We start from the raw sequence: 72,089 nt of genomic DNA on the forward strand, positions 1-72,089 counted from the left end.
GTGTCAAGTCTGTTGGGATTAGGCACTTGGGTTTTGTTGTAATAAATCATTAGTTGTAATTGGGCCTTCGGGTTTAATGTGTATTTGGACTTGTAAAATTTAATTATAATATATTAATAATAATATATATAATAATATATATAATAATATTATTATAATATTTATAACGAATCGGGACTCGGACGAAAACTACTGTCGACGGCTACCCCTCTTTGATTATTTTTATGTTAACAAGAATAAAGCAATAAAAAGACAAGAAGTTTTCGCCGACTCGCTTTTATTTGATATAAATTTGTTCCACTACTCTTCCGTGGTGATCGAACTTTTGATCAATCCGTACTTCACTACTCTTTTGTGAAGGCTGAATTGCATTGCTTCACTACTCTTTTGTGAAGGCTTGATTGCATTGCTTCAGTACTCTTTGTGAAGGTTGATTTGCATTGCTTCACTACTCTTTTGTGAAGGCTTGATTTGCATAGAAAGAATTTATTTCCCTACTCTTCCGTGAAGATCAGATTCAAGGTTGATTTGCTTCCACTATTCTTTAGTGGAGATCAAATATGCAACATTGGAAAGAAATTGTTTCACTACTCTTCCGTGGATACTAGACTCATGAAAACTTTAGATGTCCCTCTTTTTAGGGATTTTGAGTTGATTACTTCAATTTCAGGATTTGAACTTTCGACTTCCTGCTGAGAAACCTGCAGATGTGACATTGTGTTTGCTACCATGCATTTATGAATGTAATGATCCTATTTATGCCTAATATGTGTGCAATGACAAAGTTTCAGGGTATTTTCTTTTTCTTCAAACAAGGACTCCTTTTTGTTGTCTATTCTTGACTTAGTCTTATCATGGGAGCAGTAAAAATAATCATTTTATCTCAACCGACCATCTTGATCCTTTTTGGTCAAACCTAAACTTGTTTTTGTTCTTCTTGTCTTCCACCAGTAAAAATGACAAAACATTCAATACAAATATTTTAGATCATCATCAAGTATCTTAAACCTCTTATGCATTTCAATGTTTCATGTATCATGTCATCATATGTTAAAATCATTGTGAGCCTCATAATATTTGCACTTTTCAAAAAAAACTTTTTGTACAATAATACACCATGATTTTATGTACTTCAAATTAAACTACATGTTTGAAATTTTCAAAGAAAGATGCTTATAAAAAATAAGAAAAGGTCTCTTTTTATTCATGCAAAGAATTTACATGGCAAACTTTTACTTGTGAACGGAAAAGTAGGCATCTTCAAATATCAATAGCACAAATGCTTTTGAACTGTCGCAAAGTGATTCGAGCGTAGCTTCTATCAAAAGGATCTCAAAATTATAATGAAGGTGTGGCGTTCCTTCTTATACCACCAAATCTCCAATACTGAAATTATCCACAAGATCTTAAATCCATCTTTCTTTTCATGCAAAATACCTTTTAGCCGCATCTGAATTTATAGGGTAAGGTAATTCAGGTTCATCCATTTCAATATGGACTAAAGCTCATCCAGAAAAAACCTTTTCTACAACATAAGGTCCTTCCCAATTTGGCATCCATTTCCCCCGGTAATCCTTTTGAAAAGGTAATATCCTTCTGAACACAAGATCCCCTTCGTATAATTCTCAGAGGTAAACTTTCTTATCATGTGCTAGTATCATCCTCTTTTGGTATATATGACCATGACAAATAGCTTTCATTCTCTTTTCTTAGATCAAATTCAACTGGTCATATCTGGTTTGAACCCAATCTACCTCATCTAGCTTTACTTCTGATGAAACCCGTAATGAAGGAATTTCTACCTCAATCACTAAGACTGATTCCATTCCATAGGTTAATGAAAATGGAGTTGCCCCAATCGATGTTCGTAATGAAGTTCGATAAGCCATCAGAGCAAATGGTAGTTTTTTATGCCAATCTTTAAAAGCTCTAGTCATCTTCTCTATAAGCTTCTTGTTATTGCCTCAACTGCTCCATTCATCGTTGGGCGATAAATGGTGGAATTATGATGTTTTATCTAGAACTGTTCATAGACTGATTTCATCATCTTCTTATTCAGATTTAAAGCATTGTCAATAATAATTCTCTCTGGTAGACCATATCGACAAATGATTTCTTTTTTCAAGAATTTACAAACGAAGGATTGAGTGATGTTCACATAAGAAGCTACTTCTACCCATTCGCTAAAATAGTATATTGCTAACAAAATGAAGCGATGGTCAAAAAAATTTGTCCAATAACATCTATGCCCCACATAGAGAATGACCAAGGAGCTATCATTACATGGAACAGATGAGGAGGGATATGCTTCTTGTCTCCATAGATATGACACTTTCGGGCATAAATAATACAATCAGTTTCCATAGTTGACCAATAATATCCAAATCTCATAATTTGTCTAGCCATTGTATGCCCATTAGCGTAAGTACGACATACTCCTTGATGTACTTCTTCGATAATTGTTTTAGCTTCTTTGGCATCCGCACATCTCAATAGGACCTGATCCATGCTCTTTTTATACAAGATTTAACCATCTGGTACATATTTTGATGTCATTCTTCGGATAGTTCTCTTATCATTTTTGGTTGCTTGTTCGGGATAACTCTGATATATGATATATTGCAATATATCATAGTACCAAGGTTTCTATTCGTCTTCTACTTCAATGTTAAAACAATGAGTTAGATATACATAAGCATGCATTTCAATAGGCATCATGCTTGCATGTTCATTTACCTTAAATACGACTACCAAAGTTGCCAAGGTATCTGCCATTTGGTTTTATTCTTTGGGGATTTAATCGAAAGTCACTTCTTCAATTTTTTGATGAGTTCCATAACCAATTTCTGGTATTTTACAAGCTTTAAATCTTTTCTATCCCGCTCTCCTCTGATTTGGTAAATTACTAGAGTTGAATCCCCGTAAACCTTGAGCATTTTCACTTTACGTTCAATGGTAGCTCTAAGACCTAAAATACATGCCTCATACTCAGCAATATTGTTTGTGCAATTAAAATTAAGTGAGCTAGTAAACGGATAATGCTCTCCAACTGGTGAGACTAAAATTGCCCTAATTCCATGTCCCAATGTATTTGAAGCACCATCAAAAGTCAGATTCCAATATTCATTGGTGGATGTAACTGATTCTTCCACTGAAATGGCCATTAAATCTTCATCAGTAAAATAAAAATCTATAGCCTCATATTCTTAAGAAGTCCTACTTGCAATAAATTTTGCTATTGCACTCCCGTTTACTCCGTTTGACTGACATATTTGATGTCGAATTCTGACAACAAAATTTGCCAATGAGTTAATTTTCCAGATAATGCAGGTACATCCATTAAATACTTCAAAGGATCAAATCTGGATATAAGCCATGTGGTGTGGTATAACATGTATTGCCTCAGCCTTCGAGTGGTTCATACCATAGCACAACACAATTTTTCAATTAAAGAATATCTAGTTTCATATTCAGTGAACTTTTAACTGAGATAATAAATAGCTCTTTCTTTCTTCTCAGTTGGATTATGTTGTCCTAATACGTACCCCATTGAATTTTCACAGACCGATAAATAAAGAATTAAGGCTTTTCTTGGGATGGGTGGTACCAAGATTGGGGTACTCGATAGATATTTCTTAACTGTCTCAAAGGCTTCTTGACATTCTTCATTTCATACCCCGTAATCACTTTTTCTAAGGAGGCGAAAAATAGGATCACATTTCTCAGTTAGCTACGAAATAAATCGAGCTATATAATTAAGTCTCCCCAAAAATCCCCGAACCTCCTTTTGTGTTTGTGGGGGTGGTAATTCTTGAATAGATTTAACTTTATTTGGGTCTATTTCAATTCCTTTTTGGCTTACAACAAATCCTAAGATTTTACTAGATGTCACCCCAAATGTACACTTATTTGGGTTGAGCTTCAACTGACATTCCCTTAATCTTTGGAAAAGTTTTCTCAAATTCTTAACATGCTCTTCCTCTGACTTGGCTTTGACAATCATAACATCAATATAAACTTCTATTTCTTTATGCATCATGTAGTGAAATAATGTTACCATAGCCCATTTGATATGTTGCCCCTGCATTCTTTAGTCCAAATGGCATCACTTTATAACAAAATGTTCCATTTATGGTGATAAATTTGTTTTTTCCATATCATCAGGGTACATTCTGATTTGATTATAGCCAAAGAAACCATCCATAAATGAGAATAAAGAATTCTTAGCAGTATTGTCCACTAATGTGTCTATGTGTGGCAAAGGAAAATTATCCTTTGGACTGACTCTATTAACATCTTGATAATCAACACACATACGAACTTTATACCATCATTCTTTTTTACAGGGACAATAGTCACTGCCCATTCAGGGTACTTGGATACTTTAAGAAATCTAGCATCAAATTGCTTTTTACTTCTTATTTGATCTTGAGTAGAATTTCTGGTCTCATTCTTCTCAGCTTTTGTTGCACAGGCTTACATTATGATCTTATTGGTAGCTTGTGTACTACCAATTTTGTGTCCAATCCTGGCATATCTTAATATGACCAAGCAAATACATCCTTGTATTCTTACATCAATTTAAGCAAACTTTGACGTTCTTTATCAGATAAAGTGGTACCAATTTTTATCTCATTCTTGTTCACATCATACCCTAAATTTAAGATCTCAATAAGTTCCTTATGTGGTAGAATTTTCTTATCCTCTTTTTCTACCATCTTTAACAGCTCGGAAGGTAAATCACATCCTTCACCATAACCCTCAACTTTCTCAGGACACATGGACTGCTCAATCAATTTTTGGGTCAGTATCATCGACATCTATGTCATTGATATTTGAGTTCTTGAAAGAAAAAAATAAACAAGAGTATATACATATAATCATGAAAATGCATTCAAAAGTGATTGCCATTTAGAACTAATGCATTTTTATTGAAAAAGAAAAACACATAGTTTAACCCTTTACACAAAATCAAATTATTACCTTAGGGTAAAGGCAAGAGTGAAAGTTCTGATGTATTACTCTTAAAAAGACTTGAAAACTACAGGTAGTTCTTTCGCAGTCCAATTATTTAACTCAAAGTTTGATGATGCGGCGTAAATACCCATAGCTTTCTTTTTCACAGATTCATCATCCGATATGACATTGATACTTATTTCTTTCAAAGTATCTTCAATAATCAGTCATTTCTCTGTTGATTCTCTTGAATAGTATGTCCTCCAGGCATAAAAGTATTATTTAATAGTGGAAAGGTCATTGGTTTCCATGTGAGATCTTCTCCAGCTAACTTTTTGTTTCTCAATTCTTGACTCTTTTTAATGCCCCTCTGTCTCTTTTTTATTGTCGCCTGATATACCAAACCAAATTGATATTTCTTGGAGATAGGAAAAACTGGATTAATTGGTCCTTGCAAATAACTTCCTAATCCTTTTCCAGTTTTGCCCCTTTTCGTAGGGACAATATGAGTCTCATTTTTGTGCAATTGGAATTTTTGGGTTTAGGCATCCTTTTCCCTCAACCACAAATGGTGCGTTGACAAATTCTAATGACCTGAAAGAGCACTCAATAGTTTCTTCATCTAATTCAACAGATGAAATATTATAGGTACATTTGAGCAAATTCTCCTAACTGTTGTATATGCTCAAGTAACTCAAAGACCTTATGAGCTTCTTATGTTCCTAGCTCTAATTCTTCGATCAAAGTAGTGGCTTCATATACCAAGTCTACCAAATATTGTGCCACTCTCTGAGTTTGCTCCAAATACTTTGCAATGAGGTCATCTTTTTGTTTGACTTTCCTTTAAACACGTTCCCGGCGATAGCGCCATCATAAAATTCCTTCATAAGGGACAATATGGAGTTGCTTCGCCTTCCTCTGAAGATATTGAACCATGGATTTTAATTTACTTACTTGAATCCTCAGGTTTCTAGCTTCCGAGTTACTTTCTTGACTTCGCAGTGCAGTTTCCAACCTTACCATCTTGCCTTTTAGTTTCTAGTTTTGAGCTTGATTTTCCAGCAACCATTGCTCTAATGCCTCATTTTCTTTGGAAAGTATCTTTACATGGTGTTTCCTTTGTTTGAACTCCTCTTTATCTTCTTCAGCTTTTCTTTTCAAACCTGTTGACTCTTGTTTACTTGATCCTTTCGTAATCTGAGTCTTCACCACCCGCTGATAGGATGACTGGAGATCATTGAAGTCTAACTTGAGCTGTTTTTCATCTTAGCTAACTTGATTTGATCGTCTTTTATGGGTTTCTATCTCAATTCTCTTATAGTATACTTCTTCTTCCAGCTTTTGCAGAGTTTTTCTCCATTGCTTTCTTTCACTCTCGAAGTCTTGTTTGGCCAGCTCTAATAGAGATGGTATAATTCTCAAATGTTCTTTTATGGGTTGAACATTTTCGAAATTAACCATTGGAATGTTGTTGTTGATTCAACTAATTCTACATTGCTCATATTCTGGTGAAAGCTTTTGACTGAAAGTGAATAAATTTACTCGATGGATCCATTTTCCAAGCCTAGGAAACCTTTCTGACTTTATCCTTGTACTGATCACTTCTAAATACGAATTTTGATTCAGATAGACTCAATGTTACAGGAATAAACTGTCTTGATCCATATTTTTAGAAACCATCAAAGGTGCATATCCTACAAAACCCCAAATTCCAGGCTAAGGCACCCAATCATTCTCTCCACACTTATACAATATATTTGAAGAAGTATTCCATGGGGAAAGCCATAACACGTCATTGTCTTCAAGATTTCAAAAAATACTCATCAATTTTTCTTCATCGTAACTACATGCTATTTCCGAGAAAGGAAATCTTGCAAAGGTGAAAAATCTTCCAAAAATACTCGTCCAGGAGCTCTTTCCTCATGCTTAAGATGATTCAGAATCCATACTAGCAACAAATGTGCACAACCTATAAAATGTCCCTCTCCTTCATGTCTACAGGAATTCAAGGAACGAAATGTTTCAGCTAATATAGTAGGAACCATATCTGCATTCTTGTTCAATCTTTCAAACAGGTCTACAGTGGATATATCCACATGCCCCAAAATCTTTGTAAAAATAATCATTCCATAAATACCTAAAGCCAACATATCAATCTTCTTTCTTTTATTTGGATGATGGTAGATTACTTTCCTTAAGGCAATCCAAGTGATACATTCACTATCACCCTTCTTTTTGAAATTTTTTGTGGCCCACTCTTCACTTATTCTGGTTAGTAAAAGAACTTTTTCCTTAAAAGGAATAGTATTTGGTGACTTGATCTATACCCTGTTTTTATAGAATCTTTGACATCGAATAAGAGCTCGATATTCCTCTAAAGTAGGTGTCAAATTTACCTTGCCAAAGGTGAAACAACTATAAGTAGGGTTCCAAAACTGTGATAGAGCTCTAAACAGATGTCGGTCAATAGGAATGTCCAAAAGATAATCAATGTCACCATATAGCTGATAAAATAGCTGCTTGTCAGCTACTTCCCATTTTACCCAGTTTTCTTTCAACTCACTCAGGTTGTTTTGGTGAACATGTGTATATTTGACCAAGTCTGACACGTATCCCGGTGATAGACTATTTCCCTTAATAAGTTGAGACTGTTCAGACCATCTGCATTGTCTTCAACTTCATATTGGACTCTCTGCTCCACATTTTTAGCTTTATATATGAAATCAATCATGAATCAACACCAGGATATGAAAATGTAGAATGCAGAATAAAAATGAAGCATAATAATTAATTAAGAAACCCTAATTTCATACCATCTAATTCCATTCTTTATTCAAAACAACAAACCTAACCTCATGATTTCTAGTTCGCATGCATTTATTTAAAAAACAAAATAATTAAAAGACTCAACAAGCTTTTCCTTGTGTGCTAATCTACTTAATCGGGTGAGGTTGTGCTTAGATTTAAGTTATAGGTTTACTATATGCAGGGTTTTGGCTAGAGGGTAAAAGGGTCAACGAATTGTCCTTTGTTGGTATCCCCTTAGACTCCCAAGCCCTTAATCCTTATGTCCATACGGAGGTGAAAACCACAAGAGGAACATAAGGTGTGAGCTCAAAGAATGGTCCCCTATACCATACAGAGGTGAAAATCACACTAGGGAGTAGTTTCTCATTCGAACTAAATAGGATAAGAGCGGGGTTTTAGCTCATGTCATGAATGCAGTGCACAGTGGGTGAGGAAAAGTAATAAAGTAATGTACACCCTATTATTCAATTTTAAAAACCCAAAATTAAATATGTACACATAAAAACAAAAGGTTAGTAAATTAACTAAAATAATAATAACAAAATTAAAACAAATTTATTATTTTATTGCAAAGACAAATAATTAATAAATTGGTGGTTGGACTCTTTTTTTTTTAAAATCCCCAGCAGAGTCGCCAAGCTGTCGAGACATTTCTCTCCTCACCAACGGAGAGTGCAAATAGTACACCCCAAAGATATAACTAGTCTCGAAAAAGTGTGTGTTTATCCCCCTTGAATTAGATGAAACACCAAGTTGTAGAGTCACCACCAATCTTTTAATTTGGTGAGATTGGTCACCAAAGTGTTATATTATTTTAATAAAATTCCTAGGAATAATATTAAAATAATACAACTTGGGTCTGCTTACCATAAAAATGAGTTCGGGAGTCAGTTACGTTTGGGAAGGATTAGCACCCCCACAACGCCCAAAATTGGTACCGATATTTATTAATTAGTGTCTTTGTAATAAAATTATAAATTTGTTCTTTAAATTTAAATTTACAAATAACTTAAAATAAATAATTACTAAATAATATTTTAAAAAACTACTATAATATTATATTATAATTACATAAATTAAATTATAAATTATGATCCTGAAGTATAAATACTAATAATAATTAATCATATAATAATAATTAATGACTAAAATAAAAAAATAAAAAAATTAATTAACCTAATTCGAAATACTACTAGAATTATGCACTAATTATGTAATTTAACCTAAATTACTAATACGATATTAAAATAGAATTTAGTAATTTTTAAGGGACTAAAACGATATTTAACCTAAATATACATATATACAAGGCAATGACCAAAATGAGAATTGATAAAACTTGAAGATTAAATTAAAATATACGAAAACATGCTTTTAATGACTAAACTGAATAGTTACAAAAGTTACAAGGACCTCAAATGGGATTTCCCCTTTCTTAAAATTGTACCGACACTCCCTCCCCAAAACGACATCGTTTGGGGAGGGGTATATATAGACCCTAAACTGATCTAAGAGGCTTTAAGCATCATTTCCTCAAAATACTTCTCTCTCTTAGAGATAGAAGCTCTCGTCCCTCTCTACGATTCCCTCATCGAAAGGAATTTTGTAAACGTCGATCACTGCATGTCGGCACCGACACCCACCACCGACCACCACTCACGATGGCCAAAATTTACCCGAATACACCAAATTAATCCTCCTCTTTTCCTAAAGCCAAATTTGGCGACCCTTTACCCTAAAAAACCTTAAATCTAAGTAGATCTAGATTTGTACCTTCGAAGTTAAACTTTTTTCGGTGACTCTTGAAGATTCCAATGGCGATAAGGCTTTCCTCTTTCTCTCTATTTCTGATTTCTCGTGGTTTGGTTGTTGTTTTTGGATTGCTTGCTCCGTTCTTGCTCATTGTGTTTGTTATTTGCAAGTTCACCCTATTTATAGGGTTCTTCGAGTCCCTTTTCGAATCGATTAATAGAGTATACCCCGGTGAGTCGTCGGAGATACGGAAGTAACTCACCCTAGGGGTGGTGAGTTGTGCGGTGGAGAGTCTAGGTGCATTAAATGTACCCAAATCTTGCGAATCCGGTGAGGACGTGGCAGCTACATGGCTACTGCTGGTTGGAGCATTCGACGGTGGAGGCATCATACCACTATGGTGGTGGCCGGAATTGCCCTAGAGTTACAATGAGTACCCTAAGATTTTTCTGGTTGCACTTAGGACCGTTGGATCTCTCCAGATCCAACAGCTGAGATCCATGCGACGCTGGAGATGAGATGAAACCCTAACAACATTTGGGTTTGCTTCCGGGCCTGTTGGGCTGTTCGGGTCAAGTCTGCTAGGATTAGGCATTCGGGTTTTGTTGTAATCAGGCCTTAGTTGTAATTGGGCCTTCGGGTTTAATGTGTATTTGGACCTGTAAAATTGTAAAAATTAATTATAATATAATAATAATAATAATAATATATTATTATTATTATAATATTTACAACAAATCAGGACTCAGACAAAAATGACTGTCGACAACATCCATAGTGAATATTTGATTAAATAAAGTTCAAACTCAAGATTTTCAATTTCTTAAATATAGGGTAACCAACTAGGTACCAATTTTTGGGCTTTATGAGGGTGTTGATCATTTTACAACGCGTAACTGACTCCCGAACCCATTTTTTAGTTTTCCTAGACCCTAAACTTTGTATTTTGATAAAATAAAATGTTTTATTAAAATTACCCAATTTTTATGATGTGTCGATCGCACCCTTAAAATGATTGGGGGTGACTCCTCATAATTCAAAACCTTTTCAAAGAATAATCCCTAAGTCGGTACTTGTTTTTTGCCACTTGGGCGAAAAACGGTGTCGACAAAAACAAATTATTGTGTTGAGTTCTAGAGTTTTCAAAAACAGATATGCTTGATCAGTGTAGTGGTAATACATAAAAGAAATAGAACTACGGTTTTTTCTCCTGATTCTAAAATTTCACCTTAATTAATTTGGACTGACCTACGTTGCAGACAGGGTGAGCATTCGATCAAGACAACTCGAGTAAAGTAAAAAAAATTGAGTTATTCGAGTTGATGATTCATATTTTTTTAACTCGAACTTAACTTGAAATTTTTTTAGTCGAGTTTAAGAAATTTTAGTCAAGTTATTCGAGTTTCTATACTAATTTTATTATAATTATTTATAGTAATATGATAAGGATTGATTCTAATTTTTTGACTTTCTCTAACTATCTAAGATATATATTTCATATTCTTTTCACGTTATAATGTTATATAATATATCAAATACAATCTAAAACTATAAAATATATTCATAATATTATATTTTAAAGAAATTATTTTGAGGGTAAAAATATTGATGAGAGTATAAAGAAGTCAAGGAATTGATGTGAAGAAAGAATTTGCAAACAATCAAAATCAAAAGATCAAATTGAGTAAAATGCAAAGTTAAAGGACTAAATAAAAAAAAAGAGTCCTTTTTAGTAAAAAATTAAGATTTGAAGTTACATGGGTATTCTATAGTGGGATATGAGCATGTTGTTCAAATTTGGTGGAAAACGAACTTAAAATACATGATGAATAGAAGAAATAAGGAAATTATGAAAAATTGAGGGACAAGATTGAAAAATAGAAAAATTCTTATCAAAATAGATATTGAAAGTACATATGTATTCTACAATGGTTTAAGAAGCATGTGGTTCAAATTTGGTAAAACATTGACTTAAAATGAAGGAGAAATCGAAGGAATAATGAAATCAAAGACCATATCGTAAAACTATCAAAATACTTAGTCAAATTTTTGGTTTCTTTAGTAACTCGAAATTTAAAAAATTCAACTCGACTTGAACTCGAAAATCTAATCGATAATTTGAGTTGACTCGAATAACTCGAAATTGAAAAATAATCAATTTTTCGAATCGAGTCGAATTTCGCTTAACCCTAGTTGCAGACCTAATTTACATGTGTTGTAGAACTGATTTTGGTGAGATAATACTATGGTTTTAGGTTGGGCGGCTAATGGAGTTTCTCGACAAAGGGGTAATTTAAAGGATAGTGGCAACCCTTCTGATTAACCATGAAATATATATATATATACATGAAATTATTATTAAAAGAACTAAATAATAGATTTATCAAATAAACATTTAAAATAAATAAATAGATAAAAGGAAAATAAGCGTTTGATCAAGATAAGCTTACAATTGAATTTCAAATCAAATATTGAAATCGGTGATTTGATGGGAAAAGACCCATAAAACAAAATTGCTTAAAAAAGAAAGTCCCTCAGTTTTCCACGGCTTAAAGAAAACATCCTTAAAAATTCACATTGATTCAACTTAAATCCAAATTCACATTGACACGAAGACAACAACAGTATTGGAGGTAGCGACAACGGCAGTATAACCAACGCGACAGTGTGTTCTTCGCCGTCCTCCATGAGCAGTTGCTTCCGGTCGTTTAAAACAAATTATGTGGAGATGGAAGAGCATGATTCATCATTTAGTACTGCAATGAAGTTTACAATTTCTTTGTCGATGATTTACTGTGAGCAGTTGCAAGAAAGATAAGTCCAAACTCTTGGAGAATTATGGGATTCAATGGTGGAGTGTTTGAAAAAAATGAAAATCAATCAGATAATTTAGATATAAAATTATTTTTCAATGATCTATTTAATATATTAAAAATAGTTTAAGAATAAAATAAAATATTATTCTTTTTTTTAATGTTGTTACATTATCAATTTAACGAGAAGAAGGTGAAATGGTCATTTTATTATAAATTAATAATATTAATGATCAATTTATTACTTTTTGAAAATTCACTGAAGAAAACTAAAACATATTCAAAGATTAATTGCCATTGGTGTAGTTTACCCTAAATAAAAATGTGTGATGTTGCCAGTTATTGTTTTTGTTGTCGTCTTCATTGTTTTCATTCATTTAAGTTCTCATTTATTTTCGTCAAGATAAAATCTTGAATAAGAAACATAGAGGAAACAGAGAAGATAAAGGAAGAAGATGCAAGGGTTGAGCAAAACTATAACTAAAATACCAAAGGGTGTTGGAGATCCTTTCAAAGGTTCCCGTTAAATCCTTGTACGTTTTAGGTGCGTTTGTAAGTCATAGTCTTCATCTTTTCAACCCCTCATTTCATTATTGAACATATTTTAACAACCTCAAAAACAGCAGTCTTAATCTCCTCCTCAAACGTCGTAATGGTGCCACCTATGATGACTTCAATTATTTCTCTCAACTTTCGACTGAGAAAGGCCAAAACATTAAAGCAAAACACAATATTCACTTACCCTTTTTCGAGAATTTTGTGTATCTACCTATAGTTGACAGTCCTTGTAATGGAATATTGCATTTAGCATAGCCATATAATGGACATAATGTTTCCCTTTGGAACCCATCTACCAGAGAGTTTAAAGTATACTTCATGTAACACCCTTACCCGTATTTAATTCCGAAATACACATAATGTCACAAACTGATTTTATAACATTTTATTGATTTAGCAAGTAACATTAATTTCTAGTTTTTAATTAACCAAACTAAATCCAATTTCAGATAGTAACGTAGCAGTACGTAACTAATAGTTGCTTAAAAATTATCTATAATCAACCTTAATCAGTAGCTTCATTTTATTCTATTGTTTACCATATTATTAAACTTGTAATTCATTTAACAATTACAACACTAATATAAACTATCCATTGTTTATTTTAACCATTATCCATCATTACCAACATTACTAGATTATAATTTATTACTAGTTATATCTAAACTAGTAGAAACCAACTATTATTATTATATACATTTTAACTAGAAATTTAAACTACATTAGATTGATGTAATTACTAATATTGTAGATATATCTCTTGATGAGTGATGCTTGATACTCTTTACTCCAATTTTATGCTTTTTACTTAAGCGTGAAAATCATCACATGCTAAGTATATACTTAGTGAGGCAATAATAATAACCAGTGCAATACAATGTATATATAAAGAAATAAAAATACTCAATGCATCATGATCACTTTACTTTTATTACATTCATGTTACACATTAAAATGAAATAAACAATGTATATAATTTCTTACCAGTATACATGCCATTCATTTCATAAGCTCATAAGTTTAATCATCTGTTTATAATTTATTAACCCATAAACCATAGCCCAAATATAAGCCTATGAGAACCCTGGGTACACGAGTTAAATATGCACCGAAGTGTTAATACACATAAGGTCGTTCCCGCCATATGCACTAAGTGTCATTTATATAGACTATAATGCTAAATAGAATATACAACCTGCTGTTGGAGTCTATGGCATGCCAACTATACTATTGTCCCTCAATGATCTACTTGGGCCTATAGTCTATATTTATTTCATTCATGGCATTGTATATCAACATAGTTCAACATTAGGTAGTTCATACCTGAAATCACATTCATTATATAACATCATAAATAAGATAGTGATCAATGTATTTTATATTAACTTTTGATCTATTTAAAATATGTCAAATATATGATTAATGACATAAATATCATGCTAATATAAACAAGTAGACTCATTGCAAGTATTCTTAATGATGTATAAAACATCCATGTATCATGTTACACATGCATTGCACTCACATTGACACTTTTTATACAAGTCAAAATATAAGCCTCATTAAGTTTTAAGCTCGATTTTTTTTTATCTTCTTTGTTACTAGATAATCCCGATTTTGATTGATGTCTATAAATACATCAAAAATATAACACAAATAATCAAAAGCACATGTTAGAATCCATCTAACCCATGCGTATATAGTGTAGGAAAAAATCATAATATTCATTCCAATACAACATAGTAATCACAATGTTTCCTACACTTCTTTTCACCTTAACTTACTTGAATTCACCTTTAAAATCATAATTTCACCTTAAGCCCTTCTTTTTCTCTGTTAGGTTTTAAGGACTAATCATAAAAATTTCACATTTCAAGTCTGTATCCAATAATTTAATACTCAAATTAATCCTTAAAAGATAACAAATATCATAAATAAGTCACTTGAATTTTTCTATAAATTTTTCCTTAAGAAATCCATATGACCTAATATAATCCATCACTTTCTAAAGTGTTTTCAACATTAAAAAAAACAAATCTAAACATGTATTGTAATTTTCTGTCATAGCCTTAATCAAATTCAAGCTTTGAATATAATTCCCAAATTTTTCTTAAAGTGTCTTTTTGGTTAATATTAGGATTCAACCATTCTTCCTCATTTCAAGCTTGAATAAACATGCTAAGGTATAAAACATAACATTCTCATCATAAATAACATAAAAATCAATTCAAAACACCAACACCTTAACTTTTCATCTTTTCCAAATGTATCCCTAAAGGAAAACTAATGGATTTTTCATTATCTGGAACATGAAATCAACATCATAACACCTATATCATCATTTTCAAACCTTGAAACCACAAATTTCATCATACCTTCACCACCCTTTTCATAAATTTAGGGTTATAAGCATGAATAATAAAAAATGATACCAAATAAAAGAAAATTTAATGGAGAACAAAATTGGATTTCATGGCTTAACCTTAAATCTAATTTAAAATGCTTAAAAATCAATTTTAAAACTTACCTTGATTTTGTTATAACTCACGGCAGTAGGAAAAAATTCAAGAAAAATTCAAGAGAAATTCAATTTTAGTCCTCTTTAGATTTTTATAACCTAATTGAATTTAAAATTCATTTTAGTCCAAAACGACTATTATGACCATAAAATCCAATGATCTTAATCATGCCACATATCAAATTTATCATCCAAGGGCTGAAATTAATCCATGAGGTTACTAGTTTACAACTTTGCCCTCATAAAGTTCCAAAATTATAATATTATCCTTTTTAATCTATTGGCTAATATTTAACATGGAAATCAACTTAAATCCAATGGTCCACATTAAATCTTATAAATTTAAAGCATGGAAAAGACATTTTCCCTTGTTTTATCATCTAGCAAAATTTCCTGAATTTTCGATTTGATCTGATTATCTGAATTTTTCTCGAACTTTCACACTTTATAGCTTTTAACACAAATTCCTTACTAAAAATCTGAAACCCACAAAAACATCAATCTTGGGGGTAAACTATTAATTTACAGGATCAGGTTATGTAACTTTTTTAAAAAACACTTTGGTTGTAACAATCTGGAAAAAAAGAATAAATAAATAAGCAATTTGGTAAAATTTGAGGGTTAAATTAAAAGTTTCTAGAACTTGTAGGTCATTTTTGAAGTTGAAGGAAATTCATGGACCTAGCCTTGAATTTTACCATTTTATGTCGGCAGACACTCCCATTAAATGCGATGAATTTGATTTCGGGAGGAAATCAGAAGCAAAATTGTCAAAATACCATCCCTGCATACCTTCATTCCAAGCCCGATTTCTCCACCGTCCAACCACTGATCATCGATCCAAAACCACTATCGTGTTCCTCGTCAACAAGTGAACAAAACCCCGTAATCTTCTTGTAATGAAATATCGTCTAACACCGTGAATTTCGATTCAAAGTTTTGCCTTTTTTAACACCACCACTATGAAAATCGTCGACTCATTGCCGATCGTTTCTCCATTTTCGACACCTCCCGTACCATCGTGTTCCTTGTGTCGTTTCGAGTCCATCGGTGTCTTTCTTGTCTCCATCGTCGCAAGCACGTGAGGGAGGTAAGGAAGTTAAAGTTTCCAACATTTCGAAATAAAGCTCTCTGCCGTTCAAAATTGTGAAATGAGCTTGGTAAGTGTCTCAAAGTCCCTTACAATAATTTTCTGTATTTTTTCGTAATTTTTTGGAGTCCTTAGGCCACTGCACGCGTCCCTACGCGCCGCCCCTGTGCGTGGGGAATGTCTGTTGCGCGTGGTGAGTGTGAAAACCGGCCTGACCTGACCCGATTTGGTATGACCCTGTCCAACCCAACTCGACCCGTCTTGACCCATTGACCGTTGACTTTAACAAAAAAGTCAAAATTTTCTAAAAGTAATACTCTATATTTTTCAACGTCATGAGTCCGATTCTGAAGCCCGTTTTTCCAAATTGGAACCCGAAAGGCTCAAAATTGCAAGTCAAACTCGTTGACTTTGACAAAAAGTCAAAATTTTTGAAAAGTCATATTTTATGTTTTTCGACGTCCTGAATCAGATTCCAAAGTCTGTTTTGCCAAATTCTGACCCGAATGCCCTGAATCAAACTCGTTAACCAAAAAATGCTTAGTATTCTTAGCATTTTTGCTTATTTATTTGAGATATGGTTATGGAATTGATCCAATAAGATATTTTATGAAGGTGCTCGTGTTTCACCTGAGTAAGGGTCAGTTAGATTCGATGTTTTCCATTCGTTATATCAGCCGCGTATTACGAGAATTACATGTAGGTTTCCGTAAATTATTTAAATAAAGGTTAAGATTATTCATATTAGGATTTCAATATGAATTTTTCCGATTTGTATGATCTATCACTGCCGTAGAGCGTGATCGACAGACTCAATAGTAAGCTCCCCAATCCGATTACTCAGGCTGTTACATGTGTGTTTCCTGACGGTGTTATTTTACTGTTTTGTACTATTATTTGAATTGTTTCATATTGGTGATAATTCTGAATATTGTTATGACATGATACCTGATTTCTGAATACTGTTTACCCGACATCTGATTTATCGTACATTACCGATTTGATTTATGATTTTCGTATTTCTGTATATGAATTTCAAGCATGAAATATTTTCATGTTTTAATAGATTAATCACCATTTCATTCGAATACATACATGTTTATTATTTTTCATTGGGGGAATTATTGTTGGAGGAAGTATACTTGCAGGCTCCTCGACTTTGTGCTCAGGGCCTTACTGGATGTGACGGGGTGTATGGTTATGGGGAACCTCCATATTTTGGACGTGATCGGATGGGGGTAGTGTTCATATTTTTTAAAACATGTTTAATAAACTGATTTTAATGAAATATTTTATTTGTATGTTTTTTACACTGTATAGAGCACACTAGGTTTTTAGTTCATTCTGTAAATTTTACCCTTTTGTGATAACAACAGACCGTAATCTAACATATTTGGCATTAGGGGAGATCAACCACTTTTACTTTTGTACGACCGTATATCTCTATATGTTTTTAGTTGTATTTGGTGACATGTATTTTTCTATCATTTTGGATATATCTGTATTACCGATATTATGTTTCGTAAATGTTTTATACGGTTTTTTGTGGTATTTTGATATGTTTGTGTTTTATATGGTTTTTCTAAAATATGTATTCATATATTTTTATCGTATAAATCTTTATTATGGATAAATTTCATAGTATACGGAGACATGGATTTCAATGTTGTTTTAAATATAAAAAAGAATCTCTAAATGAAATATATGACCGCTTAGGTTTGGGTCTAACATTCAGGCCGGGTTTAGGGGGTTACATTTAGTGGTATCAGAGCTTTCAATTTTAAACAGTCGGACTGTGGATGAGTCCTAAACTCAAGATTTTTAAGAAAAATTAATATTTTCAAAAAAATGTGTTGCATTATTTTATGAGTTATTTTTTTAAGATCCCTGATGCTAATCTGACTTATGTTTCAAATTCTTTCTATAGAGCCTTATAGATCCACCGATGAGTGATGCTAGAGGTCGTAGGACAGGCCGTGGCCGTGGTCGAGAGCGAGTCGCTCGACCTTCTGTTACGATAGATGACCCAACGTCACCACGTGATCATCCTATTCCGTATGTAGATCCGTCTATTTCTTATGATGATCCGGTTACTCCTGTGAGAGACCCTCCCATCACTGAAGATGAGGATACTGACATGGATGAAGACGCCATTAATAGAGTTATCTTTCACATTTCAGAAAACTGCTAGAGTCCCTAGTAATATGATTGCGGTTGAGATTTCGAAGTCTTTGGTAGCTGTTGGAGTAATTCCATTTTAAGGTATTACTAGTGGACCTCCGACTGACGCTCAGTATTGGCTGGAGGATACAGAGAGAATTATGGATGAGATCGATCTGAGGCCTCATCAGAAGTTTAAGGGAGCCCTAGCTATGCTGAAAAAGAGAGTTTTAGATGGTGGCAATCGATTTCTGGTAGTATTCCGGGGAATCAGTTAGCATGGGATCTTTTTAAGACACATTTTTGGAGTCGCTACATTGGAGAGAGATATCTGTAGGAGCGACGTCAGGAGTTTTAGAATATGGAGCAGGGTATTATGTCTGTTATGGACTTTGAGATTGAGTTTATCAGATTGAGTCGTTAGGCTACTGGACTAGTTAATACCGATTTGGATCAATGTTTGAGGTTTGAGAATGGACCCAAGTGTGAGATCAGAAGTCGATTTGCCACCCACCGGGAAAGGAATTTTGATGCCTTGGTTAAGATAGATAAGACCACCGAGGAGATTGAGCAAGTAGGTATGGAGCGCAGGAGAGATCGAGATCGACACCGATTTAGGAGGCCTTCTAGTTTCGTTGATTCTTCTGCACACCCTAGCAAAAGAGGCAAGGGTGAGTCTTTTCAGAGAGGCGGTGTGAGTGTCAGACCTGTGGCATCCAATTCTTCAGTTATTCCACCTTCTAAACATGGTGGTTCTTCTAGGTCGTAGCCTTTACAAACATATGATTATTGTGGGAAACATCATTTTGGGGAATGCAGGATGAAATTGGGTACCTGTTATAAATGTGGTTCTGGTGACCATCACTTGAAGGATTGTCCAGATATACCTCATTCAGTTTAGACACTAGCTCGTACTCCCGCTCATACAGAGTACTATTCAGACTCCAGTAGGGAGTCGTAGTTAAGGCAGAGCACCTTGATCGACTAGTAGAGGCTGAGTATCTTAAAGTAGGGGTCCAGTTCGATCTGAGACCAGATAGCCTATATTGGTTTACACTGCTAGACTTCGACAAGATTGCGATGGGCCAAATATGATTGCAGGTACTGTTACTATTCATTTATTCCCCTATTTTAAATTATTTGATAGTGGTTATATCAATTCCTATATATCACATTCCATTTCTGATGGTCTGAATATTCTTGTCGAGAATACTGAGAATTCGATGATAGTTCAAAGTCCCTTAGGTAAGTCTATAGTGTTAGATCGTATTTTTAGAGGGTGTTCTATAGAGATCAATTGGGAGATTTTTCTGGCCGACCTGATGGAGTTACATTTGGAAGAGTCTGATTTGATTCTTGGCATAGATTGGTTGAAAAAACATCAAGTCAATCTCGATTGTGAGACCAAGAGAGCTATTCTGAAGACCCCAGATAACCAAAATATTCTAATGATCGGGGAACATCGTGGATTTCTAACGAATGTTGTGTATGCTTTGGTAGCCGAAAAGATTATCATGAAGGGTTCTGAGGTGTTTCTTACTTATATTTTGGACACTAGGAGTTCTCGATCTGATATTGAAGGCATTCGGATTGTCAAGGAATTTTCTGATGTTTTTCCTGAAGAGTTGCCTCGATTACCGTCGGATAGAGAAGTTAAGTTTGAGATTGAAGTCTATTATAGTTCCACCCCAGTTTCAATGGATCCTTACTGTATGGACTCAAAACAACTTAAGAAACTGAAAGATCAACTCCAGGAGTTATTAGATAGAGGATTTATTCAACCTAGTGTATCATCGTGGGGAGCCCCAATTATTTTTGTCAAGAAGAAAGATGGGACATTGAGACTCTGTATTGATTATAGGAAACTGAACAAGCTCACGATTAAAAACAAATATCCTCTACCCAAGATTGATGATCTATTTTACTAATTTGAGGGGCTTCTATCTTTTCAAAGATAGACTTGAGATATGGTTATTACCAACTTAAAGTCAAATATTCTGATATCCCGAAGACTGCTTTTCGTACTCAGTATGGACATTACAAGATTTTAATGATGTCATCCATGCTAACTAATACCCCTGCTGCTTTTATAGATCTAATACATTTGGTGTTTCGACCTTATATGGACCAGTTTGTAGTTGTGTTCATCGATGACATACTAGTATATTCTCGAACTGAAGCAGAACATGAAGAGCATTTAAGGATTGTTTTGTAGACTCTAAAGGAAAATAAGTCATATGCCAAGTTGAGCAAGTATGAGTTCTGGCTCAGCGAAGTGACTTTTCTTGGAGATATCGTTTCTACTGAGGGTATTTGGGTGGATCCGAGCAAAGTGGAGGCTATTCTGAACTAGAAGCAACCCAATAATGTATCTGAGATCTGTAGTTTCTTGGGCTTAGCTTGTTACTACCGTCGTTTCATTGAGGATTTCTCCATTATTGTTGCTCCTCTAATGAAACTATTGAGGAAAAATGTTCCATTTGTATGGTATGAGAATCAACAAGCTAGCTTTGAGAAACTGAAGACTATTCTAACTCAAGCTTGGTGTTGATTCAGTCTGAGTCTAGAAAATATTTTTCTGTCTACAGTGATGCTTCTCACTCTGGATTAGGATGTGTTTTGATGCAAGATGGGAAGGTTGTCGCTTATGCGTTGAGCCAACTAAAGCTGCATAAACGTGACTATCCCACTCATGATCTGGAGTTAGCTGCCGTGGTTTTTGCTTTAAAGATCTGAAGACACTAACTCTACGGGAAAAAGTGTTATATTTATACCTATCAGAAGAGTGTAATGTATCTGCTTACTCGAAAATAATTGAATTTGAGACAGTGTCACTAGTTGGAGCTTCTAAAGGATTATGATTGTGAGATAGAGTATCATCAAGGGAAGGCTAATGCGGTGGCCGACGCCTTGAGCCATAAGGCGATATCAGATCTCAAAGCCTTATTCACCAACTTGAGTTTATTTGATGACAATTGTTTGTTAGCAGAGTTGCAAGTTAACCCCACTTTGGCCGAGAAGATTAAGGCCAAACAACTCCTTGATAGCTCATTGCTTCCAATTATTGAACAAGTTAAACATGGATCGAGTTCAGAGTATTCTTTAGACCAGGATGGCATTTGTGCTTTCACGGTCGTTACTGCGTCCCTAAAGATGATGAGTTAAGACGGGTTATTCTTAGGAGGCTCATAGTAGTCCTTATACAATGCATCTTGACGCGGAAAAATTGTACAATAATCTGAAAGAGCGCTAATTTTGGACTGGTATGAAGAAGAATGTTTCAGATTTTGTGTCGAGGTGTCTGACTTGTCTGCAGGTTGAAGCAGAGCACCAACATCCGTCTAGATTGTTACTGTCAATTAAGATTCCTTAGTGGAAATGGGAGCGCATTAAGATGGACTTAGTTACTGGTCTTCCTCTGACTCCTTCAAAAAAGGATTTTGTTTGGGTGATTCTTGATCGACTCACCAAGTCAGCTCACTTCATCCATGTTCAGGTTAATTTTTCTCTGGAAAAACTGGCTAGATTGTACATTTTGGAGATCATTATACTTCACGGTGTTCCGTTGTCTATCATTTCTGACTGAGATCTGAAGTGCACTTCCAGATTCTGGAAGGCTTTTCATCTATAGACTGATGGTTAATCAGAGCGAGTTATTCAAGTGATGGATGATATGTTAAAGGGTTATGTGATAGACATCCGTGGTAGTTGGGAAGATTTCTTGTCATTAGTCGAGTTTGCTTACAATAATAGTTACTAGGAAAGTATTCGCATGGCACCGTATGAGGTTTTGTATGGACGTAGATGTCGTACTCCTATATGTTGGACAGAGTTGTATGATAGAAAAACTTTAGGTCTAGACTTGGTTCAAGAGACTGATGATATTGTCAGATTGATCCGGGGTCGTCAAAGAGAGGCATTTGATAGACAGAAATCATATGCAGATCAACAATGAAAGGATATCGAGTTTGAGATTGGGGATCAGATTTTTCTCAGGGTATCTCTATGGAAGAAAATATTGAGATTTGGACGTAAGGGTAAGTTGAGTCTGATATTTATTGGGTCGTATCGTATTCTAAAGAAAGTTGGACATGTTGCTTATCAGCATGAGTTGCCTCCCCAGCTGAGTCGTATTCATGATGTTTTTCATGTATCTATGTTGAGGCGATACCGTCCGGATCTAAATCACATCATTCAGGTTGAGGAGGTAGAGTTGAGACCTAATTTTTCATATGAAGAGGAGCCTATGCAGAGTTTAGAAAAGGATGGACGAGTTATTTGGAATAGGCGTATTCCAATGGTCAAAGTTCAGTGGAGTAACCGTGGCCCCTCAGAAGCTATTTGAGAAACATTGGAGTCAATGGAGGCTCAATTTCCTCATATATTTTCATAAGGTAAATTTCAAGGATGAAATTTCTTGTATAATGAGAGAATTGTAACAACCTGGAAAAAATAAAAAAATAAGCAATTTGGTAAAATTTGAGGGTTAAATTAAAAGTTTCCAGAACTTGTAGGCCATTTTAGAAGTTAAAGGAAATTCAGGGACCTAGCCCTAAATTTTACCATTTTGTATCGGCAGACACTCCCATTAAATGCGATGAATTTGATTTTGGGAGGAAATCAGAAGCAAAATTGCCAAATTCCCCTCCCCGCATACCTTCCTTCCAAGGTCGATTTCTCCACCGTCCGACCACTGATCGTCGATCTGAAACCACCATCGTGTTCCTCATCAATCGGTGAACAAAACCCCGTAAACCTCTTCTTGTGAAACGTCATCTAACACCGTGAACTTCGATTCAAAGTTTCGACTTTTTTAACACCACCGCTGTGAAAATTATCGATTCATCGTCGATCGTTTCTCCGTTTTCAACACCTCCCGCACCATCGTGTTCATTGAGTCATTCCGAATCCATTGGTGCCCTTCTTGTCTCCGTCGTCACCGGCGAATGAAGGAGGTGAGGAAGTTAAAGTGTCTGATATTTCAAAATCAAGCTCTCTTCCATTCAAAATTGTGAATCGAGCTTGCTAAGTGTCTCAAACTCCCTTAAAATAATTTCAGGAATTTTTCAGTAATTTTTTCGGAGTCCTTAGGCCACCGCACACGCCCCCACGCGTCGCCCCTGCACGTGGGGAATGTATGCCACATGTGCTGAGTGCGAAACTGGTTAGACCCGACCCGGTTTGACCTGACCCAATCCGACCCGATCACCTGATCCAACTTGACCCATTGACCCATCAACCGTTGACCCGTTGATCGTTGACTTTTACCAAAAAAGTCAAAATTTTCGAAAAGTCATATTTTATGTTTGTCGACGTCCTGAGTCCGGATACTGAAATCTGTTTTTCCAAATTTAAACCCGAAAGCCTCCAAATTGTCAATCAAACCCATTGACTTTTGACTTTAACCAAAAAGTCAAAATTTTCAAAAAAAATCATATTTTATGTTTTTCGATGTCCTGAATCTGATTATGAAGTTTGTTTTGCTAAATTCTGACCCGAAAGCCCCAAATCGAGCTCGTTAACAAAAAATACCTAGTATTTTTAGCATTTTTGCTTATTTATTTGAGATATTGTTATGGAATTGATCCAATAAGATATTTTATTAAGGTACTCGTGTTTCACCTAAGCGAGGGTCAGTTAGATCCGGTGTTTTTCATTCGTCAGATCTGCCCGAACTGCGTACTACGAGAATTATCCGTAGGTTTCCATAAATTATTTAAATAAAGGTTAAAATTATTCATATTAGGATTCCAATATGGATTTTTCCGATTCGTATGATCTAGCGCTGTCACAGAGCGTGATCGGCAGACTCAATAGTAGGCTTCCTTATCTGATTACTTAGATTGTTACAGGTGTGTTTCCTGACGGTGTTATTTTACTATTTTGAACTATCATTTGAATTGTTTCATATTGGTGATAATTCTAAATATTGTTACGACATGATACCTGATTTCTGAATATTGTTTACATGATATCTGATTTACCGTACATTACCAATTTGATTTATGATTTCCGTATTTCTGTATATGAATTTGAAGCATGAAACATTTTCATGTTTTAATGGATTAATCACCATTTTCATTCGAATACATACATGTTTATGACTTTCATTGGGGGAATTATTGTTGGAGGAAGTATACTTGCAGGCTCCTCAGCTTTGTGCTCAGAGCCTTACTGGACGTGATGGTGTGTATGGTTATGGGGAACCTACACATTTTAGATGATATCGGATGGGGGTAGTGTTCATATTTTTAAAACATGTTTAATAAACTGATTTTAATGAAATATTTTATCTGTATGTTTTTTACTCTGTATGGAGCACACTGGCTTTTTAGCTCATTTTATAAGTTTTACCCTTTTTAGATAACAGGAGACCGTAATCTAGTAGATTTGGCATTAGGGGAGATCAACTACTTTTACTTTAGTATGACCGTATATCTCTATATGTTTTTCAGTTGTATTTGGTGACATGTATTTTGCTATCGTTTTGGATATATTCGTATTACCGATATTTTGTTTCGTAAATGTTTTATATGGTTTTCTGTGGTATTTTGATATATATGTGTTTTATATGGTTTTTCTAAAATATGTATTCATATATGTTTATCGTAGAAATCTTTATTATGGATAAATTTCATAGTATATGGAGATATGGATTTCAATGTTGTTTTAAATATAAAAAGAATTTCTGAATGAAATACGTGACCGCTATTGTGATGTGATGTTCTCAAATAATGGTGACTTGTTTAGGTTTCTATTTGCTTTTTGTTCTTTTAGTGAATGCGCCTCGCACGGATTTGCTTAGTTGTTAACTCTTATCTGCAGTTCTATCGGCATGCATATTATGATTTGCAAGTGCATATTAAATTATTCATTAATAATATGGTATGTTGTAAACAACATCCTTATAAATTTAATTGTTTTATGTAAATTTATATGAAAGCATGCAATAGTTAGGGATAGAACGAGGAGGGCGGGTGGCGGCAATCATTCTCCTGAAATTTTCAAATTCTCCTATATTTTAGGTTTTTTATGTATATTTTTATTGATAATTTTTTTCATTGCCCATAAATTTTATAAGTTCTTTTTCTTCAAAAATTTTATAAATTCACTCTCATAACATAAAATTCTACTTCTGTCACTGAGTCAATAGCATAAGATGTTATAATTTGAGAATAAGTAGAGATTCTAAAGAAATGGCCCTATCAAATTATAATGAAACTTTATGTCTTTTGATATGGTTAAATTCGATCAATCAATGAATCATGTGTATACATATTTGTGATTCAACCCATGTATTTTAAATATGAGTAGACATTTAACAATCAAAAATATTGCTAGACTGGTAGTAGGACATGATTGAAATGAAAATGATAATCTAATGACTTGATTAAAATATTTTACAATTTAAGGTACAATTTAAATTTTAAATATAATTTTGAGGTGTTTGGTATAATTAGCCCTTAATAATTCGGTTTGAATATTGTTATACATGTAATAATATAATTGATTATTCCTTTTTTTAAACATAATCCTTAATATGCTTTGATTAATTCAATTATTAGACTAATTTCAGGAGATAGTTATACGGTTCTACAGGTTATAAGTGAAGTTCAAAACCTTGCCCAAGCTTTACCTAAGATTGCTTGCAACACAAATAACAACAATGGATCAATGTAATTGTGGGAGATATGTTTATGTTATGCTAGACCAACGCCTCCGAATCAGGTTCAGATGATTCAAATTTGTCCACATTGCCAGTGAAAAATGGTGCTATTATAGGCCCCTTCCGAACCATGAACACTAATGTACTTTTTCCTATATAGTCAATAGTCCTCTCCCCTAATAAAAACATCGAATAATGATTGTTGTAAACCTTCCAAGGCTTGAACTCGTCTCTATATATTTTCTTGTTCCATCATTATGATACCTAAAATAAATGACTCATATCGTATTTATATTCATTATATGCGGACCTCATCTTTCGTCTAAACATTGAATGTGATTGTCTTGTTACTGTGGAATGCGGTTCCAACGGTGTTTGCGGTTTAAAGTAGATATTTGGCTCGAGTTTTTTCTTAGCTTATTTCTTTAGGGTTAGTTTCATTTTGGTATTTTGTTTTGAAGTAGCTTTGGATATTGTTTTATGTTGAGAGGTTAGGGTGGTTCTTGTTACTTTTTTATTGTTTCTTTAAACTTTGTGTTATTTTGGAAATTAATATAATTTTGGGAACCCTTTTCTCTTCCCTCTGTCCTGATCAAGTACTTAATTGAAGTATGAGTGTATCACCCATAACCCGTAAAATTATACCTATACAGATTATAGATGTCACCTGAATTTACGTAAGAACTTTTTCCAATTCAAAAGTGATTGAAAATTTATTTTCTTAAAATGGTACTGATAATATAAAAATACAATATCACATCAAACTATCACATACTGTTTAAAACATATATTAATATGGATTTATGTTATCCACATTGAAACAGAGTAAAACAGTTTAGTTTAGTCATTACAAACCACTTACAAAATAATTTAACAGAGTAACTAAGACATTGATAAGTACATGCCACTAACTAAGTCAAAATCACATTATAGGATGTCTTACTAATACTGTAGTATATTCCTTGATGTCCAGAGTGCTTTGTACTCTTTACACTACTCTTGGCTTTTTACCTACGCGTGAAAATCATCACACTAAGTATATACATAGTGACGCAATTAAAACAATAAACGTGCAATACAACTCATGCATGAATTTCAATGTAAAAATCAAAATGCCATAAAATCATGTTACCAGCATATCCAATATTTTACCATGATCAAAATAATATAATTGAATATAAAATTTCTTACCAATATACTTGCCATTTATTCCATAAGCTCGTACGCTTATTTTCATGCTTACCATTTATTAACCAATAAACTATAAACCATAGACAATACCCAATATAAAAACCTGAGGACCTTGAGTATTCGAGTAATATTTGCATCGTAGTGCTACACATAAGGTCTTGGCCACAATATACACCGAAGAGTATTACACATAAGGTCGTGCACACCATATACACCAAAGTGTATTACACATAAGGTCGTGCCCACCATATTACACTTAGTGTCTTTAAAAACTATAATGTAATATAAACTTGCAGCTGCTATACTCTATGGCATGCCAACAATACCCTGTCCCTCAATGACTAACGTGGGCATATAGTATTTTTTATTTGATCCATCCATAGCAAAGTATATTATCATAATTTAACACTAGGCAATTCATACCCGAAATAAAATTCATGGTAAAATATCACATTATCCATGACCAATGCATTATAATTTCATACGGTGACATTTTAATGTCATGTCGAAGTTATAAAAATGACATAATATCATGCTGATATAAACAAGGTCGACTTATCACAAGTCCTCCTGATGATGTATAAAACATCTATGTACAGTGTCATGCATGTATTGCACTCACCTTGACACTTTATAAATTCCAAAATATGTGCCCCACTATTGTCCACAATAAACCCTTTTCTATTTGACTTGCTTCGATCACAAATCAATCATTATCTGTATAAATCACAAATTTATAACGATACATATGTTAGTATTGTACTAACATAAACACATCCCATAACAACTCCATAATATACTTGAAACTCATTTTCTACCAAATATTTAACACTTCATAATTCCTTTTAACATTGGCACCAACTTTTCCAATTTACACAAAATGGTCATTCACCATTTTATCACTTAGATTCTTAATACTAAAAATTCCAGCATTAAAATTATTATCATTCAAATGCTTTTACAAAGGTATAATTACATTTAAGTACCCCAACTATGCAAATGTTGTACTTAAATCACCAATCTTTTCAAACTTCCAAAATAGTCATATTTCACATCTAAATTCATTAAATTGGAAAAATACCAATATACCTTAATAAAACTTCATAATTACCACAAAACCTAGATACTTATCCTTATCATCTTCCAAATCATGACACATGAACCTTATCCTCATCTGTAAGTCAATTATGAACAAATAATATCGTAGTTTACCGATTTGCCCTTACTTTTTTTTCCAAAAATCACAATCTTGCCACTTTAGTCCAACAGTCCAAATTAAACATGAAATTAAACCCTTAAATATTATTTTCCAACATTTAAAAATGTGAAAATAATATTTATTTTCTTTTATTTTCTAAGAAGATGATAACTTTTTAAAATTATCATTTAGTCCCTAAACCTTTCTAAAGTTTATACTTTAATCACCAAACTTTAAAAATTTGTATTTTGGTTCCTAACCAAATCCATTTATGGAATTACATTATTTTTCGAAAAATTACCACTTAATTCCTTAAACTATTAACAATTTTCTACTTTGACCATCAAACTTTCAAAATTTTCATTTTGGTCATTATCTAAATTTTTTGGGTATTACAATTCTCCCATCCTTAAATAAAATTTGTCCTCGAATTTTAAGACTTTTTGCTTTTTCCAAGGTACTTTGACTAGAGGAATCATCTTACTACGTAGTTCTTTAATTTCTCGAGTTAAGATCTGAACTATTTCTTCTTCATAAGTCAAATCTGGTCAGATCTCAATTTCCTCCGATGAAATGATATGTGAAAGATCCAATCGATACTTTTTAAGCATCGACACATGAAAAATATTGTATACTTTATCTAACTTTAGATCTCAATTACTTCTGGAGTTAATGCTAACTAATAAACCATCAGTCCAACTCTTTTTAATATCTCATAAGGTCCAATCAATCTTAAACTTAGTTTCCCTTTGCGCCCAAAATGCAAAATCTTTTATCAAGGCGAAACTTTAAGAAAATTTTTGTTGCCTTTATGAAATTCAATCTCTTTTCGCTTCAAGTCTGCATAAGACTTCTACCGATCAAATACAAACTTGAGATTATCTTAAATTATCCTCAATCTCTTTCAATAAATCTGGGCCAACAAGATTTCGATCTTTTAACTCGAACCAATTTAATGGCATTCGGAATTTTCTCCCATATAAAGCTTCATACGGAGCCATCCTGATGCTCAACTGATAGCTGTTATTGTAGGAAAATTCTACTTAAGGCAAATACTTTTCTTTTCCCATGATTCCTTAAAATCAATCACACATGCTCTCAGCATATCTTCTAATATCTAAATAGTACTCTCTGACTGACCATCCGTCTATGGATGAAAGATCATACTGAAATTCAATCAAGTACCCAAAACTTTATGCAAAGATTTCTAAAATCTTAAAGTGAACTTTGGATCCCTTTCGGATATAAAGGATATTAGTACTCCTTGTAATCAAACTATCTCCTTGATATACAACTCTGTATATTTTTCCAATGCATAGTCTATTCGCATCAAAATGAAATGTGTTGATTTAGTTAACCGGTCACTATCACCCAAATGGAATCCTTTTTATTTGATGCCAAAGGTAGTCCAGTAATAAAATCCATAGTGACTCTTTACCACTTCCACTCTGGAATATAAATTATTTGCAACAATTCCGAAAGCACTTTATGCTCAGCTTTTATTTGTTGACATGTCAAGTATGTAGGAACAAACTTAGTAATGTTTCTTTTCATTACTGGCCACCAAAATGACTCTTTACATTCTGATACATTTTTTTCCCACCTGGATGTATAGTTAGTGGACTATAATGTGGCTCAGAAAGAATATCTTTCTTCAACTCATCATCATGAGGAATACAAATTCTTCCTTGATAAAATAGACACCAATCTGACTTGATTTCAAAGTCTTTAGTCTCATTTTTATACACTAGTGAAATCTTTTCCAAACATCTTCCATCTTTTCTTTATAGCTCTATTATCCGATCTAAAAGCATCAACTTTATATTTTTTAATTCAGCCAATAGTGTGCCATTTGTTTTCAACAATAATCGCACATCCATAGCTCGCAAAGCTACAAAAGTTTTCCGACTAAGTGCATATTCTACAACATTTGCTTTACTTGGATGATAATCAATGATCAAATCAAAGTCCTTTAAAAGTTCTATCCATCTTCTCTATCTCAAATTGAGCTCTTTTTGAGTCAACAAATATTTCAAACTCTTATGATCCGTGTAGATGTGGCATCTCTCACCATACAAATAATGACGCCAAATTTTTAGAGTAAAAAATACCACTGTTAACTCAAGATCATTAGTAGGATAATTCTTCTCGTGCGTCTTTAATTGTCGAGAAGCATAGGCTACCACCTTACCTTCTTGCATATGTACACAACCCAAACCATTATAAGATGCATCATTGTACACCACATACTCTTTGTCAGATTTCAGTTGTACAAGAACTGGTTTTTCTGTTAAAATCTTCTTTAGATCTTCAAAACTCTATTTACATTTCTTATTCCAAGTAAATGAAACATCATTTCTCAAGAGATTAGGTAAAAAGAAAAACAACCATCGAAAAGTTTTTCACAAATCTTCGATAATAACCAGCAAGTCCCAAAAACAACTTCGGACATCTATAACATTCTTTGGAGGTTTCCACTCCACTATTGCTTGAACTTTCTTAGGATCAACTCTGAATCCTTCTGTCGAGACAACATGACTAAGAAAAACAACATCTAACAGCCAAAACTCACATTTTGACAGTTTGGAATATAACTTTTTATCCTTAAGTATTCCAAGCACAGTACGAATATAAACATCATGCTCTATCTTTTTATTCGAGTATACCAGAATGTCATCAATACAAACCAACTCAAATTAATCCAAGTAAAATTTAAATACTCGATTCATCAAATCCATGAATTTTTTTGGAGCATTTTTCAAACCAAACGGCATTATTACAAACTTATAGTGTCCATCCAGTTTTCTGAAAACTATCTTTGGAACATCTTCCTCTTTATTCATTAACTGGTGATATCCCGATCGAAGATCAATTTTAGAGAAAATTGATGCTCCTTTTAAGTTGATCTAACAAATCATCAATCCTCAAAATAGGATATTTGTTATTGATAGTTACTTTGTTTAACTGTCGATAATCTACGCATAATCGCATAGATCCATCTTTCTTTTTCACAAACAACACCAGTGCACCCCAAGGTAAAATACTCAGTCTAAATAATCCTCAATATAGCAGCTCTTACAATTAGTTCTTTATTCTCTTAACTCAATCGTAACCATTCGATATGAACCCATATATACATGATCAATGCCTTGATAGCTATAAATATTGAATTTCCACCTCTCAATCTGGAGGTAACCCAAATAATAAATCTAAAAAGATATATATAAATTCCCGAGTTATGGAAATATCATTTGATCTTACTTCAGATACTTGAGTATTTATCACCGTAGCTAGAAAAGCTATGCATCATTTCTTTTTACATCATCTTAATCACAACCATTGCTGATATCACGTTAGTGATAATTTCACTTTTTCATCAATCATTAAAATTCTTAATTTCTCCGTATTTTTCTATATTAATCGTTTCTTACGACCATTAACCCAACCTTAATGCAGAGACAACCAACTCATTATCAAAATGATCTAAAACTCATTAATGATAATCACATAAGATTCACTTGTAACATAAGCTCCTGAATCTTTATCGAACATTTACTATTTGTTCGACTAACATTTATATCATGACCCATAGGTCTTCATCCATAATAACATTTTTTTATCAAGTTGAATTGAATATCTCTACTTTAGAATTACTTAATTCATTTTTAAGGAAATCTGTATAACTTTTACAGATCCAATGAAAATATTTTTTAACAGTTGATACATTTTCCATATTAATTGAAACTCTAAATGTCCATGTTGTTCAATAAGAAGAATTGACAATTTGTAGCAATAACTTTATAGCAGTTAATGCAAAAATCACACTCTTAAGCCAATTTACTTTTTTTTTTCTTCTTATAATTACAAACTTGACACTTTTCATTGTCTTGAGAATCCATCTCAATCTAAACAACAATTCATTATAGCATGGAATGGTTAGACAATTCATTTTCGCAAATTAACCTTCGCAAGGTAACTCTATTAAGTTTTATGGACTTGATATCTATTCTCAATCCAACTCATATTCATTTGATTCAAAATAACTCAGCTTTCTGTAAACTTTTAGCGTACATCATATTAACGCTTACTCAATTCATCAATGCTTTAAACAATTTAATGATTAACTTAAATTTTTTTCACTTATTTAAACTTACCTGGAGGAACCTCAGAATCATCACTAGATTCAAAAATCTCTTTTGGATCCTTATCTGATTCGACTTTTCTTGTAAGCCATTCAAACTTTTTAATCGATTCTTCCAATTTAGAAACTTCGTTCAAAGTTGGGGCATTTCTTCCACAAAATGGAGGAAAATCCCTAACAACATTCACCCTTTTTAAGGTGTTTTACATAAGTCATGTCGGGTCCCTTTGAGTCGATTTCAATCTCGACCTTCTTTTCAACATTTTCAAATTTCTTACCTTTGTCTTTCGATTCTGACATTTGAACACAATCAACGTCATCTTACATTAGTAAAGAGTAACTTTACTCCCAATAAGCATCATCACAATATATATACAACTATCAGTAAGTTTTGAAAACCTAGTGGCATGTATACACTTTTTAACTCAAAACAACCTCGATTTAGTCATAGAATTGGCTAAACCTGTAGCTCTGATGCCAAAAAAATATAACACTCATAACCCATATAATTATACCTATACATATTATAAATGTCACCTAAATTTACGTAAAACCTTTTTCCAATTCAAAAGTGATTGAAAATTTATTTTCTTAAAATGGTACTGATAATATAAAATACCATATCACATCAAACTATCACATATTATTTAAAACATATATTAATATGGATTTATGCTATCCATATTGAAACTGAGTAAAACAATTTAGTTTAGACATTATAAACCAGTTGCAAATAATTTAACAGATTAACTAGGACATTGATAAGTACATGCCACTAACTAAGTCAAAATCACATCATAGGATGTCTTACTGATACTATAGTATATTCATTGATGTCCGGAGTGCTTTGTACTCTTTACTATACTCTTGGCTTTTTACCTACGCGTGAAAATCATCACACTTACTGAGGTAATTAAAACAATAAACAGTGCAATACAACTCATGTATGAATTTCAATGACAAAATCAAAATACCATAAAATCACGTTACCAGCATATTTAATATTTTACCACGATCAAAATAATATAACTGAATATGAAATTTCATACCAATATACTTGCCATTTATTCCATAAGCTCGTAAGCTTATTTGCATGATTACCATTTATTAACCAATAAACTACAAACCATAGACAGTAGCCTAATATAAAACCCTGAGGACCCTAGGTATTCGAGTGCTACACATAAGGTCGTGCCCACCATATTACACGTGTTCTTACACACTATAGTGTAATATAAACTTGCAGCTGCTATACTCTATGGCATGCCAACTATACCCTATCCCTCAATAACTTACTTGGGCTATAGTCTATTTTATTTGATCCATCCATGGCAAAGTATACTATCATAATTTAACATTGGACAATTCATACCCAAAATAAAATTCATGGTAAAATATCACATTATTCATGATCAATGCATTATAATTTCATACTAAGACATTTCAATGTCATGTCGAAGTTATAAAAATGATATAATATCATGTCGATGTGAACAAGGCCGACCTATCGCAAGTCTTCATGATGATCTATAAAACATCTATGTACATGATGTGTAAAACATCTATGTACCACGTCATGCATGTATTGCACTCGCCATGACACTTTATAAATTCCAAAATATTCACCCCTCTATTGTCCACAATAAACCCTTTTCTATTTGACTTGCTTCGATCACAAATCAATCACTATCTGTATAAATCACAAATTCATTACGATACATATGTTAGTATTGTACTAACATAAACACATCCCATAACAACTCCATAAGATACTTAATAATTCCTTTAAACATTGGCACCAACTTTTCCAATTTAAAAAAAATGGTCTTTCACCATTTTATCACTTATATTCTTAATATAAAAAATTCCAAAATTGAAATTATTATCATTCAAATGCTTTTGCAAAGGCATAATTACATTTAAGTACCCCAACTATGTAAATGTTGTACTTAAATCACCAATCTTTTCAAACTTCTAAAATAGTCATATTTCACATCTAAACACTCATTTAATTTCTAAAACAATATTTTCCAGTATAATAGATAAACTATTAAACAATTATACAACCATTGACAACTTTTCAAAAATTATCGAATTAGTTCCCTAACTTTTCAAAAAATTACAAAATGCTCCCAAAATTGTTCTAAAGCTTGTAGAATATTTCCTACATCATTTCCTGACCTTATATAATTTTCCATAATTTTTCTCACTCAAATACATCATAACCAAATTCTTTATCCTTTAAAACTATGTTTTCATGATTTTGCTCAATTTTGATTCGATTCAAGCATGAAATCAACTTTAAATCAACCTTATAATATATCTACAATTAAATCCCTAATCAACTCTATCATAACACAAAGTTCCTCTTTTGGCCGAATTTTGAAGAATTATTTCTAGGAAGATTGAACATGTTTTAACTATCAATCAAGCTTGAAAATGAATCTACAACCTCAAAAACATCAAGATTTACCATCAATTTCATGAACCTTATCATGAACATAAACCCTTAGATTTGGGATCTTTGAATTCTTCCAGCAAGATTAGAAAGAAATATTGGTACCAATTGATAGCCTTTTTCGCGTATATCACTTTCCTATTTCACGGCATAACTCGAATTCCAAAGGAATTGGCTCAAAAATGGAAAACAAATATTCTTCCCTTACCTTGGTATAGATCACGTCCATGGAGAAGAGATGAACACTTTGGCATGAAATTTTAGATATTTTTCATGCTTATCATCCTTTAATTTATTATTTAATGAATATTAAATTCATTAAATTGGAAAAATACCAATATATCCTTAATAAAACTTCATAATTACCACAAAAACCTAGATATTTATCCTTATCATCTTCCAAATCATGAAACCTGGACCTTATCCTCATCCATAAGTCAATTATGAACAAATAATATCTTAGTTTACCGATTTGCCCTTGTTTTTTTCCCAAAAATCACAATCTTGACACTTTAATCTAAGGGTCCAAATTAAACATCAAATTAAACCCTTAAATATTATTTATAACATTTAAAAATGTAAAAATAATATATATTTTCTTTTATTTTTGAAGCTAATGATAACTTTTTAAAATTACCATTTAGTCCCTAAACGTTTCCAAAGTTTATACTTTGATCAACAAACTTTAAAAATTTATATTTTGGTCCCTAACCAAATCCATTTATCGAATAGCATTCTTTTTGGAAAAATAACCACTTAATTCCTTAAAATTTTCCCAATTTTCTACTTTGACCATCAAACTTTCAAAAAATTTCATTTTGGTCATTATCTAAATTTTTGGGGTATTAAAATGAGGGATTTTTAATGTGACATTTTTTACTTTTCAAGGAAAAAGAAAACAATAACAAGAGGATATTGTTGAAGACTTTGTCCAATACGAAGAATTCTGAAGATAACACTCAAGAAAGGGAGAAATCTTTTTGTGATCTTACTAATTTTCATCCAGGGTGTTCTGTTATGTATATATCTGGAGATCAAAATAGATAAACATGTTAAGTTAGGTGAATTGGCCAATTTGGAAGTGAGATATTTAAAGGTTCTTATGGCGTGAATGGTCGTGGTTATCCTAATCTTGACGAGTTTCACACTTAAGGATGGTCAAAATACTTGAGCTCAACGGGTCTCGACTCGATTTTATAGGGACTTTTTTTAAAATTTCGAGTTTGGGGAAAGATGAGTTATATATTTTATAACTTCAAGTCATGGTGAAACTATAGAAGTTTTTATAAAAATAAAATTAAGTTTAAAAAATATAAAAGTGTTTAAATTATAAAAATAATAAATAATAAAATAATATATCAATTTAAATCAAACCCATTATTGATATTTTTATTTAATTTTCCTTGTGCACCATCATCATCATTCACCATTTGGAAAAAAAATTAACCTCAAAGAATAAGAAGTAAAAGAAAAATAATGTCGATAATGACATATACTTTCTTATGTTAATTTAATCTTAATCAACCCGAAATTAGGAGACCTCCTTTTATAAAGTATTTTCAAAAAATAATCAAGGCTTTTATAATAAAATTATCTTATCAAATTAGAAGATAATTAAAATTTTCTTTAAATAAATTATTGTTCTGATTGAATCTCATGTTAATTTAGACTCTATAAAATGAAAAAAAAAATTATTACTTTAATAATTATATAGAAAATAACCAAAATCAAGAACCCTCAATTATAAAGGTAAAATATAGAGATCATGAAAAAACCTCAATGTTAGAAATTGAGAATGAGTAGAGATTGTATATTTAATACTTATGCTATTTGCATTAAACATCCCTAAATTATGTATCATATTTTGAATTGGTCCCCAAATTTAATTGTTCTAATTTACTTCTTAAAGTACTAATATCGTTTCAATTAAGTCCTTCGATCAACCTAGTCATCAACTTGAACATTAGCAAAACATATATAAAAACACGTGGATCTTGGTGACAAAGCAATTCACGTGGATCAACTTGACCATAGAAGGTTTGGAAAGAGGAAAATGATGCAATTATGGACTTTTGTCTTATAGATAATATGATTTCTCCCTTAAATTTTATGAACAAAATTAATAGAATAAGTAACATTAATAAAAATCTTAAATGCATTTATAGATTTAATAAAATTTATTATTCACAAATGTTAATAGGTCAGATCAAATTTGAATATGAGATTTAATAAAAAAAATATATTTATTTAATTGTCATGTTCAGTTAAAATTGAACGAACAAACATGAACATATTTTTGTTCGTGTTCGTTTAGTTCATTTATAGAGTTATTTAATTGATGATGATCGTATCTGATATGAATCTTAAACTAAAATTGATGATGATTGGGATTGTTTTATTAATTTGTTGACTAGGATTGAGAATTAAATTGTTGACTAGTATTGTTAATGATTTTAATATTGAACTGAAGGAATTTAGTAAAAAGAAAAAAAAGAAAAAAAAATGCATGAGGCTGGATGTTTAAGATTATTGAATTTGTTATAATTTAGTTATTCTTCAACAACTTGATTAATCTTGAAATCAAAATTTAGGATTTGAAGTATATATAAGGATCCATTTATATTGTGTAAAATATTTTTAGTTATATACATATTTAAGTCTATTAGATGAGTAGAGATAGATGAATGAGATTAATTCGTTAATTTTTTTCATTGAATATCTTCTCATTTTCTATTGTTAATCCCACTTTTCTATTTTCACTAACGGTACAAAATCTGTGTAAAACTAATAAATATTTCACTGTGTGATTGGAACCTATCTATATATAGCCAAGCACTATAACCTCTAACATTTCATTTGGGAAAAAAGAGTTCCTATGTGGATGATAATCGTTAGTCAACAAACAATCAACGTATGAAGATCATGTATCAAACTTACATGGCATCACATGCTGACATGACAACCAACAACGATGACTAGTGATGAAAACTGATGGTGGACGACGACAACGATGAATGGAGAGTACATACGTTAACTTTGACTGAAATTAGGAGTCCATTCATATTTTATATAGGGTTTAAGAGTTAGATTATTTTATGTAAATTTTAAGTTCAAGTTAATATTTTATCTAAATTCAGAGGTCAAGTTCAAATTTAACCATTTTTACTAATAATAAGGACCAAAGATAAAAGTAACCAAATCCAAAAACTTTTTAAACCGGTGACAAAAACTAAACGGATCAAAAACGTAAGATGTCACTAGTATAATTTAACCTTAAAAAAATTCATAATAATATTTGATATTTCAACGGTTTATAAAATAATGTTGTGCTAACCTTATATATGTTTAGGGTTGGGCACAGGACCTGAACCCGACGGGTTCCGAACTGACTTGACCTAATCGGGTCGGGTCGGGTTCGGATTTAGGGTAAAAAATATCCGACCCGACTAGAAAAAATATATAATTTTATCTTATATATTTAGGAATAATTATAATAATACCCCTATAAATATAATTTTTTCAATTAAGTCTCTTTTTTATTGAATAAAAATATTATTTTATTATTATTTCAGGTCGGGTCAGGTTTCTAAGTTATATGTCAAATTGGGTTCGGGTATGGTGAAGTTTTGTTTTGGTCGGGTAGGGTCGAGTCTCAGGTGGAGGATCCTTTATTCTCGGGTATGGTCAGGTGGACTAAAAACCCGACCTGACCCTACCCTACCCATGCCCATCCCTACTGTAACACCCTAGACCCAGCCTGAATGTTAGACCCAAACCTAGGCGGTCACATATCGCATTCAAAGATTCTTTCTATATATAGAACAACATTGAAATCCATGTCTCCGTATAACATGAAATTTATCCATAATTAAGATTTATACGATAAACATATATGAATACATATTCTAGAAAACCGTATCAAACACATACATATCAAAATACCATAGAAAACCGTATAAACATTTACGGAACAATATATCAGTAATACAGATATATCCAAAACGATATCAAAACATATGTCACCAAATACAACTGAAAAATGTATAGAGATATGCGGTTGTACAAAAGTAAAAGTAGTTGATCTCCCATGATACCAAATCTGGTAGTTTACGGAATGCTGTTATCTGAAAAGGGTAAAATTTACAGAATGAGCTAAAAAGCCCAGTGTGCGCTATACAGTGTAAAAAACATACATATAAAATATTTCAGTAAAATTGATTTATCAAAACATGTTTTAAAAACATGAACAATATCCCCATCCGTTCACATCATAATGTCTAGGTTCCCCAGAACCATACACCCAACCGCCCAACCATTTAGGCCCTGAGCACAAAGTCGAGGAGCCTACAGATAATCTTCCTCCAATAATGCCCCTCAATGACAGTAATAAACATGAATGTATTCGAGTAAAAATGAAGATAAATCCTTTAAAACATGAAAATGTTTCATTCTTGGAAATCATATATAGAAATACGAAAATCAGAAATCAAATCAGTAATATACGGAAAATCATATGTCGGATAAGCAATATTCAAAATCAGGTATAAAAATATACCGTAACCAGAAATCACATCAGAAGTACGCAGTAAATCAGATATCAAATAAACAGTATTTAGATAGATAATTTAAAACAGTAACACTATCAGGAAACACAACTGTAACATTCTGAATAATTGGATAGGGAAGCCTACTATTGAGTCTGTCGATCACGATCTGCGGCAGCACTAGATCCTATGAATCAGAAAAATCCAAATTAGAATCCTAATATGAATAATCTTAACATTTATTTAAATAATTTATGGAAACCTACGGATAATTCTTATAGAACGCAGATCAGGTGAATCTGACGAACGAAAAACACCGGACCTAATTGACTCTCGTTTAAGTGAAACATGAGTACCTTCCTAAAAATATCTTATTGGATCAAGTCCATAACCATATCTCAAATAAATAAGAAAAAATGGTAAAAAATACTAAGCAGTTTTTGATTAACGAGCTCAATTCGGGGCTTTCGGGTTAGAATTTGGAAAAACGGACTTCGAAATTGGAATTAAGACAACGAAAAACATAAAATATGACTATTGAAAATTTTTGAATTTTTGGTCAAAGTCTACGGTCGGTCGATAGTCAATGGTCGGTCAACAATAAACTGGTCGGGTCGGGTCAACCGATTTTAAAGCTGTCCACCATGCGTGGGCATTTCCCACGCATAGGGGTCGCGCGTGGGGTAGCCTGGGAGACCCAAAAAATTCTAATAAATTTTCTAAAATTATTTTATGGGATGTTGAGACACTTATCAAGCTCAGTTCAAAATTTTGAACGACTGAGAGCTCGATTTTAAAATTCAAAACCTTTAACTTCCTCACCTCCCTCACGTACGGGCAATGACGGAGACAAGAAGGACACTAGTAAACTCGGAACGACACAAGGAACACGATGGTGAGGGAGGTGTTAAAAATGGAGCAACGGTCGATGATGAATCGATGATTTTCACGGCGGTGGTGTTAAAAAAATTCCAATTTTGAATCAAAATTCACGGCTTTAGACAATGTTTAACGATGATAAGTTTACGGGGTTTTTTTCATCGGTTGACGATGAACACGATGGTGGTTTCGGATCGACGAACGATGGCCAGACGGTTGAGAAATCGACCTTGGAAGAAAGGAATACGGGGAGGAAGTTTTAAGAATTGGTTTCTGATTTACACCTAGAAACCAATTCAACGCATTTATTAGAAATGCCTGCCGACACAAAATGGTGAAATTTAGGGCTTGGTCCCTGAATTTCCTTCAACTTCTAAAACGGCCTACTAGTTCTGGAAACTTTTAATTTGACCCTAAAATTTCTCCAAATTACTTATATTTATTATTTTTTTCAGGTTGTGTCAATTCTCCCCCTCTACAAGAAATTTAATCCTCAAAATTTACCTTATGGAAATAGATGAGGAAACTGAGTCTCTATTGACTCCAATGTTTCCCAAGTAGCTTCTGAGGGGCCACGATTACTCCGTCAAAATTTGGCCGTAGGAATACACATATTCTAAAGAACTCGCTCATCCCTTTCTAAAATCTGAAATGGCTCCTCCTCATATGACAAATCAAGTCTTAACTCTACCTCTTCAACCTGAATTATGTGACCTGGATTTTGACGGTATCACCTTAACATATATACAAGAAAAACATCATGAATATGAATGAGATGGGGAGGCAAATCAAGTTGAGAAGCAACAAGTCTGAATTTCTTCAGAATATAATATGACCCAATAAATATCGGACTCAGCTTAACCTTACGACTAAATCTCAATACCTTCTTCCATGGAGATACCTTGAGAAAAACCTGATCCCCACCTCAAACTTGATATCCTTTTATCGATGGTCTACGTATAATTTATGCCTATCAAATGACTCTCTTAGACTATCACAGATCAATCTGAAAATATCTTCACTCTCTCGAACCAAGTTTGGACCCAAAGTTTTTATATCATACAACTCTGTCCAACATATAGGAATACAACATCTACATCCATATAGAGCCTCGAATGGTGCAATTCGAATACTTGTCTGGTAGCTATTATTGTAAGCAAACTCGGCTAATAACAAGAAATCTTCCTAGCTACCACGTAAGACAATCACACAACCCCGTAACATATCCTCCAACACCTGAATAACTCGCTCAGACTGACCATCAGTATGTGGATGAAAAGCTGTAATGAAATTCAAACGAGTACCCAAATCCTCATGTAAAGCCTTCTAAAACTTGGAAGTAACCTCAGATCTCTATCAGATATGATAGACAGTGGAACACCATGAAGTCTAGCGATCTCAAAAATGTACAATTTAGTCGGTTTATCCAAAGAATAATTAACCCGAACAGGGATAAAGTGAGCTGACTTGGTAAGTCGATCAACAATCACCCAAACAGAATCTTTTTTAGAATGAGTCAGAGGAAGACCAGTAACGAAGTCCATCGTAAAGCGCTCCCATTTCCACTAAGGAATCTTAATTTATTGTAACAATCCAGACGAATGTTGGTGCTATGTCTTAACCTGCAGACAAGTCAAACATCTCGCTACAAAATTTGAAATATTCTTCTTCATACCAATCCAAAAGTAGCGCTCTTTGAGATTATTGTACATTTTGTCCCCGCCGGGATGCATAGCATAAGGACTACTATGAGCCTCCTGAAGAATAACCCATCTCAACTCATCATCTTTAGGGACGCAATAACGACCGTGAAAGCACAAAATACCATCCTGATCCAACGTTTACTATGAACTTAATCCCTACTTAACTTGATCAATAATGGGAAGTAATTAGCTATCAAGGAGCTATTTGGCCTTAATCTCCTCGGCCAAAGTGGGTTTGACTTGTAACTCTGCTAACAGACTATTGTCCTCAAATAAACTAAAGCTGGTGAATAAGGCTCTCAGATCTGTTATCGCCTTATGACTCAAGGCATCGACCACCACATTAGCATTCCCTGGATGATACTCTATCTCACAATCATAGTCCTTTAGAAGCTCCAACCAGTGACGCTGTCTCAAATTCAATTTTTTATAAGTATGCAGATGCTTCAGACTCTTATGATTGGTATAGATATACCACTTTTCCCCGTAGAGGTAGTGTCTCTAGATCTTTAAAGCAAAAACCGCGGTAGCTAACTCTAGATCATGAGTAGGATAGTTACGCTCATGCAGATTTGACTAACGTGACACATAAGCAAAAATCTTCCTATCTTGCATTCCTAATCCAGAGTGAGAAGCATCACTGTAGACAGAAAAAATCTTTCCCAGACTCAGGTTGAATCAGCACTGGGGCTTGAATTAGAACAATCTTCAATTTCTCAAAGATATCTTGTTGGATCTCAGACCAAACAAATGGAACATCTTTCCTCAATAGTTTCGTCAGATGAGATGCAATAATGGAGAACCCCTCAACGAAACGACAGTAATAACCAACTAAGCCCAAGAAACTACGGATCTCAGAGACGTTATTGGGTTGTTTCCAGTTCAGAATAGCCTTCACTTTGCTCGGATCCACCAGAATACCCTCAGCAAAAACGATATGTCCAAGAAAAGTCACTTCGCTGAGCCAGAACTCACACTTGCTCAACTTGACATATAACTTATTTTACCTTAGAGTCTGTAGAACAATCCTTAAATGCTCATCATGCTCTACTTCATTCAAGAATACACCAGTATATCATCGATGAACACAACTACAAATTAGTCCAGATAAGATCGAAACACCTGATGCATCAGATCCATAAAAGCAGCTGGGGCATTAGTTAACCCGAATGAAATCACTAAAAACTTGTAATGTCCATACCAAGTATGAAAAGAAGTCTTCGGGACATCATAATATTTTATTTTAAGTTGGTAATAACCAGATCTCAAGTATATCTTTAAAAAAATAGAAGCCCTCGAAATTGGTCAAACAGATCATCGATCATGGGAAGATGATATTTGTTTTTAACCTGAGCTTGTTCAGTTTTCTATAATCAATACAGTGTCTCAATTTCTCATCTTGTATCTTGACAAAAATAACTGGGGGTCCCCACGGTGATACATTGGGTCGAATAAATCCCCTATCCAACAACTCCTTGAGTTGAACTTTCAGTTCCTTAAGCTCTTTTGGGGCCAAATGGTAAGTATCCATTAAAACTGAGGTGGAACCAAAATAGACTTCAATCTTAAACTCAACTTCCCTATCCGGCTGTAATCCAAGCAACTCTTCAGGAAAAACATCGGGAAATTCCTTGACAATTTGGAGGCTTTCAATATGAAATAGAGAACTTATAGTGTCCAAAATATATGCAAGAAACACCTAGGAACCCTTCCTGATCATCTTCTCAGCTACCAAAGCAAACACAATATTCGTCAAAAATCCACAACGTTCCCCGATCATTACAATGTTTTGATTATCTAGGGTCTTCAGAACAACTCTCTTGTTCTCATAATCGAGATTGACTCGATGTTTGTTCAATCCATCTATTCCAATAATCAAATCAAACTCTTCCAAAGGTAACTCTATCAGGTCGGCCAGAAAAATCTCCCCATGGATCGTTATAGGACACCCTCCAAAAATACGATCTAACTCTATGGACTTGCCTAAGGGACTTTGAACTGTCACTGAATTCTTAGTATTCTCAATAGGAATATTCAAACCCTTAGAAATGGAATGTGATACATAGGAATTTTTAGAACCACTATCAAACAATGCAAATAGGGAATTGAATGAATAGTAACAATATATGCAATTATATTAGGCCCATCGCAATGTTGTCGAATCCTATAAGTATATACCAATTTAGGCTGTTTGGCCTAAGATCTTACTGGACCCCTACTCTGAGATTCTCGACCTCTACTAGCCAATCCTAGCGCTCTGTCCTGACTATGACTCCCTGCTGGAGTCTGAACAGTACTCTGACTACGAGCTGGTGTCTGAATTATAGGAGCTGACACTGTACAATCCCTTATAATATGGTCACCAGTACCACATCTAAAACAGGTACCCAATTTCTTCCTACATCCCCTAAGATGAAGTTTCCCACAATAATCACATGGTTGAAAAGGCTACGACCCATAAGAACACCATGTATAGAAGGCGAAACATCTGAAGAATCGGATGCCACAGGTCTGACACTCACTCCACCTCTCTGAAAAGACCCACCCCTACCTCTCTTGTTGGAGTGTGCAGAAGAATCATTGGAACCAGAAGGTCTCCTAAATCGATCTCGATCTCGATCTCTTCTGCGCTCCATACCCACTCGTTCGATCTCCTCGGCGGTCTTGGTATCTCAACCAAAGTATCAAAATTTATTTCCCGGTGGGTAGCAACTCGACTCCTAATCTCATACCTAAGTTCACTCTCGAACCTCAAGCACCGATCTAACTCAGTATCAATAAGTCCAATAGCATGACGACTCAGTCTTATAAACTCAATCTCATAGTCCATAATAGACATATTACCATGTTCTAAATTCTGAAAAACCTGGCATCATTCCTGCAGATATCTTTCTCCGATGTAGAAACTTCAAAAACGTGTCTTAAAAAGATCCCATACTAACTGATTCCCTGAAATACTACCTTAAATCGATTGCCACCATCTAAAACTCTCTTTCATCAGCATAGCTAGGGCTCTCTTTAAATTCTGTTCAGGCCTCAGATCCATCTCATCCATAATTATCTTTGTATCCTCCATCCAATACTCAACGTCAGTCGGAGGTCCACCAGTAATACCTTCAAATGGAACTACTCCAGCAACTACCAAATACTTCAAAATCTAGATCGTGGTCATATTAGTAGGACTCTAGCAGCTCTCCGAATCATGCGAAATACAACTCTATTAATTACGTCATCATCCATGTCAGTATCATCGTATTCAGTGATAGGAGGGTATATCACAAGAGTGGCTGGATCATCATAAGAAATAGACAGATCTACATATAAAATAGGAGGATAACGTGGTGACATCGGGTCATTTATCGTGATAGAAGGTCGAGTGACTCGCCCTCGACTATGGCCACAACCAAGGCCTGGGTTACGACCTCTAGTAGCACTCATTGGATAGATATCTAAAGCTCTACAGAAAGAATTTGAACATAAGTCAGACCAGGATCAGGGATCTTGAAAAAAATAACTTATAAAAGATGATGACACATTTTTGAAAATATCAAAATTTCTTAAAAATCCTGAGTTTAGGACTCAGCCACATTCCTAGTTTTTAAAACTAAAGGCTCTGATAGTACCAAATTTAACCCCCTAGGCCCAGCCTGAACATTAGACCCAAACTAGGCAGTCACATATCGCATTTAGATATTCTTTCTATATTTAAAACGACATTCAAATCCATGTCTCTGTATAACATGAAATTTATCCATAATAAAGATTTATACAATAAATATATATGAATACATATTCTAGAAAATCGTATAAAACATTTACATATCAAAATACCACAGAAAACCGTATAAAACATTTACGGAACAAAATATTGGTAATATTGATATATCCAAAACGATAGCAAAACACATATCACCAAATACAACTGAAAAACATATAGAGATATACAGTCGTACAAAAGTAAAAGTAGTTGATCTCCCCTGATACCAAATCTGCTAGTTTACAGTCTGGTGTTATCTGCAAAGGGTAAAGTTTACAGAATGAGATTAAAAGCCCAGTGTGCTCCATATAGTGTAAAAAACATACATATAAAATATTTCAGTAAAATCGATTTATCAAAACATGTTTTAAAAACATGAACACTACCCCCATCCGTTCACATCATAATGTGTTGGTTCTCCAGAACCATACACCCAACGGCACAACCATTTAGGCCTTGAGCACAAAGTCGAGGAGCCTGCAGATAATCTTCCTCTAACAATACCCCCAATGGCATTAATAAACATGAATGTATTCAAGTAAAAATAATGATAAATCCTTTAAAACTTGAAAATGTTTCATGCTTGGAAATCATATGCAGAAATACTGGAATTAGAAATCAAATTAGTAATACACAGTAAATCAGATGTCGAATAAGCAATATTCAGAAATCAGGTATAAAAATATACAATAAGCATAAATCATATCATAAGTATGAAGTAAATTAGATATCAAATAAACAGTATTCAGATAGATAATTTGAAACAGTAAGGTAACACTGTCAGGAAACACACCTGTAACAGTCTGAGTAATCGGATAGGGAAGCATACTACTGAGTCTTTCGATCACAATCTGCGGTAGCGCTAGATCCTATGAATCAGAAAAATCCATATTGGAATCTTAATATGAATAATCTTAACCTTTCTTTAAATAATTTACGGAAACCTACAGGTAATTCTTGTAGAATGCGAATCGAGTAAATTTGACGAACGGAAAACACTAAACCTAACTATCCCTCGTTCAGGTGAAACATGAGTACCTTCATAAAAATATCTTGTTGGATCAATTCCATAACCATATCTTAAATAAATAAGCAAAACGCTAAAATACTAAGCATTTTTTTGGTGAACAAGCTAGATCCGGGGCTTTCGGGCTATAATTTGGCAAAACGGACTCGCAATCGGACTTAGGATGTCGAAAAACATAAAATATGACTTTTCAAAAATTTGACTTTTTGGTCAAAGTCAACGGTCTATGGTCGGTCAATGGTCAACGGTCGATAAATGATCAACGGCTCAACAGGTCGGGTCGGGCAGTCGGTTCGGGTAAGACCAGGTCAGGTCAGACCGGTTCGGGTCAACTGGTTTTAAAGCTATTCACCATGCGTGAACATTCCCCACGTGCAGGGGCGGCGCGTGCGATGGCCTGGGAGTCCCGAAAAATTCCAGAAAATTTTCTAAAATTATTTTATGGGATTTTGAGATACTTACCAAGCTTGGTTTAAAATTTTGAACGGTGGAGAGCTCGATTTCAAACATCAAAAACTTTAACTTCCTCACCTCCCTCACGCGCCGACGACGACGGAGACAAGAATGACACCGGTGGACTTGGAACGACACAAGGAACACGATGGTTCGAGAGGTGTCGAAAATAGAGCAACGATCGACGATGAATCGATCATTTTCATGGCGATGGTGTTAAAAAAAACTTTGAAACTTTGAATCAAAATTCACGACTTTAGACAATGTTTCAAGATGAGAGGTTTATGGGGTTTTGTTCACGAGTCGACGACAAACATGATGGTGGTTTTGGATCGACGAACGGTGGTCAGACGGTGGAGAAATCGGTCTTCAAAGGAAGGTATGGGGGGAGGAAGTTTTAAGAATTGGTTTCTAATTTGCACCTAGAAACAAATTCAACGTATTTATTAGAAATGCCTGCTGACACAAAATGGTGAAATTCAAGTCTCGGTCCCTGAATTTCCTTCTACTTCTAAAATAACCTACTAGTTCTGGAAACTTTTAATTTGACCCTAAAATTTCACCAAATTGCTTACATTTATTATTATTATTTTCAGGTTGTGACACCTATCTATGTTAAGCTCATGAATTTTTGAAGTTACAAAAGGCTCAGCCAGGCCCACACCTATGATAATTTTCTTGTTACAATTTTTTTAAAATTTTGAGTTCGAGGTATGACGAGTTATATAATAGATAACTTTGAGTTGGGGTGAGACTATATTTCAGTTAAAAATCATTGTTCCAACCCGATTTTATATAAATTGTTAATTTACTCATTTATATTTATAATATATTTAAAGTTTTAGCGGTTTTTTATTTTTATAATGTTAAAATATAGTATTTAATAATAAACAATGTAACCAATTATTATAAAATTAATAATTTTAATCATTTAAAATATAATAAATGATTATAGATATATTATTATTATTAAATATATTATTTAATTATTTTAAAATACTAATATATTATATATAGTAAATATTATGCAAACCCTTGTCTATAATAAGCTAATGGATTTTAAAAGGGCTCGACGAAGCCCATCAAAATAGTGTAACCAATTATCAGTTTCCATTGTAGTTTTCTTGTTATAAAAAAACGTTTGATGTTACCCTGTTATGTATGTCTTCGTTTTCTTTCATATTAGTTCTCATTATCTTTCCCCAAACAAAATCATTTATTAAAAACACAAAGAAAATAGAGAATATAAAGAGGGAAGATGCAAGGATCAATCAAAACTAGATTAGAATTACCAGAGATGTTGGTGTTGGAGATTCTCTCAAAGCTTCATGTTAAATCCTTGATCCGTTTCAGATGCGTTTGTAAGCCCTGGTCTTCATCTTTTGAAACCCCTCATTTCATTACCAAACATCATCGGAACAATCTCAAAAACAATAACCTTAATCTCCTCATCAAACGTTGTCATGGTGCTACCCGTGATGACATCCATTATTTCTCTCAACTTTCGACCGAGAAAGACCAAAATTTTAGAGTAAAACACAATATTCACTTACCATTTTTCGAGAATTTTGTGCATGCACCTTTAGTTCATGGCCCTTGTAATGGAATATTGTGTTTAGCGGAGCCAGTAGTTGGACATAATGTTGCCCTTTGGAACCCATCTACAAGAGAGTTTAAAATCCTTCCTCAATCCACAGTCCAACGCCCTCCTGGACTAGAATACACTAGTTTTGATCGCCTTGGTTTTGGGTATGATTCTCAAACTGATGACTTCAAAGTTGTAATATTTGTTTCTAATTGTTTTACATGGGAAAATGAAGAAGGAATGAGCATTTATAGTCATTCGATCGATCAAGTTGAGTTATATTCGCTTAAAAGCGATTCATGGAAGGAAATTTCATTTTCTGGGGTTGATGGTTATGATTCTTCTTTGTTTAATAATTATGTCAGTGGGTTTATTTATTGGCAAGCATGTACGGTTGATGACCTTATTCTTTCGTTTGATATGGTTAATGAAAAGTTTTCAACTTCACCACTGCCTGAATTTGGTGGGAGTTTAGAACAATATTATTTGGATCTTTTGGACTTCAATGGATTCCTTGGTGCTATTTTTTACCCAAGGGAAGGAACTAACAAGTCTTTTGATTTATGGGTTATGAATGGGTCATGGACTAAACAATTCAGTGTTGAATCTATTCTTGGAGCAGAGAGGCCTTTGGGGTTTTGGAAAAATGGCGAGTTGTTTCTCGAGAGCTCAGATCAAGAACTAGTTTTGTTTGATCCCTCCATAAAAGAGCTTAGAAATCTTGGTATTCACGCTTATCAGGAAACAATGCGCATTACTACTTATGTTGAGAGCTTGGTTACATTGAATGGAAGATTAGAGCATGAGGAATATATAATACGACGGCCAGCCGAAGGTGAATCAAACTAATGTTGAACACTAAGACGGATGGGAACTAAAATAAAAGATGTAAGATTTAATGGGATTTGGTCTCTTCCTAGGTACTTTATGTCAACTACATTGTCTAGTGGTGTTCTCAAATATTGTTGTTATTGTTTGAATTGTACATACATGCCCTAGATATTGACTTGTTTAGGTTTCTGTTTTCTTTTGGTTGTTTTAGTGGATGCATAAAATTACATCCTATAGATTTTCTTAGTTGTTGACTCTGATCTGTAGTTCTATTTACCTGCATATCATGATTGTAGGTGTATATATATGCCACACATGGAGTGCTTTTCGTACTTGAATTTTCTCCTGAGAGCTCAAAGTCTCCAATAGTTAAATGTAATTTAGAGGTGAATATTTTGAAGTTGAACCTAGGAACTATTGTTATTATTATTTGTACTTTAGATCCAATGAAACAATGTCAATGGTTTGGTCTTGTTTTGTGTGAAGCCATTGTTAAGGGTATTTACGGGGGAAATGGGTTAGCAGTACTTTCGTGAAAGTGTTTCCATTGTGGAATATTTTTGGAAAATTTTATTTTCTACATATATATGATAATTCACATGATATTCTGTGTATGCTTATAAAGAGTTAGCGTGTTTTTGCATGTTTTTTCCAGACCTTTTTGTGTGTGGTGATTTTCATTCTTGATCTTAGTTATTTGTATTAGAGGTAAATGGATTGCATTCTTGCAAAGGTCTTATTTTAGGTTGTTTGTGCTTGGATGTAAGTGTCGAATATGAGTATTTTGATAGTTTTTTCATGCCATTTAGAGGGTCCTAGAGGATCATATTCTCGTACCTTTATCCCGAAATGTATGAACACAAGATACGAGATGTCTGCAGAATCGAATAGCCCTTACAGGATACCTATTGAGATTTTGGACAGATTGGTGCTCATTGGTTTGATAGTTTTTCTGAAATGTGATATGCCTTGTATCATACATCACATGACTGCATAATAAAAGAAGGTTTGGCATGTTACTTAGATCTTTATTTCTCTAAAAATATTCAAATATGATATTTATGTTACTTAGAATCTCATTGTAAGTGCGTTAATTTATACTTCTTGATGAATCTTTAATGGGAAAACCTAAAACAAAGCTGAAAACTATTATCTCGAAGTAAAATATATGGATTGAAAGATCAATTGTAGAACCTCCAGTAATAGATTCCACTAGATTTGGCTTCCTTGGTTTTATGTATGATTCTCTAACTGATGACTTCAAAGTTGTAAGGTTTGTTACTAATTACTTTGAAGATAATCTAGTTGAAGGGTTGATGGCAGATTAGAACAACCAAGTCGAGTTATATTCCCTTAAAAGTGATTCAAGTTGAGTTATAGGGAGGCAACTGGGGATTCTGATGAGCGATGACCTTATTTGATATGGTTAATGAAAAGTTTTCAACTTTACCACTGCCTGAATTTGGTGAGACTTTAGCACATACAATTTGTAGCATTTGGACTTCAATGGATTGCTTGGTGTTATTTTTTATCCAAGGGAAGGAACTGATAAGTCTTTTGATTTATGGGCTATGAATGGATCATGTACTAAACAATTTAGTGTTGAATATGTTTGTAATACCCCAAAAATTTAGATAATGACCAAAATAAAAAATTTGAAAGTTTGATGGTCAAAGCAAAAAATTGGGAAAAATTTAAGGAATTAAGTGGTGATTTTTCCAATAATATTGTTATTCCATAAATGGATTTATTTAGTGACCAAATTATAAATTTGGTAAAGTTTGGTGACTAAAGTATAAACTTTGAAACGTTTAGTGACCAAAATGTAATTTTAGAAAAATTACAAATTGGTCACGAAAATTAGTGAATAAAAATATTATTTTCACATTTTTAAAATGTTAGGAAATAATATTTAATGGTTTAATTTCATGTTCAATTTGAACTGTTTGATTAAGGTGACTGAATTGTAATTTTTGGAAATTACAAGAGCAAAACGGTAAAGTGGAAACTTATTTGTTCATGTTTGACTATTGGAAGATGATAATGCTGAGATGATATGATTTGAATGATGATAACGATAAGTATCTTGGTTTTATGGTAATTATGATGTTATATTAAGGGTATATTGGTATTTTCCCAAGTTAATGATTTAAATAATATTTTAAAGGATGATAAGCATGATATCAATAAAAAATATCATGCCAAAGTGTTATTCTCCATCAGCTTGGACGTAGGATAGCTTCCAAGGTAAGAAAATATTTTATTTTCAATTTTTGAATCAATTCCTTTGGAATTCGGGTTATGCCGTGAAATAGGAAAGTGATCTACGCGAAAAAACGCTATCATTTGGTACAAATATTTATTTCTAATCTTGTTGGATTTCAAATATCCCAAATTTAAGGGTTTATGTTCATGATAGGATTCATGAAATTGATGATAAATCTTGATGATTTAGAGGTTGTAGATTCGTTTTCAAGCTTAATTTGGGGTTAAAACATGTTCAATCTTTATAGAGATTATTATGTAAAATTCGACCAAATTATAAGTTGGAGAACTTTGTGTTCAGATGAGATTTGATTTGGGATTTGATTGTAGAGATGTTAAAAGGTTGATTGAAAGTTGATTCCATGCTTGAATCGAATCAAAATCGAGAAAAATCATGGAAATGTAGTTTTAAAGGATAAAATATTCGATCATGATGTATCTAAGTGATAAAATGGTAAAGAACCATTTTATGTAATTGAAAAAGTTGATGTCATTGTGAAAAGGAATTATTAACTGTTAAAGATTTAGTAAAAAAATGAGTTCCAAGTATATTATGGAATTGTTATGAGATGTGTTTATGTTAGTACAATACTAACATAAGTATTGTTATGAATTTGTGATTTAACATAGATTGTGATTTAAGTGTGATTGAAGCAAATCAAGTATAAAAGAGTTACTGTGGAACGTAGTGAGGCATACATATTGTGGATTATATAAAGTGTCAAGGTGAGTGCAATACATGCATGATATGGTACATACATGTTTTATACATTGTGTACATATATGTTTTATACATCATCTGGAAGACTTACGATAAGTCGACCTTGTTTTATCAACATGAGATTTGATATGGAAGTTATTTTGGATATGAACTGCCCTAATGTTTATACATGGTTATACGTTTCCATGGATGATTTAATTGATGACTATATGCCCAAATAAGTTATTGAGATTCAGTGGTATTAATGGCATGCCATATAGTACAGCACCTGCAGAATTAAGTAGTACTATAGTGTCAAATAAGATACATAGTACAAGTCAGGTGGGTAAAACCCGACCTCACTACTACGGTGCATTATTAGGTGAGCAATGCTCGACCTCAGCACTTTTGTACAATATTTGACTCCTATACCGGGTTCCTCATAGATTGTGAATTGTGGGCAATATTTATGGATAAAAATGATTTTATTTATATTATGTTGATTTGATTTTGACATGGAAATTCATACATGAATTGTGTTGCACTGTCTATTGTTTTAATTGCCTCACTAAGTATATACTTAGCGTGTGATGATTTTCACGCGTATGTTAAAATCCAGTAGTGGAATAAAGAGTTCAAGTGATACAAGCATCGAGGAGTGTATATTAATATCAGTAAGACATCCTAAGATGTAATGTTGACTTTATTAGTGTCATGTAATTATTAATGTTTTATTTGCTTGGTTGAACAAATTTGGAAACAAAATGGTAATTTTATGAGTTTTGTATATAATGTTGAAATTATTGTAGTAGTGAATAGTAATAAATAGTAACCACGTTTGTTAAAAAATTTCTAGTATGTTAAAGGGGTACCGATTCCCTGCTATAGGTACCGATACCCTCACTGTTCACTCTTAACTGTTCACTGTTCATGGTACTATTCATAAAAAATCTTTTGAATTAAATTTGTTATAATTAAATATAAATTATATGATATGATATTTTTATAATATCAGTTACCATTTTAAAGAAAATAAATTTTAAATCGCTTTTGAATTGTAAAATGACTTTAGAAATTCGGGTGACATCTATAATCTGTATAGGTATAATTGTATGGGTTATGAGTGTTACAATGTTCCTAGAGTTTATAGGCTTTTGGGGTTTTGGAAAAATGGTGAATTATTTCTTGAGAGCCTCGATCATGAATTGGTGTTGTTTGTACCCTCCACACTAGAGCTTAAAATCTGGGTATACATGCTTATCGGGAAACAACGCAGATTATTGCTTATGTTGAAAGCTTGGTTCTGATAAATGGAAGACAAAAGTACGAGGAACGTAAAATATATCGGCCAGCCGGAGGTGCATCAAATTGATTTTGAACATTGCGATGGATGGGGAGCTACAACAAAAGAAGAAAGATTTAATGGGATTTGGTCTCTTGATATGCACTTTATCTCAATTATATTATCTTTTGATGTTCTCAAATAATGTTGACTTGTTTAGGTTTGTGTTTGCTTTTTGTTGTTTCATTGGATGCGCAAAATTACTCCCTACATATTTGCTTAGTTGTTAACTCTTATCTGCAGTTTTATTGACTTTCATATTATGTTTTGCAGGTGCGTATATATGCTAGACTAGGAGTTATTTTCCTACTTGACTTTGCTTGATAGAAGACAATGTGCCCAATAGTTGAATGTCATTTGAAGTTGAATCTAGGAACTATTATTGTTGGTATTGTTATGATCATGTGTTATTGTTCGTACTTTAAATCCTATGAAACAACTTCAATGGTTTGGTTTTGTTTCCTCCGTGGAATATTTCTGGAAATTGTTCTTTTTTTTCTACATATATATAATAATTCACATGAGCTTCTGTGTGTTCATAAAGAGAGTTTAATTGGTTTTGCATGTTTGCTTTTCCGATTTAAGAGTCAGAATTCCAGACCTTTTTGTGTGAGATGATTTTCATTATGGACTTCAGTTATTTATTTTTGAGGTAAATGGATTACATTCTTGCAGAGGTATTGTTTTAGGTTGTTCATGCTCGCATGCGAGTGTCAAACATGTCGAATATGGGTATTGTGATAGTTTTTTAATGTAGTTGGATGGTCCTTAGAGGATAGTATGCTCGTACGTATATCCCACGGGATACATACATATATCAGTAGCCTGGACAGATTGGTGCTCATCCTTACATTGGTTTAATGGTTTTGCTGAAATGAGATATTGTGGGTCAAGGCCTTGTATCATTCATCACATGACTGGAAAAAAATTAAATGGTCGAGGAACTATTCCTATTGGAATGTCATGTTTACTTTAATTTTTTTAAATGAAAATATTGAAAAAATTACTAACAATAAAAATTTATAAAGAAAATAAACATAATGGCTAGGTTTTTAATTATTTATCCTTTGACTCCTTTGATAATATGATGGTGCCTCCATAGATATTTTTCCTTTACGTAGGCACCAAAAATAAGTCGATTGTTGCGTCAAAGTGTTTTATAGTTTTTTAAAATTTTCTTTCCACAACTTCTTGTAAATTTCTTTTACAACTTCTTTCGACAATTACAGAGTTTGATGGTCTTGAATTACCACATTCTCAATTGGAGTCAGATTTTTCTTTCCGACTGAAACTTGAAAATAATTGACGTAATCCAACTCCTCAGAATCAGATGATGAATAAGCGAACTAGTTGAAACTGAAATCACCTAATGAAAACAACTTATTATTAAGATCAAACGTATAGTTGTCATGATTCCATTGCTTGAATCTCAATGTTTTCTCAGTTTATGTGTCTTATCCTACTAGTGGTTATAGTCAAGCATCTCTAGGGCTGTTATCTGTCATAATTTCAGGGTTAATATGTTGTTTGGCGGTACTTCTTAGGTTAATATTATGCCCTCAATTGTCGGGTCAGGTCTCTTATTAGAGAATTGGTGTGAACTCTGACGGTTGTGTTGTCTATGGAGATTACTTTGTATCATTGTTTTGTTCTTTGTAGAAGTACTCTTTTCCTCCATTTAAGTTTAGGGAAGTTTTTAACGAGGCTCCTAACTAAGGTTTTAATTCAAAGCGTCTAGGAGAGAGGTGATCAGAAGACTCGAGGAAATTGAGGATGCTAAAAGAATGTAATTATAGCGGTTATTTTGATTCCTTGTATGTGTTTTTGTCTAAATATTTTATATGAATTTTTCACTTTTATCATGGAACGTAAGAAGGATGGGTAAAAAGGAAAAAGTAAGGGCTATAACTCGTGTAATTTCAACGTGTAAAGAACGATTTGTGTTCTTGCAAGAAGGGGTGAGCGTTCGATCGAGTTAAGTAAAAAAATTCGAGTTATTCGTGTTGACCAGTCTTATTTTATAAGTCGGAGTTTACTTGAAATTTTTCAAGTCGAGCCTAGTCAAGTCAAATTTTAAAGTTTCTATTTAATTTTAATTGTAAATATTTACAATATCATGCAATTACTTTATTCCAATTTAAATGCTATTTTATAACTATATATAATACATATATATTTTTCGTTTTTTTCACATGTAATTTACATATACCGAACTGCTCAACTCATACTTCAACTCAAACTTGAAAATTATTATACTAATTACTAAACATTTTGAGTTATATTTTATAACTCGATTTGAGCTTGAAAATTTTTTATTCGAGTTTATGAAACTACAACTCGAAGTCAATTCGAGTTCAGTTTTTTCAAGTCGAGTCGAGTAAAACAATCATTTTTTCGAGTCGAATCGACCTCATTACAAGAAACGAAATTGTCGGTCGTTAAACCTTGGACATCAAGACGTTTGATGGGAAGATATTTGGAGAGTTGGCCTTCCAACCATCCATTGGGGCTATGGGGGCTAATCTCATTAAGGGATACAAACGTTTTTATTGCTAAATTGTGCAGAACAGAACAATGGTCATAGTTAGAATGGTCATAGTGCAGAACAGAACAACGATCCAGGGGAGAGGATATCTTTCTTTTTGAACTTTACTGAGTTAATTGCTGAGAGTAGTGAACTCGTTATTGTTGGAGGGAATTTCAACACGGTTAAATCAGATTCGGAAAGGATCGTGGTAAGTTTCCACAATAATGTAATGAGAAGTTTTGGGGAGTTTATTTTGAACAACAATCTAGTTAATCTACCACTAATTCAAAGCCAGTTCACATGGTTTAGAGGAAGTGGTGATTCTACTGCAAGTAGATTAGATAGAATTCTTGTATCCTCATAAGCTTTAAATAAGTTTCCCTAACTATTGCAGACCGCGTTGCCTATAAGCATGCCTGATCTTAAATTGGTGGCGGTGAAGGAAGAGATTGTGAAAAAAGTGTATAGACCTTTCAAGTGTTTCACACATTGGGCGGATGACACTTCTTTCATTTAAAGGGTAAAAAAATATGTGAGCTCAATCAAGGAAAATGAGTATGTAATATCATACAGGAGGTTAAGACAGTTTCATAGGAATAAGTCGATTGTTGCATCAAAGTGATACCAGAGAAAGTAGAGGAGATAAAGAGGAGGGAAAACGAAAATGCAAGGGTTGATAAAAAAATAGAACATAATTACCAGAGATGTTGGTGTTGGACATTCTCTCAAAGCTTCTTGTTAAATCTTTGACCCGTTTCTGGTGCGTTTGTAAGCCTTGGTTTTCATCTTTTGAAACCTTACCAAACATCATTAGAACAACCTCGAAAACAACAACCTTAATCTCCTCCTCAAACGTTGTCACAATGACACCCGTGATAACATCCATTATTTCTCTCAACTTTCTACCGAGATAGGCCAAAAATTTAGAGTAAAACATAATATTCACTTACCCTTTTTCAAGAATTTTGTGCATGCACCTTTAGTTCATGGCCCTTTTAATAGAGTATTGTGTTTAGCAGAGCCAGTAGTTGGACATAATGTTGCCCTTTGGAACCCATCTACCAGAGAGTTCAAAATCTTTCCTCAATTCTCAGGCAACGCCCTCCGGGACTAGAATACACTAGTTTTGATCGTCTTGGTTTTGGGTATGATTCCCAAACTGATTACTTCAAAGTTGTAATATTTGTTTATAATTATTTTACATGGGAAAATGAAGAAGGCATGATCATTTATAGTCATTCGATCGATCAAGTTGAGTTATTTTCTCTTAAAAGCGATTCATGGAAGGAAATTTCATTTCGTGGGGTTGATGTTTTTGCTTCTACTTTGTTTTTAATAATTATGTAAATAGGTTTATTTATTGGCAGGCAGATGGGGATTCTAGCGGTAAAATAATTCTTTCATTTGATATGGTTAGTGAAAAGTTTTTAACTTTACCATTGCCTGAATTTGGTGGGAGTTTAGCACAATACTATTTGCAACTTTTGGACTTCAATGGATTGCTTAGTGCTATTTTTTACCCAAGAGAATGAGCTGACAAGTCTTTTGATTTATTGGTTATCAAAGGGTCATGGACTAAACAATTCAGTGTTGAATCTCTTCTTGGAGTTGAGAGGCCTTTGGGGTTTTGGAAAAATGGCAAATTATTTCTTGAGAGCTCTAATCATGAATTGGTGTTGTTTGATCCCTCCATACAAGAGCTTAGAAATCTTGGAATCGGTTATAAGGAAACCATGCACATTATTGCTTATGTTGAGAGCTTGAGTTCTTTGAATGAAAGATTAGAGGATGAGGAACGTATAATACTATGGCATCCAGAGTCCGAAGGAACGTCAGATCAATATTAAAGACAAAGATGGATAGGGAACTACAAAAAAGGAAAGATTTAATGGGATTTGGTCTCTTGATATGCACTTTATCTCAACTATATTGTCTTGTGATGTTCTCAACTAATGTTGACTTTTTTAGGTTTCTGTTTGCTTTTTGTTGTTTCAGCTGATGCGCAAAATTACTTCCTACAGATTTGCTTAGTTGTTAACTCCTATCTACAGTTCTATTGTCCTGCATATTATGATTTGAAGATGTGTATATATGTTAGACTCGGAGTGTTTTTCTTACTTGACTTTGCTTCATAGAAGTCAATGTCCCCAATAATTGAATGTCATTTGAAGTTGAATATACGAACTATTATTGTCGATAGGGGTGCACAAAAAATCCGAATATCCGATTTTGCGAAAAAAATATCCGAAACCGGTTTTGGGAAAAACCGGTTTTTTTTTTAACCGGATCGGATTTTTTTAAACCGGTTAAAAAACCGGTTTTTATCCGGAAAAAAAACCGGTCTGGGTTTAAAAAACTAGCCGTTAATATAGCCGTTGGGGGGGTTTTGTGACCGTTTTTGACCGTTTTTTTCTTTAAAAAACTACCATTTTACCACCCTAAACATGTATAAATAGGTTGGGGATGTATTTGGTTGATTACAAATTCCTCAAATCTTATTACACAACACTTAAACATCTCTCAAATCTTTTTTTTGTAATTTTTTGTTCATCATGCGTAACACGGCTGAATCTTCCGTCGGGGGAAACCTTGAAGTCGTGAGAGTGATCGAACACACTCGAAACAAAGACATTTGGGATCACTACGATTTATGTGAGATGTCAAATGGCTCGAGGAGGGCGCGTTGTAAACTTTGTCTAAAGTTTCTTGCATCGGAAGGAAACACAATGTTGAAGAACCATTTGACAAAATCATGCAAGGCACTTCGCTCAAGATCGGATCCTAGTCAATCGAATCTTACACCGCAAGGTGGTGTTTTTGTTTACGACAACAAAAAATTACGATAAGCGTTTACAAAGTTTGTGATTACAAAAGCATTGTCGTTCGACCACTTTGATGATGAAGATTTCACGACAACAATTCAACAACTAATGCAACCACGTTATACTCAAGTAAGTCGTGCTACCCTTAGAAGAGATGCTATAAAAATGTGGCGTACGACGAGGGAAAAAATGATTTTAGGATTCCAAGAACACCGTTATGGTGTGTCGCTTACATGTGACGTTTGGAGTTCCCATCATAATACCGGAAATTCTTTTTTAGCTGTTACGTCACATTGGTTAGATCAAGATAATTGGCAAATGATGAAAAGAACAATCGCGTTTGAATTATTCGGTGAGCCGCATACCGGTGCTAATTTATTTACACTTTTAAAAAGGGTAATTTGTCTTTATAAATTAGAAAATAAAGTTTTTTCTATATCCTTTGATAATGCATCGAATAATACAAACGCGGTTCCAAGATTGAAAATATTACTTTCACCGATTTTAGACAGTGCGTTTTTTCATACCCGTTGCGTTGCACACATAATTAATTTATCCGTGCAAACCGGTTTGGAGGTTATTGAGCCGATTAGATTAGAATTTAAAACAATGATAAAATCGGTTCTTTGTAACAACAACAAAAGACTAAATGATTATAAACGATTTTGTAAGTCCGTTAATAAAAAAGCTTTGGGTCCTAATTTGGATTGTCCAACTCGTTGGAACTCAACTTGGATGATGATGCATACTGCCTTAAGGCAAAGGGAAACATTGCAAACATTTCACGATCGGCTTTTCGAGAGGGGTCATGTCCCAAACATTTATCCGGATTCGAGTTGGGAAACTATAGCCAAAATAACCGATTTGCTTGAGGTTTTTAAAAATGCAACAACTTTTTTATCCGGTGTTTATTACCCTATTAGCCCGTTGGTTCTTAATCAAATATTTTTGTTGGCTACCCGACTAAATGACTTTGAATTTGAAACCGAAGTTTTTCAAGAAATTGGCTTTGCAATGAAGGAAAAACTTTTAAATATTTAAGGAGATTCCCCCCATTTTTACTTGTGCCGCCGCTTTAAACCCAACGTTAAATGTTGGTGAGGTGAAACACTAATTGAACAAATTGCGTTTGCTTTTAATCTAACCGATGATGAACCCAACTTTGTCCAAAACCAAATAAATTATTTTAACAAATGTTTTCGAGACATGTTGCAATTTATTTAACTAAATACGGATCAAGTAGTGTAATACACGATCAAATGAGAATGAATGCGGAATCATCTAGTAGACGTCCAAGTAACATAAATTTGAATCTTTTAACACTCTTGTAAATTCCCAATCCAAACGATCACATACTACCACCCCAAGTAGCGAGTGGGAAATTACATGTCATGCGATTTTCTATCAAAAATGACATTTGAAGAGTTTGAAAGTTTGGATATTTTGGCTTGGTGGAAAGAAAAGGAAGCACAATTTCCGATTCTAGCCGCCATGGCCCGTGATTTACTAACCGTCCAAGCTTCTACGGTAGCTTCGGAATCCGCTTTTTCTGTTAGTGGCAGGGTTATATCGCAACGGAGATCAAGACTAAGTCCCGAGTCGGTGGAAGTATGCATTTGTTTAAAGGATTATTTGGATGGAGCGGCTCGTAAGCAACATATCACCACCCTAGAAGATGCAATTGATGCCGATTTGGAAGCAAACTTACACATTGAAGAAGTCGAACTTGGAATATCCCCTCCAAACGAAGAAGATGAAGATGATGAAGAAGAGATGGCAATATAGTTTATTTTATAACTTTATTTCAATTATCGTAAACTTTGTTTCAATTATCGAACTTGAAGTTTTTAAGTATTTGAATTTATCGAACTTGGAAGTTTTTAAGTATTTGAATTTATCAAACTTGGAAGTATTTAAGTATTTCAATTATGTTGAGTTAATTAAGTATTTCAATTAAGTATTTGAATTTATCGAACTTGAGGTTTGATGCTTTCTCTTTGATTCTCTCTTGATTCTAGTTGCTTGATGTTTCTTGTCTTGATCAATGGCTTCTAAGCTTGCTTAAATACACCTTGAATCACTTCTGAACTTTAGTGATAATTAATGAAGATAATATAGCCGTTTAAGTGTGAAAACATTTAATAAAAATGCTTGGAGCGTGGGGGAATCGGTACCCTCTCATAGGGAATCGGTTCCCTAAGTGTAAAATTCAAATATTTCGACCGTTGAATAGGGGAATCGGTACCCCCTATGGGGGAATCGGTTCCTCCGAGCATTCTGGAAATCTCGGAGCCAAACCATTCAGTGAGGAATCGGTACCCCCTTGGGGGGGAATCGGTTCCCTATGAGCAATCTGGAATATTAAAATCGGTTTTTTTATAACCGGTTTTTTAAAAAAACCGGTTTTTTTAAAACCGAAACCGGTTACACCGGTTAGGATATCCGACCCTCCAAACCGGTTAGAAACCGAACCGGTTATTTTATAAACCGGTTTTTTTTCTATGGGAAAAAATCGGATCGGATAAAAATCGATCCGGATCGGATTGAAATCCGGCAAATGTGCAACTATAATTGTCGATATTGTTATGATCATGTTTTATTGTCTGTACTTTAGATCCAATGAAATATAATCAATGGTTTGGTTTTGTTTCCTATGTGGAATATTTCTGGAAATCGTTCTTTTTTTCTGCATATATTTAATAATTCACATGAGCTTCTGTGTGTGCATATAGAGAATTTACATGGTTTTGTATGTTTGCTTTTCCGTTTAAGAGTCAGAATTCCAGAGCTTTTTGTGTTAAATGATTTTTATTTTGGACCACAGTTATTTGTTTTAGAGGTAAATGGATTACACTCTTGCACATGTATGTTTTACGTTGTTCGTGCTAGTATACGAGTGTCAACATGTCGAATATGGGTATTCTGATAGTTTCTTAATGTAGTTAGAGGGTCCTTAGAGGATCTTATGCTCGTAGGTATATCCTAAAATGTACGAACACGAGATATATATGAGTAGCCTGAACATGGTGTTCATTTTTACATTGGTTTGATGGTTTTGGTGAAATGAGATATTGTGGATAAAGGCAATAAAATTTTGCGTGTGAGAAGACTTGAACATATAATAACCCATAAAAAAACCTAAGCCTTAGCATTTAGGCTAGGTTATAGTAGCTAATATAAAATTTGAGAAATATCTCTTAAACCAAATAAACTAAGTTAACCCAAATACCAAATAAGGTTTCAAATTATTTCCTACTCATTCGTGAAAAACCCAAGCTCCCAGAAATTTCCATCACCTCCAAGTTGTTTCATTGTCGTTCATCCCTGCTCCAACCGTCGTGGTTTGCATCATCATCATCTTCAACACCGACGTCATTCCTCGACCAAACCCCAACCGTCAGCTACCTCTAGCAGCTCGCCATTCGTCGCGAAGAAGGGAGAGGATATTCGGCTTACACATCATTGATCTCGGCCATCGTTCACTGGTGGTTGTCACGACCATCACCATCAGGTACACTAGGCTGCCACGAGCAAACCCCTACCAACTATCATTGTTGAATCGTCACGTCAATCATGGAGGACCGATCAAATATCCACCAGAGAAAACCCAACGATTAGTTGTTTTTCCTTGATCCAAGCCACAACGGATGTCCGAGAGCCTCACCGCCCTCACCATTGTAATCTTCAACTGATTCTAATAAAACCCAACCAGATTCGTCTCCTTGCAGTCGATCTTTTGTCATCGTAGTTGGGTAAGAACTCCATCCACTTAAATTGGTTGTTTCACCTTATTTTTGATTGAATTAGAGTTGATTTGGGTCGTTTTTGTTGAATTGATGCCCATGGAGTGACCAGACAAACCCAAACACCATTACCATCAACTCATGCGTCGTCACGTGCCCCTGCGCACGTGGGGATGGTCAACAATTTTGAAACCTTTTAGAATCGGTACAAGTCAACTCAAATTAGACAAAGTCAACTAGGATCAAAGCGAGTCAACCTAAATCGGTCTGAGTTAACCTAAATAGGTCTGTCCCTTTGACCTGATCCGTTAACTTTGACTTTGATCAAGTTTGATCGTTGACTTTGACAAAAAAGACAATTTTTTTAAAAAAGTTATATTTTATATTTTTTGATGTCATGAATCTGAATATGAAGTATGTTTTACAAAATTCAAACCCAATAAGCTATTTTTCACTTATTTACCTTCAAATTTGATTTGATTTTCATGATTAAGTTACGTTTTTGATGTAGTTTATTTTTTATGTATCCAAGATATCATGGGACATCGAATTCAAGTTCAAGAGCAATCGAATGGAGTAAATGTTCGATGGATGTAGCTTGAAAATTGAGGGAATACTTTACTACTTTATGCATGCTTTACGGTACATGTCGGTAATTGGTCAATGCATGATTGAATATTATTTGGATATAAGCTTCATTTGATTATTTTAAACCCAATCTGATTTCGGTGAAGTGATAAACAATTGATTAAGACTCGGAAGACTCGTATAATAGAATTTGATGACCAATAGGAAATTCTAAGTTCAGTGATCAACAAATAAATTGGTTAACCTTGAAATCTTCAACTTTGATTATTCCTGTGAAAAGAATTTAAGTCCATAAAATAAATGGATAAGAAATTACAAAATTATTCTTGAGATGTAAAATGACATGGATTGACCCTGACAATGGATTTGACCTGAGCATTCGTAATCAACCTGATAAAATTACTGTTTCACTTGTTAAATTCCTATTATATTTGGAAACCTTTAAAAATAGATTGCTAATCTCTGAAAAGACACTAGACCTAAATTTTTTTATTTATGAGCAAATACCTAAAGACCAATTTACCGGAAGTACTCTTTATGTTCAAGTTGTTCAAAATGATTGAAAAAAATAAAAAGACTGAATTAAATGGAAAACAAGGATTGAATGAAATACCCTTGAACTCTAAAATGACTGAAATACTCATAAAATCTAAAATGACCAAAATACCCCGAGCTTTAAAATGACTAAAAAGCCCTTGGGTTTTAAAATGACCGAGGTACCCTCGAGGTTCCAAATGACTTAAACACTCTTACAACTTAGAATAAGTGAATGTCTTATATAAATCCTAAAAGAATTATTGAAATTAAATGTTGTATCACTCCTAAAGGTTGAAGCACGTCCCAAGCATATAGGATATGCTTGCTACTATTGATATGAAAATAAAAATAAATATCGGTTGAGTACCTATTTGTCTCATCAGGATTCATCCAATGATGCTTATAAAAGTGATCAATCGACTCTATTGTGCAATTAGTATTAAGAAATGAATATTCGTGAAGTTTATCTACATGCATACTTGGTAAGTATCACTTTTGATGGGATTTATACAGTTTGATTGGACTTGGAAGCCGGTTAAATGCTTGAAATTTGAAATAATGTAAATCATTACTTACCCTTATTAAACTGAATTATCAAATTTTGTCAAGAATCAAATGACTAAAATACCCTTGTAAGTCTAATTGATGAAATCTTCCCATGGAATTTTTAATCTTAAATAATTCGGATGCAACAATTCCTGAATACCCCTTTGATATATCTGAATACTATATGATCCTAATGTATCACTTTCTGAACAATTGATTAATCCATTAGCTATTGAACCCTTTTAATAGGGGTCTCATTTCTAAAATTCAATCAATTTACAGAAGCTTCATGGTTCCCTACCTGATAAATACCGAGTACTTTTGGAAACTAACTATAACTACTACTGTGTTCCCTAGGGACATAGATATTTTCTTTGATTTTGAAATGTATGACTTTACTATATGAAATGAAGTATGATTTCTAATTTATGTATCTGATACAATATATATGATTCTCGATTCCTAATTTTTTTATATTATTATTTACTGTTTGAAAATTCCTTTTATTGGAGTTTATCTAGGATCCGACACGGAGTCTCTGAGGTGTAGTTCCAATCAAGTTGATAAATCTTTATTGACCTAAGGTGACCCTTGGGTAGGCTCCTACACTACAGCTATGGTAAGTCCTTACCGTAGGCTCATTTTCTTTGTTCATAGGGTAAGTCCTTACCGCAAACTCCTTTGCTTTGTGCACAGGGTAAGTTCTTACTGTATGCTCATTTACTTTGTGCATAGGGGAAAACTTTACCGCATACCTATTTTGCATCGTGCATAGGGGAAACTTTACTTTATGCTCCTTTTCCATATACATAGGGAATTTTTTCTAGACCCAAAGTGCTTCCTTAGGTTGGTTTCTACGCCCAATGGACATAGGGTAAGTCCTTATGAATGTTGTTCCGGGGATTTGTATATCAGTGTTCAGTTAGAGTGTATTACTATGGTTTTAAAATATGTTTTAAACTACTATTGTTTTTAAAATATTTGTACACTTTTCTCTAGTTTTGTTGGAACACACTAAACTCCTCAATTCAATTTCCTTAATTTGTCTCTCTGAATGTTTCCTTTGGACTATAAGTCTCCAGACTATTACCTGAAAAACTAATTAATGAATTTGAACTCACCACTAGAACCTGATGATACTTTTATCGTTAAGAATATTTATGCTTTACTTTACCTGATGGCCTATTTCATTAATTTGGTAGGTTTGTATTACTGAGCTTCCAAAAGCTCACTCTTTTACTTACTATTTCAAGTTAAAGGATTTGATCATGTGCATTTATCGACATCAGTAATGGAGTTCCACTGCATTGTTTACTGAGTACGGTGCATGTATTTAAGGGCATGTATGTCATATAATGCTTTTATATTAGAGTTTGAAATATTTTTATACATTTCAGTGTTGAATTATGTTTGGTTATAAATTAATTTTTGAACTTTTGTTTTTATTTATAAATTGTTTAATGGTTTTTAAATGGTTTAACAAAAAGTTTAATTTTCTCTTTATTTTCAGTGTGGGTCACTCCGGTGGCCCTAACGTAACACCTCGGATCAGATCAGGACACTAGAAGCGATTTGAAGGTGTTAAAAAAGGTTTGGCATCTAACTTGATCTCTATTTCCCAAAATATTCATATTTAATAATTATGTCTATTTGGTTTGCCACACATGTAAATTATTTTTGTTATTTAAAATTTTTTTACCAATACAAATATGTTTGCTGTGATGATTGAATTAATATAACATCCTAAAATCTTTATGAACTTAACGTGTCACATTGACCATCGAAGTAACTACTATTATAATTTTTCTTTGAAATATTTAATTTCATCGACTGAATAGTTACAAATCCATCGAGTATCATACAACATTTAAAAGAGGTTTATAAACCCGGAGATCCGTTATAATAGTTTACAAAATAAACTTAATGGCTAGAATTTTTATTTATCCTTTGACAATATGATGGTGCCTCCATTGATATTTTTCCTTTACGTTTAGGCACCGAATTCTCTACACTTTTTTTGTAGACAAATGAGTAAGAATGTTGTGGCAAAGTATGGAAGTGTGGATTGTGAAATGTTATGGAAAACAGTAAAATAAAGTCAAAAAATTGTTACACCAAAATAAAGTTGAGCATTGGAGTATGAAATAAAATAACTTGACAATCTCTCACAAACAAGCTACAATAGGGATAAATGATTGGGTTTACTAAGGAATCCTATACATTGTCTCTAGAATGGTTCACCTTTCCCATGAGTATGTTGCTCGACAAAATTTACTAAAGTGTTCCTAGGCTATATCTAGTAAGGAACTTGATAGAGAAAATGTTACGCAATACCTTTCAATGTAAACTTTAACATAATCTTATCGGTTAATTTCTACCCCTTTTAGTCATTGAAACCCTTTCCTTATCTCTAAGACGAGTTAAAGCCTAACCATCCCAACTTAGCTCTATTGTTCACGTTGATCTAACCTAACTCTCCCTCGATATTAGGCATCAAAACTTTGAAAATGACTAACTCTCGAGAGCTCTTACAAATCTAAGCTATTAACATTCAAACAATGAACAAAACAACATTTAAACATGTAAGTATAAATCATTCATTAAAAACAAAATATAATTATTGAAAGAAAACCCATACCAAATAAGGTTAGTTCATGGTGGGGTACAAATCATCCACAAGAATAATCATTTGTTCCAAGCCCACAAATAAATAAAAGTGAAAAACAATGAAGGAGAAGAGAACTCCCAAGTGTTGCTATGAGCTTTCTTGAACCACCGTGAACCACCTTAGCAAGCTAGATTCTCTCAAAAGCCTAGCTTGATATCCCCTTGGAGCTTGGCCATGGAGAAATCCATGAAAAGAGGAAGAAAATAAAGAAAATAAAATAGTGGAGCTCTTTGTTTTACCCTTGTTTGCCACACCCTTTTCTCTTCCTCTCTTATCTTATTTATACTAAACAAAACTCTCCATCTTCCAGGAACTCTTAAATTCACAATAAAAACTCCCAATATACTCTTAAATCTATTAGGAAATAATCGAGTAATTTCCCTATAACCAGATTAGTGATAATGAAAAATAAAAGCGGAAAAATAATGCCCGAAAATGATAAAGGAGTTCAGCCAATTATGCCTACGTCTCGGGACTGCTGCAGATCTTTTACTAAAGAGAGATAATTTACAGGTGTTTACAAAACACTCACAACTCATAAGAAAACTCTCTAAACTCTTTAGTAGTGGGAGAAAGAAATGATTTGGGATGATTTTGAAGCTAAATGGGTTAGGGTATTTATAGTTGAAGCTTAAGAACTAATCTTATAAATACCCTAAAGTGTAGAGGGACTAAAATTTAATTAACCCTATTATATTTTCAATAAAAACATTATTCCACCGAATTGCATCGAATTCGATGCATTTCGGTGGCCTCCCTTGGCCTACCTTTTTTGACTTTACAGTCTCCCACTTGAAGATTGATTTTAATATGTCTTCATACCTCGATCAATGCAGTTTATGCTTTTGTTACTCTAGCATGCCAACTGAAGCTGAACATAACTTCAATTTATCCGTAGTCACCGTCTTTGTCAACATGTCTGTCGGATTTTGAGCTCCACTAACCTTTCAAGTTTCAAAATCCCATCTTCTAGAAGAGACCGAATAAAATGATATCTCAATTGTATGTGCCTCGTCCTAGAATGAAAATACGGATTCTTTTCTAGATGGACATCACTTTGACTGTCACAATACAAGGAATTGTTTTCTTCTTTCTTGTCTATCTCTTCCAAGAAACTTTGGAGCCAAACCATCTCCTTGCTGGCTTCCGTAACATTAACATATTCTGCTTCAGTTATGGAGAGAGAAACTATCTTCTATAGTTTAGAAACCCAACTCACTGCGGTACCTCCTAGAGTATAGACATACCCTGTAGTGCTTCTTCTGATGTCAATATTTCCGGCTAAGTCAGCATATACATAACATGTCAGTATTGTATCTTCACCTTTAAAATGAAGTGTTTTGTTTGTAGTACCCCACAAATATCTGAGGATCCATTTGACAGCTTCCCAGTGTACCTTGCCCGGATTATTCATGTACCTGCTAACATCTCCCACAACATGAGCAATATCTGGTTTAGTACAAACCATGGCATACATCAGACTTCTAATTATTGAGGCATACGACACCTTCACCATGTGTGCACATTCTTCCTCTATTTTTGGTGACTGTTCTTTGGAGAGTCTAAAATGAAAACCTAAAGGTGTACTTACTAGTTTAGTATCTTGCATGTTAAACCTGGAGAGTACTTTGTTGATGTACTCAGCCTGTGATAACAACAAAGTTCCCGACTTTGTGTCTCTCTTAATCCTCATCCCAAGAATCTGCTTTGCAACGCCCAGATCTTTCAAAGCAAACTACTTCGACAATTTTCGCTTCAAGTTTATAATATCTTGCATGTAAGAGCTTGAAACGAGCATGTCATCAACATATAATAATAAAATAATGAAGTCGTTGTCGAACTTCTTGATGTAGCAAGAATGATCTGCTTGGCATCTGGTAAAACCACTACTACTCATTAAGCTATCGAACTTCTTGTACCACTATCTAGGAGCTTGTTTTAAACCATACAAGCTCTTCTTCAACCTGCATATTAGATTTTTTTTATCTGCCTTTATTAAGCCTTATGGCTGCCTCATATAGATTTTTTCCTCCAAATTACCATGAAGGAAAGTTGTCTTTATATCTAACTGCTCAAGATGTAGATTCTCTGCAGCTACAATTTACAACACCAGTCTGATTGTAGACAACTTCACGACTAGAGAGAAAATTTCATTGTAGTTAGTACCTTCTTTTTGTTGAAAACCTTTGACAACTAATCTTGCTTTGTAGCGTTTGCTTCTATCGTGCTCTTCTTTGATCCGGTAAATCGACTTGTTATGGAGCGCTTTCTTGCCTGGTGGTAATTCAACTAATTCCCACGTCTGATTTTAAATAAGCGAGTCCATCTCATCTTTCATTGAAAACTCCCACTTTACTAAATCCTCCACCTGCATTGCTTCATCATAGCACTCTGGTTCAGCATTGTCAGTCAGCAACAAGTAGTGCAAAGAAGACGAATAACGCTGAGTTGGTTTAGGAATTCTGGAGGAGCGTCTTAGTTCTGGTGTGTATGGTTCTTCTTGAACTGCTTCAGGACTGATCTGAACATCATTTCCAGAAATCTCCTCGAGCCTAGCAAATTCCTTTGTTTCAGCTCCGGTATTGGAGCTACTTGATTCTACGGTTGACTTGTCTTTGTACATCACATTCTCATTGAAAATGACATCTCTGCTTTTGATGATCTTTCGATTTTCGTAATCCCAAAACTGATAACCAAACGCATCACCACCATAACCAACAAAGACACATTTGTTGGACTTGGCATCAAGTTTACTTCTCTCAGCAGAATTTATGGGTACATAAGAAATAAAACCAAACACTCTTAAGTGTGAAAGGTTTATTTCTTTCTTGGTCCAAACTTCCTTTGGTATTCTACCATCCAAGGGAACTGAGGGCCTACGGTTGATCAAGTAAGATGCAGTGTTGATAGCTTCAGGCTATAGCATTTTAGGTAAGTCGACAAGTATCTTCATGCTTCTGGCACATTCATTCAGAGTTCTGTTCATGCGCTCTGCTACGCCATTCTACTGTGGTGTCATGGGAACTGTTTTCTCCATCTTGATCCTATTGTTTGAGCAAAATTCTCTGAATCTACTATTTCTGTACTCTCCTTCATTATAAGACATCAACCGCTTAACTTTCAGACCAGTCTCATTTTCCACCATGGCCTTCCATTTTCTGAAGGTATCAAAGAATTCTGATTTCTTCTTCAGAAAATAAACCCACGCCTTCTTTGTAGAATCATCGATGAAGGTGACATAATATAGTAAGCCTGCAAGAGATGGAACTGGAGATGGTCCCCATACATCATTATAAATCAACTCTAAATTTTTAGCCTTGGGTGTCTTGCCAATCTTTGCAAAACTGACTTTCTTTTGTTTGCCAAAGATGTAATCCTGCCATAGTCCAACATCTATATTCTTTAGATTCGACAGCTTCCCTTTTGACAAAAGTGTCTTCATCCTTTTCTCGCTCATATGGTCAAGCCTTTGGTTTTATAGGTTTGATTTTCCATCAACATCTGTTACATCAATGGTATTCTCCAGGTTTGAGGTTACATAGAGAGTACCAGTCTTCTTACCACGAGCAATGACAAGTTCTTCTTTGGTAACCTTCCATTCACAGCCTGAAAAGATTGTACAATATCCTTCTTCATCAAGCTGTCCAACAGAAATCAAATTTCTTTTTAGGCCTAGAATATGTCTCACTCCTTTTAGCTTCCAGGTGGTCTGGTTTGGCAACTTTAATCGGATGTCACTTTTTTCGATGATCTTGAAGGTTTAATCATCAGCTAGATGAACCTTCCCAAAATCACCAATAACATAGTTCTCCATTTAGCAGATTCCTGTGCGTCGGTATCTTTCTTCAATGCTCGACAATCTCTTTTAAAATGACCCTTCATGCCACAATTATAACAGTTAAAATCTTTCTTTCCCGTTCTTGATTTTCCCTTCTGGATTTCAATATGCCACGATTTGAATTTCGTTCTGAAGTTCTTCCTCTAGACTCCTTGTGCAAGGCTGATGAGCTTATTGCTTCACCCGATTCTCTCCGTCGAATTTCTTCACTCAATACCAGATCCCGAACATCGTCGAATTTCAATTTACTGTTTCCTGACGAGCAGCTGGCTGCTGTAACAGTAGCATTTCAACTATCTAGTAGAGATGATAAGAGAATTAAAGCTCGAACTTCATCATCGAATTCAATTTCCACGGAACTCAACTGGGTTGTGATTGTGTTGAGTTCATTTAGGTGTTGAACCACTGATGCCCCTTCCGCCATC

The 72,089-nt window shown here is 33.8% G+C and overlaps 1 protein-coding gene and 1 long non-coding RNA gene across 2 annotated transcripts; one reads left to right on the forward strand and one right to left on the reverse strand.

Moving 5' to 3' along the window:
* Positions 1 to 13,165: 13,165 nt before the first annotated feature.
* On the reverse strand, positions 13,166 to 51,385 carry LOC120176353. The gene is made up of 4 exons (XR_005521317.1): positions 51,371 to 51,385; positions 49,398 to 49,465; positions 44,954 to 44,962; positions 13,166 to 13,215 (listed from the first exon to the last, which is right to left on the reverse strand). It is a non-coding gene; the product is annotated as an uncharacterized LOC120176353 (long non-coding RNA).
* On the forward strand, positions 48,931 to 58,847 carry LOC120176344 (F-box protein At3g07870-like). The gene is made up of 2 exons (XM_039182788.1): positions 48,931 to 50,092; positions 58,772 to 58,847. The coding sequence occupies exons 1-2, from the start codon at positions 48,931 to 48,933 to the stop codon at positions 58,783 to 58,785; spliced, it is 1,176 nt and encodes a 391-aa protein (XP_039038719.1). The 3' UTR covers positions 58,786 to 58,847.
* The last annotated feature ends 13,242 nt before the right edge of the window (positions 58,848 to 72,089 follow it).

The sequence above is a fragment of the Hibiscus syriacus genome, unplaced genomic scaffold, assembly GCF_006381635.1.
Source record: "Hibiscus syriacus cultivar Baekdansim isolate YM2019G1 unplaced genomic scaffold, ASM638163v2 tig00003398_pilon, whole genome shotgun sequence".
In the NCBI taxonomy this organism is placed as follows: Eukaryota; Viridiplantae; Streptophyta; class Magnoliopsida; order Malvales; family Malvaceae; genus Hibiscus; species Hibiscus syriacus.

What these genes read in the sequence shown, in the direction of transcription:
- LOC120176344 (XM_039182788.1), top strand. Translation starts at nt 48,931, where the DNA reads ATGCAAGGATCAATCAAAACTAGATTAGAATTACCAGAGATGTTGGTG.